Source organism: Mobula hypostoma, chromosome 10 (assembly GCF_963921235.1).
Source record: "Mobula hypostoma chromosome 10, sMobHyp1.1, whole genome shotgun sequence".
Lineage (NCBI taxonomy): Eukaryota > Metazoa > Chordata > Chondrichthyes > Myliobatiformes > Myliobatidae > Mobula > Mobula hypostoma.
Genome location: NC_086106.1, coordinates 80,942,515 through 81,014,603, shown reverse-complemented (window position 1 = coordinate 81,014,603; position 72,089 = coordinate 80,942,515). Strand labels below are relative to the sequence as shown.

The following is a 72,089-nucleotide window of genomic DNA, read 5'->3' as shown; positions in this document are numbered from 1 at the left end:
TCCTTGTATGCCCTCTCTTTTGCTTTAACTTTGGCTTTGACTTCTCTTGTCAACCACAGTTGCATCCTTTTTCCGTTCGAAAATTTCTTCATTTTTGGAATATACCTGTCTTGCACCTTCCTCACTTCTCGCATAAACTCCAGCCACTGCTGCTCTGCCGTCTTTCCCGCCAGTGTCCCTTTCCAGTCAACTTTGGCCAGTTCCTCTCTCATGCCACTGTAATTTCCTTTACTCCACTGAAATACCGACACATCAGATTTCGGCTTCTCTTTTTCAAATTTTACACTGAACTTAATCATGTTATGATCACTGCCTCCTAAGGGTTCCTTCACCTCAATCTCTCTAATCGCCTCCAGTTCATTACACAATACCCAATCCAGTACAGCCGATCCCGTAGTGGGCTCAACATGAAGCTGTTTTAAAAAGCCACCCCTTAGACATTCTACAAAATAGTGGAGGTCCATGAATCACCATGAGATACTGATGCCTTTCTTCAAAATGCTCAACTGGGTTATGATGGGTGGGCAAACTGGTCTTAAACGCTGAGCTGAATAGCATAGAATATTTAGTGAATTACAAATTATAGGTTCTTCAGCTCTTGAAAATTTGTGATAAAGGAAAGACAGGCCAATTGAAGTTTTTTTTTTGTCTAGAAGCTCAGGCACTGCAGACCTCTGTCATGTATGAGGTCTTCGTATGTTGTGCATAATAGAATGGACCCACAATTACCATGTTCAAAGGTTCTTTCTCCATCCTATCCACCATTCTGGAGACAGGAGAGGAAAATGGCCCCGTTGCAACTCCAGGTAGCAAGGGAGATGGGGAGAGAGGCCCTGTTGGAGTCCAGGTGGACAGTCAGTCAAGGAATGGTTGGCGGGAACTTGACGATTACATTGGGGCATAGGGGCATGGGAAAGTGTTGGGTTTGGCTGCTGCCAGGGGTCATGGATGGGGATAAGGCCAGAGGGGGTGCTAAAGTGAGAGGTAAAGTGGACCTAGCTGAAGCACATTCGTAGCTTTGGATTTCAATTAACTTACAATACAAAAGGCTTCACATGTCCCATGAATGCCTTCTTCTGTAGGAGTGATCCTTGATATCTGCAGATGACACACCCACCAATGTAAATCACAGTAGTGTCCAAATAGACGCCACCTTGCTTGCCCATTCATTACTGCATCAAACCAAAGGAAATTTGAGGTAAAAAAAAACTGCTGACTCTTTAACCTTTACCTGTGTTTGTGATCATGGTGGGTAATCCATTTTCCTGAGAGGTTCTATAATGTAATATACATAAATATCATGCTGACCGATAGGGCAGGTAGCAAATTTCATTCACCAAAACAAAAAGCCAGACATCTATAAGCTTTCCTGTGCTAACTTCAACTGTTTTTCCTTACTATGTACAAAGTTTGATGCAGTAATGTATTGACCCACTTTCCTTTGTACAATTCCATCCTTCCAAACCCCAGTGTGATGTTCTGTATAACGTCACTAAACATTAGAATCAAACGATCTGTTTCATCGCCTCAGGTCCTCAACAAGAAATCACACACACTCTCGTATTATGTACAAAAGTACTTTAATGCATGGCATTTTGTTACATCAAATATTTCAAAGTATTTGATCCAAATGTTACTTGCAGAATAATTACAGCTGAGCAGATAAGTTCTTGTTAAAAGGTGACAAAAACTCGGGCATAAATGCTCTATTAAGTTAAATTACAAAATTCTGCTGAATCATCAGATCAACGCTCAGAAAAACAAGTAGCTCATGGGAAAGTAATTTGCTTAATGCTGGAAAGGGGGTGGGGGGGGGGATGACAAAGATTATCATCTGCAGGCATCCAGGAAGGATTGGTTAGAGAAGATGAGATGCCGGTTGAGCATTGTGGAGTTTTGATTTATGGCTCTTGAGGATTGAAGAATGTGCAAAATTTTCATCTTGGAGATGAGACAGTCTAAGTAGCATCCATGATAGAGGGACTCAATGGCTTTTCACTTGGCCTTAGATCACCTGTATCAGGATGCTGTTCATTGACTATAGATCAGTGTTTAACATCATCATTCCTGTAGTCCAGATTGATAAGTTACAGAACCTGGGCCTCTGTCAATAACATCTGCAATTGGACCCTCGACTTCCTAACCAGAAGACCACAATCTGTGTGGATTGGTGATAATATCTCCTCCTCGCTGATGATCAACACTGGCGCACCTCAGGCGTGTGTGCTTCATCCTCTGCTCTACTCTATATGCCCATGACTGTATGGCTAGGCATAGCTCAAATGCTATCTATAAATTTGCTGATGATACCACCATTCTGGTAGAGTCTCAGATGGAGATGAGAGGGTGTACAGGAACAAGATACACCAACTAGTTGAGTGGTGTCACAGCAACAACCTTGCACTCAATGTCGGCAAAACCAAAGAGCTGATTGTGAACTTAGAAAGGGTAGGATAAGGGATCATGAACCAATCCTCATAAAAGGAACAGAAGTGGAGAGAGTGAGCAGGTTCAAGTTCCTGGGTGTCAAGATCTCTGAGGATCTAACCAGGTCCCAACATATCGATGCAGCTAAAAAGGGTCCATTATTAAGGACCTTCATCACCCAGTACATGGCCTCTTCTCATTGTCACCATCAGGAAAGAGGTACAGAAGCCTGAAGGCACACACTCAGTGATTCAGAACGTTTCTTCCCGTCTATCATCTGATTTCTAAACGTATATTGAACCCACGAACACTACCTCACTTCTTTTTTTTATTATTTCTGTTTTTGCACTATTTTTAATTTAACAATTTAATATACATATAAATACTTACTGTAATTGATTTACTTATTTATTTTTTTCTATTTTTATCATGTATTACATTGTACTGCCACCACTAAGTTAACAAATTTCACAGCATATGTCGGTGATATTACACCTGATTGTGATTCTGCTTTGTGCAGTGTGTAAATGGACAGGGCTGATAAGTCAAATGTCTATATTCTTTTCTGTTCATATTTGTGCCCTTCATTTAAATTTAGACATCATTTGTACAAGAAGGTCATTTGATACCTCTTCAAGCTCACAAATTTTAAGAGGAACTAATTTTTTTGGCACCTTTGCTATTAAATTTCACAGACGTTATTACTGTCATTATATTGTTAACTGACTTTCACTCACTCAGCATTACCAAAGACAAGCTTCTTAATCTCAGATTTTGCTGATTTATAGAGTGGAATGTATATTTTAGTATCCAATAATCAATAAGTCTGATGTGTACTTGTTTATTGCCTATAGCAGTCCAATGAACAATTCTAGGTGCTTTTTGACAAAGTAATTCTCATCAGGAAAGCACGGGTTATAAGAAGCAAAGTACTGGCAGACACAGGGGAGCTTTGCATTTTACGAGATTGATGGGAAAACCTCCCATCAGAAGCAACCTTTGCAGGAGGTAATCAGTAAGGTTTCAGAGAGGATCAGTGATGTATTCAGATCTGCAAAGAACAACGAAGGATTTCAGGAAATGAATTATCAGAGCTAAAATTATGTATGACGACCAGCAGGATCAATCAGGCAAGCAGACTGAATTTCATTCTGGGAGTTACTAAGCATAGGTCACTCTGTGCAACTTGGTTGCAATATGAACAATGGTTTTTCTTTTACATCAAAAATAAAATTAAAAACATTTACTTGCCATATCTGAGAAACATTTTGACCATACAATTATTCTGCAACAACTTGTTGTTTGTATCGCTTCAAAGTTTTCATTTGTTTTTATTTACTATTTCTGTGATATTCTTCTGCTGGTTAATATGCTAATTTGAAGAGCACTTCTATCTTATTGGCTTTGAGAACTTTAGGAATGTGAGAATGTTAGAACAATAGCATCACATAATGTTGTCCTATTAGGTGAGTATCTTACCAGTCACACACAGTTTCAATATCATGCAATGAGTGTGGGATAATCACAACTATCTGAAGTATTATTTCAACATTTTTCTTTGCGCAACCATTTTTACATGAATAGAGAATCACTAGTCATACAACTCACCAGACCATGCCACTGCTTTCCACACCTAAGTGTCATCATCACAACTTCTCAAGTACCACTGCAGCTACAAACCCCTTTGGAGCTCCTGGATATAAATGTTGGGGAGGAAAGCAAGTTGAATCACGGTGCACTGATTAGGAAGGAAAGCTCTTCAAAGCTTTGGCACTTAGTTGATAGTTCAAACCTGCTTCTGCCTGCTTGGTGTGTCTCAGGACTAGATGCAAATGGAAATTTCTGTTTGAATGGGGATATCTGCATTACTGACTACATAAAACCACATGAGTGTTACGTTGTTAAACTGTTGACTGTTAATAGAACATGCTATGTTTGGTTAGAGTAACCCACAAACAGAACAAACTATGGGCAGGTAAATGTGCATAATACTAATCTGGCAAACACTGCTTTGTATATGTGGACTCAATTTTTATAGGCGTAAAGCAACAATCATTTTGCCTTATTCCTTCAGTAAATATTGCCCTTTTTAAATTTTATCTCTGCCAAGCATTGTCATTCTGTTATTTAACCTCAATGCAAATCATAAAACAACTGATGACATGTTTGTAACGCCCAAAGGAGCAGCTGTTGAAGTTTCTATTATACTATATCAGATTCGTCAAGACATCTGAAGTGTTGCTTTAAGACCCCAGTAATATTGGCAGACTTTAAAGCTCCTCCTGAAGAAGATGACACAATTATGTCCCAACTATTTTGCAAGCCTTAAACTCCTTAAACAAATCTATCATTTTGAGATAGCTGCATCCTTGATATTGGATATTATGCATTATTTGCTCATAGAACAGCTCGTGATAAATCGATACACTTTCAAATCAAGTTAATTTAATCAAATTTTGTTTCTTCAAAGTTTGCTCTTTTTTATTCAGAGTAAAGAACCAGTGGGTGATATTCAAGATCCGGGAAATGTTCTAGACTGAGGCTCCTCAACATCTTGTCTACAGCCAAGCAGATGAATCACTCAGAAATTCTGACAGGTTGGCGAATGGTTATCATGATATGTCTCATCACAGTAGTAATCTTATACTGACTGTTAATCTTGTTAATCCCAGTATGCAAATTTAATGTGAAGATTCCTACTCTCTGTTCACTGCTACAAGCAACAGAAGAACTCTTTAGCCAGGTTATTGCTTATTTTCATTGCAAAACACCACCTGATAAATACACGACTGCCATTTTCATAAACTGCTAGATAACAGAGTACAGCTGGAATGAAACCAAATCGATCAGCAGACAACGCTGCACCTAGATGAGCTGAAACATCAGCAGCAACCCTTGACTCATAGCCATTGTGACTCCATATGGGGCTGGAAACTCATACGGTATTTCGAAATAGCCAAAGAACCCGTTCACACAGCCGCTCGACCAAGGTGCCCAGACTTCTGTTAAAAAAGTATAAAGAAGCAGGATCAGAATCAGCTTTAATACCACAGGCATTTGTTGTGTAGTTTGTTGTTTTGTAGCACTAGTACATTGCAATACATAATAATAAAAAAACTATCAACTGCAAAAAGAAATATATGTTAAATTAATTAAATCAGTAGAGCAGAAAGAGAGCAAAAGAAGAAAAAGTGGGTTTATTGTCCATTCAGAAATCTGATGGCAGAGGGGAAAATACTATTCCTACAATGTTGAGTGTGTGTCTTTATGTTCCTGTACCTCCTCCCTGATGGTAGCAGTGAGAAGAGGGTCTTAATGATGGATGCCACTTTTTGAGACATCTTCTTTTAAAAATGTCCTTGATGCGTGGGAAGCTAGTGCCCATGAGGGAGCTAGTTGAGATTGCAACTTTCTGCAGCTTTTTCTGATCCTGTGCAGTGGCCCCACCACACCTGATGGTGATGCAACCAGTTAGAATGCTCTTCACAGAACTTCTGTAGAAATTTGCAGGAGTCTTTGATGACATACCAAGTCTCCTCAAACACTTATTGAAGCACTGCTGCTGTCCTGCCTTCTTTGTGATTACATCAATATGTTGGGCCCAGGATAGACCTTCAGAGATGTTGACACCCAAAAACTTGAAACTGCTCTCCCTTTTCACTGCAGATTCCTCAATGATGACAAGTGTGTCTTTCCTAGATTTCCTCTTCTAGAAGTCCACAATCAATTCCTTGGTCTTACTGACAAAAATGAAAGGTTGTTGTTCTGACACCACTTGACCAGCTGATCTATCTCACACCTGTATGACTCCTCATCACCATTTGAAATTCTGCCAACAGTAGTTGTGTCATCAGCAAATTTATAGATGTCGATTGAGCTGTGCCTAGCCACATAGTCGAGGGTGTAGAGAGAGTAGAGCGCTGGGCTAAGCACACATCCTTGAGGTGCTCCAGCGTTGACTGTCAGCGAGGAGGAGATGTTATTTCTGATCCGCACAGACTGTGGTCTCCCAAAGAGGACGTCAAGGAACCAGTTGCAGGGGAAGGTACAGAGGCCAGGTTTTGGAGCGTGTTAATTAGAACTGAGGGCATGATGGTGTTGAACGCTGAGCTGTGTTCAAGAAACAGCAGCCTGATGTAGGTATTACAATTGTCCAGGTGATCCAATGCCGAGTGGAGAGCCAGTGAGATTGCATTTGCTGCAGACCTGTTGTGATGATTGGCAAATTGCACTGGGTCCAAATCCTTACTTAGGCACGAGTTGAGTCTGGGCAGGACCAACCTCTCAAAGCACTTCATCACAGTAGATGCGAATGTAACTGGGCAATAGTGTTGAGACAGCTCACCCTGCTCTTCTTGGGCACTGGTATAACTGACACCCTTTTGAAACAGGTGTGAACTCCGACTGCAGCAGTAAGAGATTAAAGATATCCTTGAATACTCCCACCAAATGGTTGGCACAGGTCTTCATTGTCCTAACAGGGCCTGGCACCATGCGAGGGTTCACCCTGTTGAAAGACGTTCTGACGTCAGCCTCCAAGACAGATCACAGGGTCACTAGGTGCTGCAGGGATTTGCACAGGTGTAGTTTTATTCTCCTTTTCAAAGCACACGTAAACGACATTGAACTCATCTGGGAATGAAGCACACAGCCATTCATGATGCTAGATTTTGCCTTGTAGGAAGTAATGGCCTGCAAACCCTGCCAGAGTTGGTGTGCATCTGATTCCATCTCTAACTTCAATTGGAATTGTTTATTGCTCTTAAAATAGACTTCCATGGGTCACACCCAGACTTCTTGTCTAGTTCTGGATCACCAGTTTTGAATGCCCTTTGCAGACTATGAATCTCTTGGTTCATCCACAGCTTTAAATTTGGGTATGCCATATGTTTGCTGGGCTTATAAACAGCTTTCAATACATCAAAAATGTATTGGTGTAATACAGTCAATCCACAAGGTAGTATACTGGGAGCCAGAATGCTTCTTTCTTAAATTATTATTTTATTTTAGCGATACAGTGCCCTTCAAGCTACACCATCCCAGCAACCCCACAGCCCTGATTAACCCTAACCCAGTCACGGAACAACTCACAATGACCAATTGACCATATCTGGTACGTCTTTGGACTGCGGAAGGAAAGCGGAGCACCCAGGGAAAACCCACACATTCCATGGGGACTCCATACAGGAGGGCACTGGAATTGAATTCCAAACTCTGGAACACTCCGGGCTGTAATAGCGTCACGCTAACCGTTACATTACCATGGGTGCTACCGTGGCGCTATCAGTGATAAAGAACAACTTATTTATATGTTCACATCAAATCCCATATGGCATTGTCATATAGATGACACCTTGATACAGCTAGGAAGAATTTCGATGAAATGAGCTCACCTACATTAATTGCAGTGATTGTTATCTTGTGGAATTCATGAATACCAAGCAAAAATGGAAAGTTCTAATGAAATTATACATTTTTTTAGTTCAGTGGAGAACATCTACTGACATTTAACTCTGACCTTTGAACTTCCACTAGGGTGTTCCAGTGAAAGAAGAGAGAACATCCAAAGAAACAATAGAAATAGTAAAGATCTGCACACCCATGAAATTTCTCCAAGGTTTCTAGCAGCCACCTACCTGATCAGTCTGCAAATCTACGATTCCACTGGAGACTGGAGGCCTGGGGGCGGCCTGTCCTGGGTTTAAGGACTGTCTGTGATTGTCAGTGGGTTTGCGAGGAAAGCATCTTGTTTTGTTGTTTGTTGCTGTCCTGTTGTTGTTGCCTCTGTTGCTCTGTTGAACATTGTGGGCATGCTATGTTGGTGCCAGAATGTGTGCAACATGTGCGGACTGCCTGCTTGTTTTAGTTGTTAACACAAGTACATTTCACTGTATATTTCAATGTATATGTTGTAAATAAATTAATCTGAATCTCAATTTCAATCTTGGAACATTGGCTGGCTTTACATCACGGCTAACCGTATTTACCATCTACTTTCATAGAAAAGGAAACTGGCATGGTCTTAATTATCTGTTATTCATTTCCACATTTGACCCCAATCTTGTTTGAGACAATGTTTCCAGTGAAAATCAACAAGCATGATTATGAAGAGAAAAGTTCCAGAATTTTGAGGAATTGGAAGCAGAGTAATGATGTTTCTCCAGGGTATGTGATCTTGGAATTTCGGACATGGTTTTAAAGCATGTATGCTTTGTGCTTTATCCACCAAAGACTTTACCAGAAGCAAAGTGAACTAGGGATGGTCCAAGGTACAAACTGGCAGCAAAAATTTGGTTGAATTCAACTGTCTAATGAATGGAAATCAGAGTACCAGACTGGAGAGCATTGGAACTTTTGAGTATGGACGCAAGAGATACATGGATATGGATTCCATAGCAAAGTTACCAAAAAAATGGGCCTGATTTAGCCATACTTCTGGAATATGGCTGGATATCTACCCTTGGATTTCCAGATACTGGCACACAGGGACCGAGAACGGGTCTGTCAGTCTGACAGATCAATAACGACACAAGACAAGTTATTTTTGCTAGGAAGCAACCATAATCAATCATTCATGTAACCTCTGAAAATCTTTAGTCAAAGTTAGTACAGAAGATTGAGAAAATTTATGAAAATTCTTCCCAATAATGGTAGATGTTCTACCATCTTTGGCTCTTGCGAACCAAAGCACCAAGTCTGCAGATTCTGACTCATTTGTTAACAGGCTCATGTATTTACAACCCCACCTCATAGTAAGCAGTTATCCACAACAATAATTGTAACGGGTAGCTGTCCAGAGCTTGCTACAGTTTTAATAAAACATCCTTGCAAGAAAAGGTGGCAGACATTGTGGTCATTATAGCTCAGAGTAATAGCCTGACTTGTATCAGAAAAAGCATGTACAGTAGAAAATTCTGCTGGAAGTGTGAAGCTATCATCAATGCCAATTATTTTGAATGTCTTTGTGACTTTTGATATACAACTCATACTTTTAAACTTCTTCCAAAGCATATCTGTTTCGGAAGTCCTCAGAGCCTCTGTTCAACCTCCGTTAAGTATTTTGAGCATGCTCCAGCTTGGGTTAGTTGTGAATGGAATTCCCTGCTGTCAAAAATTTACCCATTAAAATCACTGTTCCATCAAAGTAAAGTTAACAGTGCCTTGTCAATAGTTGCCCATAAAATTACTCCAGTTTACTCACCGAGCACCACCTCCCAGGCCACTGCCAGAACGGCTGGGAAAGAAACAAAGAAGAGAAGCAATGGAGTTGATGGCGCTGAGAAAAGCTGACAACAGCCGTTCCCTCAGGGGCATCCTTTCACGTAGCACTGCACAGCGGTACTGCCAAATCGTTAGCCTTCTTGTGGTTTACCCTTAACAAATGCTCCTCACAACAGTTCATAGAAGCAGCATCAGTAGGGATGTGTTCAAAGTACTCATGTTTAATTTCTGGCTCATACAGTTGCCAGAAAAGACGTTGAAAAGGTTATTCAGAACAATTTCAATGTAGTGGAAAACTCTAGAAGCTTAGTTTACAATTTTACACCATTGTGTGTGATGACACCAGCATCCATTCACCCTTTACAGTAGCCACATCTATTGAGATAGGTAGATTAGAAATCTCTGTGAAAAGCAGCCTATGACCATGATCCCAGCGTTACTAATTAGTATCCCGAGGGTGGGTGCCACTCAGATATGCTGGCTTTTTTCTAGTCCCTGTGGAAGAAAATGGTCTTCAGATCTATTCCTGCTCTCATTTCAAGCTGCACCCCTATAAAACTACTTATATATTTATTCAGGTTATCATGTTGAGGGAAAACTTGGAGGGGTTCCAGAAAGTTAGGTGCTGAAGAATGAAGAGTCAAACTGCCAATTGAAATTGCAGACCTATAATTTCCACAGTGCCAGAACACTGCGTGTTAGGTGCACATACTCAGCACAGTTTGACAGAACATGCACCTCGTGGCCAGTGCACAGGGACTAACAACCCTGCTACTGTTGTCCTGCTGTACTTTTCCAGTGTGTTAACCAATGTTCACAGAATAAGAGAAATTAGTTTGACTGGCACACAAGGCACACTCAGATGTAATTACAAATTGTGCAGAGATCAGAAGCCTTGATGCTGAAAACATTCATTATGTAAACAAATTTCCAGGCCACAGCCTATTTTCTCTCATTCAGTTGCACGTTACTTCATTAAACGTGTGTTGCTATGGTAACCTGCCGCCTCCAAAATGAGATTTGCATTGTAAGGATAACAATCCTAAACCTTTGCAGGCCCAGTAGTATAAACTAAGGCCTCTAACCATTACATGAATCTGGGCAGTTAATGTCACATAAATCCTGTGGGTGATTTCCATTTACAAACATTAGTGTCGGGAATGATTTATGTCAAAGATCAACTCAGTGAGAGTGGCAAGCTGTTTCTTGCCATGAAAATGAGAGATCCTGTATTTACTTACCCAGGAATTAAGGTCACTGTCCAGACGGGTCAGGTAAACAAAGTAGCTCACAATTACTTCCACACTGTCTATTCCTTTGTATATGGTATAAAGTATTGCTTAAATCCATTCTCTCAAAGTAGTGGGTATTAACACTCTTGACTTCACTGGTTGCATCCTTGCTTCAACAGTTTCCATTCCCCCTTTGTACATTGGTAATTAAAGCTTCCTCAGAACCACATCAACACTTTGTGAAAGAGGAGCTCCCCATTTTTGCATATCTGATGCCACCAGGGTAAATATTGCCAACTGCAGATCTTTCATCACTAGTGGTGACTTACGGTATGATCTGTCACTAGGATGGAGGATCTGCCTGCACAAAACTGATGATGCTTCCAGACTCCAAAAACTATTCCAAATGAATCACCGTCCATCTGTGCATATTTCCACTCATCCCTGAGAGAATACAACAACAAAGTGATTAGTTACTCGCGGCTATTGTGTGACATCATATTACCTACACTACAACATGACACATCACATGCTAATCTAAATTGAAAGTAGTGAATTAATGAACAGGGAGATCTTAACAGTAAGGTTTCCTGACATCATCCTAAGTACATTACCATTCTTTGACCTACATCCACTTCACATGCTTTCTCAACACACAGCACCTTCATAAGATCTGGACAGAACTGCAAGGAATACTTATACCATTTGCACCTTCCCTCAAAACAACTCTGTGGGTGTATATTTTCAAGTGATGAAGCATAGGTGATGAACGCTGCTTTTTCCCTCTTGGTTGATATCAACCTCCAGATCACACCATAATAATTTGTTGCATTACAAACACGCACATTTGCAAAGAGTCGGAGAAAACAAATGGAGCTATGATACAGATGTCAAATGGAAGCCAATCATGTGGAATATGAAGTGAGGAAGGAGCCATGAGGGAAGATCGTAATATTACAGAAGTAAGCAAGTGGCAACAGGAAACTTCCGGCCAGGCTTTGATGTGAGAAAAGCACCAAGAATGTGTGTGGACTGATGTGAATGGATGGGAGAAAGTGACTAAATATATGATACTTATCCTTCTACCCCATTAAAGCAACTGAAGAACAATAATGCATCAAAATCCTGTGCCCACTGTTTCTGGACATTTATATCTGTTATCTTACCATTCCAAATCCTTCTTTTCATCGTCCTCCACTACCTCTGATAAGATCTCCAGCCACAGAACCCAGTAAAAATTCTATGTCCACCCTCCTCCTTTCGCTCTAGTCAGAGGAGGTCATTCACCTTCCACCCCCCCCCCCCAGCTGTTCCTCATCACTTTTCCTGCATCAGTCTCATATCACTGTTGTTTCTTAATATCTAAACATCTATTGATCTCTTGAATATATTCTGTAACTGAGCTTCTATGGCAGCTTTGAATGGAGAATCACAAATATTTGTTACTGCTTGATTGAAGAAATTTCTCCTTTTCCCTAGCCTGAATGACAGATTCTTATTTTGTCAATGTTAATCCTGGTTCTAGACACTCTGGCAAGGGTAAACATCAGTTTCCAATGAGACCACCACTCATTCTTCAAACCTCGGTGGTATTGGTCCAAGCAACACACAAAACATGCTGGAGGGACTCAGCAGGCCAAGCAGCATCTAGGAAAAGAGTACAGTTAACGTTTCAGGCCGAAACTCTTCGGCAGGGCACTCAGAGTTCCAGCATCTGCAGATTTTCTCTTGTTTTTAGTTGAGTATTGGTCCAGTTTCAATCCTCACAGCACACCCTCCATCCTAAATATACCTTTCCATAGATAGGTGTCCAGGCTTGTATATAATACATACACAGCCTCACCTGGGCATTTTATAATCGGAACAAGCTGTCTCTCACACTCAAGTTCTCCTACAGTAAAGTCTAACATTATATTCATCTTTCTAATTTCATGCTGAACCTAAAAGTTAAAGTTTGACGATTTATGTAAGACCTCCCCAACCCCCGGGGCCTGCTGAATACATTCTTCTTTCTAACTAATGTAATTGTTAAATTTTCTCTGCCAAACTTAATGACATTCCACCTGCCACATTCTCTCCCATTGACAATGCACTTACATCCAACTGAAGTGTCTCAGCGACCTGCTGACATCACATCTTACTGCACTGCTTTGTACCTACAGCACTTTGTACATGAATTTGATTTAAACAAAATACTTTGTATAGATAAATATAAATATCAAATTTTGTATTTGCATTTCATTTCACTCTTTTGTAATTTCAGCCTATTTAAATAAACTATTGGTAACCACATAATATCTGGTTTGGTGTCTGTACTCAATGGAGTGACTTTCTATATCATTCTGCATTAATGATAGGGGCAAATTACTGCTGTTTGGGATCTAGGGTAGGTAAATTTCAACCGGTATTTTTGAAATGTAAATGTTGGGGATAGAGAGGGGAGCCAAGGGTCAGGTTAGAGTTTAGAGACAGTGATGTAGGTGACTTAGAGGTCAGGCCCCTGCTCTGCACTCCATGTTTAAAGTCCTGCCACGTAGACGGGTGAAGTCCAGTGACAAGGATGGGTGACAAGGGATATCCGGAGTCAGGCTTCCATTCCGCACTCGAAGGCCAGCAGTGTGGGCATCATCGCTCTGCTCCACTCTCCAATTTGTGCCTTGTAGTATATGGGACACGAGACCTCCAGAGTCCAGGTCGCTCTTCCGCGCTCAAAGGCCAGTGACGTGGACAGGTGACAGAGACATCCACGGATGCTAAGGCCGTATCAAGTCAGTGGGTCGTGGAATTGATGTCCACGTGAGCAGGTGGCACGAGGAGGTACAAAGGTCGGTCAGTCGGCACGCCCAGAGTACGTGCCTGGAGTTCGGAGTCCCGTTATTGGTTAGTCCAGGTGTGGTAAACCATATATATATGTTGTAACTGGGTTAACTGTCTGGACACGCCCCTCTGCTGACTGCCCCTGTGGCTTCTCCCACGGATCCCTGAATAAAGGCCATTTCGCCCTGCTCCTCCCCCTCAGACCAGGGGCAGACACTCAGCATGGAGGTCACCTTTTACTGCAAATAAAATTGAAGCACCTTCAATAATTCCAAAAGACTGAAGTAGGATAAATACTGAAAGGCTTTTGGAATTATTGAAGGTGCTTCACCAGGTATCGAAACTAAAGATCCAAGACCGAAGGTCAATTGGAGTCTGGAAGTTGAAGCCTAATAGTCAGAGTCTGGAGAAAAAAGTGCAATACAGACTTATATAATCACATTTTAATACATCCAAGCTATCAAGAAGTCAACATCTTTGTACATGTCAATTCCTTTGAACCTTCTGGTTATCTTTTGATGCTGTTTGGTTTGCGGGCGGGGGAGTGACTGGTTAGGTAGAGAGAATGTGATGAAAGCCGTAGCCGCTGAATAACTTTAGTGTGTTTTGTCACAGTCAGCGTTTCAAGGCCCACCAAAATGTCTTCTCTTCCACATGAGTTCCAAATATATCCAACATCCTCTCATAGTTCACCAAATCATAGATCTTCCAATCTTGCTTTCTTATAATATATTGCTTTTAAAATTCATCTCAGTATCATTTAAATATTACTCTTAGACTTATCTAATCTTCTACTACTTTCAACATTGAATCATCTACTCTGATCCTTGGCCTTTCACCCAGATTTCATAATACATAATTATAACACTTTACTTCTGTTACAAGTGATAATGTTTAACAATAAAAATAATTTTAAAGAGAGCGATGATTTACTGCAAGCTGAATCTCAGATGATTCTTACACATCTGGAAAGAGAGTTAAATGCATCTTATTGTGAAACTGTGCCCAGTGAGTTTATAGCAAGTACCATTTTGCCAGCAGCAGCTGGAAATGAATGAGTTAAAGCAGAAGTCCAATGTTCATAATCTGGAAAATCGGGCAATAAACTGCTAACGATAAGTAAAATCCCGATTGTTCTGCACAATCATATACCCTGTGCCATTATGAAACAGATCTTATCAGCAGGTCCTGTTCTGTTGATTAGCAACATGGGTGGGTGTTGGCTAAAGTGTTATTCTTCATGATGATAATGTTATTGCTGTTGGTCAATCAGGGAATGTGAGCTCACCAATAAATTTAAAAGTGACTTCATAATGCCCACTCTACTGATTGTCCTGCTATGCACGCATAGGCTCTCTCCAACTTCGATTCGTCGGTTACTTTTGCTGTTTTGTGGTTCTATCTGCTTCAGAAATTCAAGATGTGGTAGCAAGTAGTTCAATCTCTTCTGATTCTGTGTTCTGCTCCTATTTTGAACAATGGATATTAATCAGTTTGGCGGCATTGTGACGGTGCTATCACTGCTTATAATCACTTCCAATGGCCTGGTCATAGTGGTGCTGGCCCTGATGATTTCAAAGAACAGATCTGCCAGCTTGTACTTCATCCTGAACCTGGCAATTGCAGACATGCTTGTGGGATTCACCCTCTTCGGAACTGCAGCGATAGTGCTCAGCAGACAGAGCTTTGCTACCACCAGGACTTTGTGTATATTGCGGATTTCGCTTTTAATGTCACCATCTTCTGCCTCAATCCTAACAATGGTCTCTGTGGCTTTTGACCGTTTTCTAGCCATAAAAGTACCCTTACGGTACTGCCAACTGATGACGTACAAAATGGTGGCTGGGATCATTGGAGGACTCTGGAGCATAGCACTTTTAATTGGATTCCTCCCAGGAATCATTAAACAGCCAAAACTTAATCAATATAATAACAACTGCACCCTATTCTCTGTTGTCCATCCCAACTACATTATCGCTGTGTTTTGTGCTTGCTTTGTTCCTGCTTCATTAGCCTTCATCTACTTCTACAGTGTAATCCTCAAGATAGCATATTCTCACACACAGCAAATCCTAGAGAGTGAGCAAGTAGGCTCCGTCTCCAGCCTAGCTAATCCACCATGCTGCCACATCTGAGACGTCAAGCCAGTGAGGACCATTGGGATTCTTGTTGGATGCTTCATGGTTGCATGGGCTCCATTCTTCATTGCAAGTATCGTGCAAGCATGCTGCATCACCTGTGAATTGCATATTCTCATTGAAGACTACCTCTCTCTTCTTGCCCTTTCCAATTCCCTGATGAATCCACTGATTTATTCCTACTGGCAAAAGGATGTGAGAATGCAAGTTTGTCAGATGTGCTGCCGTGCCAAGTTCAGAGTCGCACAAGTTCTTAGCTTCTGTTGTCAGCGGAAAGCAGGCGACATGCAGAATCCTGGTACAGAGAGAGGGGGCGACGATCAAATACCTGGGCCCTGTACTGCAATCGGATTGGCTAGTTATTCAACAACAACAAGTACATCTAAAGGTATGTGAATGCACTCAAGTTGTAAGGGAGCAAATGATTTTTTTTTAAATTGGAAGCAGCCAAGTTGTTGTAGATTGCCTTTGAGAAGAAATGTAGATTTCAAGGTAGCAAGGAAAACAAGTAACCAATGCAATTATCGCTTCACACTATTGTAGAATAATAGAATTATATAACAATTATGTCTGACCTTGTTGGTGTCTTTAACTGACCTATCGCACCCATGTCGAGCTATCATACGGCTGCTGAAGTTCAGTATGAGCTTGGAGGGCAAACTCAAGCTGCTCTGGGACTGTACATTCCGGTCTTTAATAGAATTTCAACACAAACATACTCAGCATTCAGTATATCAAATTCTTGCCAGCTGAAAAAAGAGCCATAAAAGCACAAGGGAATTCGATTCTGAGCCAAATAAAGTGTGAGTAGAAGGGGGCTTGAGAGGGCTTTTAAGATAAAGGAGGAAGTTGGAAGTGGAAAAGTTTCAAGAAGCAATAAGCTCAGGTACCAAGAGTGGTGTAAAGGAATGGAGCTGAAGGCCAGAGACCAAGTGGAAGGTCTGTGGGGATGAAGCTGGAAGGGTTTTAATAGAAAGAGCAGGATGACAGGACGAGATCATGAGGAATATGGACACAAGGGTGATTATTTTGAGAGACATCCTTCACGGACCAAGATTCGGAGGTGGGCAAGTAGGACTGAACGTAGCACAAAACTACCTTTCTATTTAGTACAATAATATTTATGCCAAGCAGTTTTATATATGAACAGAATCACTCAATTTTATCTCAAATTTTAAACAAAAGAGAACTCCTTTAAACTAATACTTTCACTTTATTTTACCCCACTATTTTTTCCTCCTGCCTACCCCATGGATGTTGACTTTCAGTACGAGAACCTGGAGGATAAACTCAAGCAGCTCTGGAAGTTTTGGTCTTCTTCGGAATCATGTCAGCAAAATCAGCCTCACATCCAGAGCGACTGGTTGCAAGGCAACAGCAAAAGTGCAGGAAATATTGATGCCATGCGTGTACTCAGTTTGGGAGGGGAGATGTGGTGGGTGCTCGAGGGAACCACTGAAATCTAATTATTAGGGCAGTTAAAACCCTGCAGTGACTGATGGTAGATCACACCATTGTATCCAGGTGATGATGGAAGCAGTTTGAGCTAGAATTGCAGCACAATGTGTCTGAATGGAGTCACAGCAAGTCAAGTCAAGTTTATTGTCATTTAACTACTATATACATACACTGTCCTGACAAAGAGTTCCAGACCGAAACGTCGACCAATCTTTTCCACTGATGCTGCCCGACCTGCTGAGTTCCTCCAGCATGTTGTGAGTGTTGCTTTGACCTCAGCATCTGCAGATTATTTTGTGTTTACATATACTGTCAAATGAGACGTTTTTCCGGACCGGGGCATAAGGCACAGTAGTACACATAACATATGTATAACACACAATAATTCAGCAAAGTAAGAAGTAAATCTACAAATGAATTACACCTAGACAAACAAAGTAAAGTGCATAAATTAAATATTGTGTTCCATTGTTCACTTTATGCACTTTACTTTGAACGGAGCAGATTATCCGGTGACACTTCAAAAGCGATGCGGCAGGGAGTTCAGAAGCCTGATGGCCTGGGGCGGGGGGAGAAACTTCCTGTAGTGAGGTGACTAGAACTGAGCACAGTACTCCAAGTGGGGTCTGACCAAGGTCTTATATAGGATGCTGGAAGACAGGTGGGATCTTTGCGAATACTAAGGGCCCAGTGTACGCAGGTATGGTAGGGGACTCCTATGATCAGTCATTCTCACAGTCCTTTGTCGGGACTTCCTGTCCAATACATGGCTGCTCCCACACCAGATGGAGGTACAACTTGTCAGGATGCTCTCAATGGTGCTCATGTAAAATTCAGTTAAGATGTGGGGGTGGGGGGAAGGGTTGGAGCCTCACTTGCCTCAATATTCTCAGGAGACTGTTGTGCCTTCTTGTTCAGGGAGGTGAGGTTATCTGTGATGTGAACTCTCAGGAACTTGGTGCATTTAACTCGCTCTACAGAGGAGCCACGTATGCACAGAGGGAGATGGTTCATCTGCCCCTTCCTAAAGTCCACAATAATTTCCTTAGTCTTTTCCCCATTCAAACTTAGGCTGTTGTTCTCATACCAGTCCACCAGCCGCCCCACTTCCTCTCTGTACTCTGACTCATCATCTTTGTTGATGAGGCCAACCACTGTTGTGTCATCCACGAACTTGGTGACATGGTTTGAGCTGGATCCTGCGATAGAGTCAAGCGTCAGCAGAGTGAACAGCGCAGGCTGAGCACACAGCCCTGGGGAGTGTCAGTGCTCAGCGTCACGGGACTAGAGACATTGGCGCCCAGATGGACAGACTGTGTCCTTTCTGTAAAGAAGTCCAGGATCCAGTCGAGAAGGGAGGTGTTGAGAGCCAGCGAGGACAGTTTCCCTACCAGTTTCTGGGTGTATGACTGTGGTAAATGCCAAACTGAAGCCTATAACCAGCAGCTTGGCATATGAGACCCCATTTTCCAGAGGAACTTGATGTCTGAGCTTCCACTGCAGTACCCAGCTGTCCTTGGTTTCTCACACTACAATGGAAACAGAGTCATAAGCAACAGAGGCTTTCTATTAGATAGCTCACGATGTGTTAGTGGAGTTCCTCATGGCTTTCACTCCAGGAAGCATGATCTCCAAACTCTGCAGAGGGAACACCGAAAATTGGGAAGAAGGAGTGGGATATTTATGAGACGTGTGTCCCACCATTCAATGATAAAAGCAAAACACTATAAGTGCTTGAAATATTTAAAAGTCGGGCAGCATAAAAGCCATTTTGCACTCATTCCGCAGATTATTAGCTGACCAGTAACTATTGACAGATTGGTCCAGGTATTTCCGGACGTGGTTCACATTAGCACGTTTGAAGTCTCCCCAGCACCAGTTGCACAGAGCCTATTTCCCAGATTACGATCAGAAATTCAACAATAAAGGTGCCACCTGTGATCTGTAGTACTAGTCACAAAAAAACTATAGAGGATCAGCAAAGAGATGAGATTTATCGGGTTCCCACTGTGCCATCAAAGTACTGCTCTCTTCGTCACTCATCCCCAGATTGTATAGCTCAGCTTATTTCCTACATGATAGCGAGGTGTACCGTGGCCCATTGCAACTTTTTTACAGAACGCACAGGGGGTATTCATTCTGTCCCCTCTGTCAGAGTGATGTTCGCACGCTTCACAGCAGCATGGAGCCACTCACAACATGATGCCCTCACCCGCATCTCCTCCATTTCCCACACTTCGGCTCTCACTCCTTCCTCCCGCCACCACAACAGGGACAGAGTTCCCCTTGTCCTCACCTACCACCCCACCAGCCTCCGGATCCAGCACATTATCCTCCGCAACTTCTGCCACCTTCAACAGGACCCCACCACTAAGCACATCTTTCCCTCTCCACCCTTCTCTGCATTCCGCAGGGATCGGTCCCTCCGCGACTCCCTGGTCCACACGTCCCTCCCCACGGATCTCCCACCTGGCACTTATCCCTGTAAGCACAAGTGCTACACCTGTCCGTACACCTCCTCTCTTGCCACCATTCAGGGCCCCAAACAGTCCTTCCAAGTGAGGTAACACTTCACTTGTGAGTCTGTTGGGGTCATCTATTGCATCCGGTGCTCCCGGTGTGGCCTCCTCTACATCGGTGAAACCCGATACAGACTGGGGGACCGCTTCGTCGAGCACCTCCGCTCTGTCCACCACAACAGACAGGATCCCCCAGTAGCCACTCACTTCAACTCTGCTTCCCACTCCCATTCAGATATGTCCATACATGGCCTCCTCTACTGCCATGATGAGGCTAAACTCTGGTTGGAGCAGCAATACCTCATATACCGTCTAGGTAGTCTCCAGCCCCTTGATATGAACATAGAATTCTCCAACTTCTGGTAATTCCCTCCCCCTCCCTTCCCCTATCCCTATTTCACTCCGCCCCCTCCCCCAGCTGCCTACCACCTCCCTCTTGGTTCCGCCTCCTTCTACTACCCATTGTGTTTTCCCCTATTCCTTCTTCACCTTTCCCGTCTATCACCTCCCTGCTTCCCCTCCCCCACCCCTTTATCTTTCCCCTTACTGGTTTTTCACCCGGAACCTACCAGCCTTCTCCTCCCCCCACCTTCTTTATAGAGCCTCTGCCCCTTCCCTCTACAGTCCTGACAAAGGGTTCCGGCCCGAAACGTCGACTGATCTTTTCCACGGATGCTGCCCAACCCGCTGAGTTCCTCCAGCGTATTGTGAGTGTTGCTTTGACCCCAGCATCTGCAGAGTATTTTGTGTTTACAACTCACAACATGAGACTGAGATCTGTCCAGACATATGCAGTAGGTAGGCTGAGGTACATAGCTGACAATCAAACACTGAGGACACTTCTTCTCTCTCCTGCAATCCCCCGGTCCTTTCTGTAGCTACTTCTGAGTGAAGAAGCTCTCCCCCACAAGGTTTCCCTTAAATATTTCACCTTTCACCCTTAACCAATAACCTCCAGTTCTAATTTCATCCATCCTCAGTGGAAAAATCCTATGTGCATTTATCCTATCTATATCCCTCTCGCTCTATAAAATTTTCCCTCATTCTCATACGCTCCAGGAAATAAAATCCTAACCTATTCAACCGTTCCCTGTAACTTGGGTCCTCAAGTCCCAGCAACATCCTTGTAACTTTACTCTGTACACTTTCATTCTTACTGATACCTTTCTAGTAGGAAAGTAACCAGAACTGCACACAACACTCCAAATTTACCCCCATCAATGTCTCATACAACCACAACATAATATCCCAATTCCTGTATTCAATACTTTGATAAATGAAGGCCAAATTCTCCTTATGACCCTACCTAACTGTGACACCACTTTCAAGGAATTTTGGGTCTGTATTGCTAGATCCCTTTTTTCTACTGCACTCCTCAGTGCCCTACCTTTCAATGTGTTTGTCCTACCCTGGTACGTCCTGCCACAGTACAACACCTCATGCTTATCTGTACTAAAGTCCATCTGCCATCTGGTGTGAGTGTAGAACAAGTTGCCAGCCAAAGTGGTGGAAGCTGGTTCAGTTGTCACATTTAGGAGAAGTTTGGATAAGTGAAGAGCAAGAGGATGAGACGTGTGACAATAGGACCAATCAAGAATGAGAGTGGTAGAGGAGGTTCTTACTGAACACTTTGCTTCAGTATTCACCAGTGAGAAGAATCTTAGCAATTATGGGGATGACTTACAGCAGACTGAAATGCTTGGGTGTATAGGCATTAAGAAAGAGGATGTGCTGGAGCTTTTGAAAGCTATTAAGTTAGATAAGTCGCCGGGACCGGACGAGATATACCCCAGGCTACTGTGGGAAGCGAGGGAGGGGATTGCTGATCCTCTGGTGATGATCTTTCCATCATCAATAGGGATGGGAGAAGTACCAGAGGATTGGACGGTTGCAAATGTTGTTCCCTTGTTCAAGAAAGGGAGTAGCAATAACCCAGGAAATTATAGACCGGTGAGTCTTACTTCAGTGGTGGGCAAGTTGTTGGAGAAAATCCTGAGAGGCAGGATTTATGAGCATTTGTGAGACATAATCTGATTATGGATAGTCAGCATGGCTTTGTCAAGGGGAGGTTGTACCTTACGAACCTGATTGAATTATTTGAGGATGTAACAAAACATATTGATGAAGGTAGAGCAGTGGATGTCGTGTATATGGATTTCAGTAAGGTATTTAATAAGGTTCCCCATGTAAGGCTCATTTAGAAGGTACTGAGGCATGGGATCCGAGGAGACCTTGTTTTGTGGATCCACAATTGTCTTTGTCTTCAGAAGGCAAAGGGTGGTTATGGATGATTCATATTCCTCTTTGTGATTTTTATAAATGACCTGGATGAAGAAGTAGAAGGGTGGGTTAGTAAGTTTGCTGATGATACAATAGTTGGGGGTGTTGTGGATAGTCTGGAGAGTTGTCAGAGGTCACAGCAGGACATTGATAGGATGCAGAACTGGGTTGAGAAGTGGCCGATGGGGTTCAACCCAGATAAGTGTGAAGTGGTTCATTTTGGTAGGTCAAATTTGAATTCAGAATATAATATTAATGGTAAGACTCTTGGCAGTGTAGAGGATCAGCGAGATCTTGGGGTCGATGTCCATAGGACACTCAAAGCAGCTGCGCAGGTTGACAGTGTTGTTAAGAAGGCGAATGGTGTGTTGGCATTCATCAACTGTGGGATTGAGTTTAAGAACCATGAGGTAATGCTACAGCTATATAAGACCTTAGTTAGACCCCTCTTGGAGTACTATGTTCAGTTTTGGTCACCTCACTACAGGAAGGATGTGGATGCTATAGAGAGAGTGCAGAGGAGATTTACAAGGATGTTGCCTGGATTAGAGACCATGCCTTATTGGAAAAGGTTGAGTAAACTCGGCCTTTTCTCCTTGGAGGACGGAGGACGAGAGGTGACCTGATAGAGGTGTATAAGACAATGAGAGGCATCAATCATGTGGACAGCTAGAGGCTTTTTCCCAGGGCTGAAATAGCTAACACGAGGGGGCATAGTTTCAAGATGCTTGGAAATAGGTACAAGGGGAATTCCAGGGGTAAGTTTTCAAACAGAGTGGTGGGTGCACTGCCAGCAAAGGTGGTAGAGGGAGATACAATAGGGACTTTTAAGAGACGCTTAGATAGGTACATGGAGCTTATAAACATAGAGGGCTATGCAGTAGGGAAATTCTAAGCAGCTTCTACAGTAGGTTACATGGTAAGCATAACATTGTGGGTCAAAAGACCTGTGAAGTGCTGTAGATTTTCTATGTTTCTATGTAAGTACATGGATGAGAGGGATATGAAGGACCATGCCCCAAGTCTAAGTGTGGGTCAATGGGACTAGGCAGAATAACAGTACAGCATGGACTAGGTGAGCTCAACAGTCTTCGTGTTGCAGTGCTCTAAGACTCGATGTAGTTAGAATAAATCCTTGTGCCAAGTTGCAGCCACTGCTCCAAGAAATCTTTACATACTCAATGCAAAAGTCTGAAAACTTCACTCCCTCCAGTACAGAACCTCTTCAGCAACTGTAATGAACCCCCCTTTTAAGAGGATCAGGCTAGTTTTAAAATATATTGATTAATAAGTACCCGTTATTCATGAAATTTGCCTCCTCATGACGAGTTCAGCCACTGAATAGCATGAATGGTATTAGCTAAAAGCAGCAGTTCTTTAAGTTAGAAAGATGTCTGGAAGTACTAGGCACCAATTAATCTCACCTTCTAATTCCTGTTCCCATCATATGGAATCTATCCCCTTATATATTTCATAACATAGATGAGAGTAACGTTAAAATATATAGCAAAGCAGATTTTATGGAAACTGGTTTTGCCAATCTCAGGATAAGAGTAAAAGATATACTGGAACAAAGTACACCCTTAATAACTAACTGGAGAGATTCCAATATATTATACTATAAACTCTGCAAATCACATTTAAAAATTGCAGACAATATTATATCCAAAAGCACTTAACAAAATGAAAATTGATGCAGAAATGGAACCGTAATTAGAAACAGATAATGCTGAGAATATACAGCATGCAAGGCAACATCTGTAAAGGAAGTGCATTAATGTTTTATGTTGAAGAACCTTTCCAGAAATAAGAAAGAAAAATTACAAGTTGTAGAGAAGGTAGGGAAGGGATGGCTTGGACAAAGGGAAGTTTTTTTTGAAAAGGTGATACCATGTTGCCATGGTGATTTACTATTGATGGAGTCAATAAATTATGTAGGCAATTCAAAGCAATGCAAACAAACAAAATGATATATAAAAATTGTGATATGCATGTCAGAAGTGCAGGAAATGGTTCAGCCAGTGTTGACGGAGAGAGAAAAATTGATCAAATATTACAAATGGATAAACTACATAGAACTGGCCAGTTCAGATACAAACACAGAAAGGGAGCTACCTGAAATTGTTCTCTTCTCTCTGATACCATTGGGAAGGAGGCACTGGAGCTTTAGGTCCCACACCACTAAGTTCAGGAACAATTATTACTCTTCAACCAACAGGCTCCTGAGTCAGCATGGAAAACTTCATTCAAAGTTTAAAGTAAATTTATATCAAAGTACATATACCTCACCATATACAACCCCGAAATTTGTTTTCTTGCAGGCATACTCAGTAAGTCCAAAAACCGTAATAGTATCAATGAAAGACCACACCCAATGGGATGGACAAACAACCAATGTGCAAAAGACAACAAACTATGCAAATATAAAAGGAAAAAAGAAATAATAATAATAAATAAATATGCAGTAACTATCAAAAATGTGAGATGAAGAGTCTTTGAAAGTGAATCTATAGGTTATGGGAACAGTACAGTGATGGGTAACTGTTCTTGAACCTGGTGGTGTGCATCCTGAGGCTGCTATACCTTCTTCCTGATGGCAGCAGCTAGAAGAGAGCATGACCTGGGTGGTTGGGGTCCCTGATAATGGATGCTACTTTCCTGCGACAATGCTCCTTGAAAATGTGCTCAACGGTGGGGAGGTCTTTACTTGTGATGGACCAGGCCATATCCACTTCTTTTTGTAGGACTTTCCATTCAAGGGCATTGGTGTTTTCGTACCAGGCTGTGATGCAACCAGTCAATATACTCTCCACCACACACCCATAGAAGTTGGTTAAAGTTTTAGATGTCATGCCAAATCTTCAGAAACTTCCAAGGAAATAGAAGTGCTGCCGTGCTTTCTTTGTAGTTACTCTTATGTACTGGAACCGGGACAGGTCCTCCAAAATGATAACACCAAGGAATTTGAAGATGCTGATCCTCTCCTCTTCTATTCCTCTGAGGAGGACTGGCCCATGGACCTCTGGTTTCCTCCTCCTGATGTCAATAATCAGCTCCTTGGTCTTGCTGAAATTGAGTAAGATGGTTGTTGTGATACCCCTCAGCCAGATTTTCAATCTCCCTCCTATATGCTGATTCATCACCACCTATGATTTGGCGAATCTACAATTTCCTGCTTGAGGAATGGCCTATCTGCTTCTAACTGGGCATGTTGCAGACTTCAGATCTCAATACTGAATAATTACAGCAAGTTCACCTTTATCTCCTTTTACATCAGAATTGACTAGAGCTACTACAGCTAATTCATCTGTAATTTTTGCTAGTTTTTCTCTCTCCACTGATGCAGACTGACTAGATGTTCTGCAATTCACATATGCATTTGTTTTTCTCTCGCACTAAGTGTCCACATTAATATATCAACAAAATGTCTTCATCTGCATCTTATCACCATGGCAATGCTGGCACCATCCTAGCAGATGGTGCCAGCATTACTCCCTTTTCACCCTCCCTGCAACCTAAAACCATCTGCTTTTTTTTTACTTTTCCCAGTTCCAATGCAGTCTTCACCTGAGGCATTACCTCTGTTTCTCTTTCTATAGACGCTGCTTGACCTGATGAGTATTTTCAGTACATTCTGTCTTTAAATCCCCAAAGATTTTGTATTCGAAACGTATGGGTGGAGAGTGCTGCAAGCTGAGACATTTATAGTTTGACAGTTTGATACACACGGCAGAATGGAGAGAGTCAACTACAGAATTTAAGTCTCGAAGGCGCATGATGGTTGTGGCGTGATTTGTATGGGCCAAATCGAGGCAGCTGAGCCCAGGCCCAAAAGCAGAAAATGAGGCAACGTTTGGTCATCGCTAGGCCGGGCTTGGAGGTGATTTGAACTGGCAGAGCCGAGGAGGCGGGAACCAGGCCCGAGAGCGAAGAACAAGCCGATGTTTAACCAATTTATGTGCCATGCCAGATTGGAAGGGTACAGGATGAACTGAGGTGGCAGAGCCCCCCTCATTTATGATTATGATTATGATTATGAGGACACACGGTCCTCTTTTATTGTCATTGAGTAATGCATGCATTAAGAAATGATACAATGTTTTTCCAGAATGATATCATGGAAACACATGACAAACCGACTTAAAAACTAACAAAAACCACATAATTATAATATATAGTTACAACAGTGCAAAGCAATACCGTAATTTGATAAGAGCAGACCAAGCCCCTCAAAAGTCCCATCATCTCACGCAGACGGTAAACCTCCAGTGCCGCCAACTTGCCGATGCAGCATCCTGGAAGCATCTAATATCTCTACCGCAGTGTCTCCACCCCTCCTTTCATGCAAAGATCAGACTAATGACCCTCTCATTACCCCTATGACCCTCATGTGATTGCTATACCTTTAACAACTCACAGGGAAAGCTACCCTCCATGGATCAGAACTGAAGAAGCCTCTTGGATGAGTGGTGAAATGTTTTCTAGACAACACAGCAAGCCCAGTTGCCTTGATTTACAACTGCTTGATATTCAATGACCTGGATGATTGAGAACCTTCAAAGACATATTTCAGTTCTGAATGAACTTTAGAAGGTAGTGTACTGCAAAGCTTCAGATGTACTTTAACTGTTTCAGTCCTTTCTCCTACTCGTGATACTCCGGCACTCTACTCACTGAGTGAAGAAGTCAGAATGCAGTATATTTTGGTCGGGTTACTTAGTGTGGATTTACTCGTCACAGAATGCCATGAAAGGTTGTTATTACAGATCATTTCACAATAAAAAAGCTAACAGATGATGATATTTGCCTTACAGCTAGCAAAGGGAACTAACAATAATCTTAATCCATTTTAATGTGAAAATGAATGGGTTTGCCTTTTAAAAACATTAACAACCATTCCCACTTCCAGCAACCTTTATGTTTTTAAGCTTGACATTGCTAAGTTATTATTGTTTGTGTTTCCATTACGATGAACTTAGCCAGACCAGCTCCAAATGCCACACTGCTACATTCAGACCTGGTTTTTTTTCCAATTTACTTATAGCATGGGGAAATTAGTTTCATTTAATAGCATTTATTTTCCTTTAACCCTAGATACGTGAAAAGAGACTTCCTTTAGCAGCTTCAACACATCAGTGAAGGACTCAGCTGTATAAAGCAGAGAACTGGGACGTAAGGATGGTGAAGATCAGATGGATTCTAGCATTCTCTGCAGAATAAGACATGCAGTGCATCATGAGGATCAAACTGTAGCTCCAGGCCTCCAAAGCCAAGGGCGCTGTGATGACAGCGTATAACTATAATATTCCATCTGGAATTATTTATTCACTATGTCCTTAGCTGAATGCACCAAAACAAGTAAATGATATTGGATGTGGATTTTAAAACAATCACTGAGTTACTAAGACTGCATCTTACTCTTATAAGTATCTATATGTAAATATCTTTGAAAGGAAAAATATAATAAAAAGGCCAGCAAAGCCCATTGTTGTCTCATAGTTATGCATATGTCTCCATAAAAACATCCATGCACCCATTTCTCATGGGAAATTGGACTGGATGCCTTTGGTCACAATTCACCCTGATGCCAGTTACCTGTTGTGTTTCCTGCATATGATGACCACATCTACATATGGGACGTTCACTTCCGATGCACTAACAGAGATTGGAACTTTGCCACGTACGGTCCCAAGCCTGGCTGTGGAAGGAGGAGAGTTGGGGACGGTGCTAACAACTCCACCCCATAAAAACCCAGAGCTACAGAAACACCACACAGAAGTTCTAAAAACCTAATCGCTGGGAGGCAGGATCTTCGAAGATCGGCTACACCTGGGGACAATTTGAAAGGCTGGCCAAGGACAGAGGACTTTGGCAAGCTGCTGTCAGTGGCCTATGCCCCAGTAGGGGTGACAGGCTCATCAGAAAGCACCGGGTGCTCGGTAAGAGTTTGCAGGTGCTTTACATTGGAAATGGGGGAATACTGTAACAGAATTCTGTAAAGCAAATATGTCCTGTTTTGCAAATGACCCCAATCTGGCATTAGAGAAAACCAAGTACTCACTTAACACACAAAAACTGAGTGAGATCCAATATCTTGGCATAAATGCTTAATATCCTCATTATCATTTTAAATTATTACTCAGTTATTCTGCCAGCAACATTTTTACTTCAGTTTTGAAGATTGGTGCCATGAAGGATGTGTTTTTCTCTTTGAAACTGGTAAAAGATTTTTGACACAACTTACCTCTTCACAGTTGGATGACCCACACTATTTGTTTTTGATAGTGATATATCAAGAAAACTGTACGATTTATAGTCACTGGTGCGTCCATTCAAACATGAAGTATGTTTGCTGAAGTGCAGTTGACCACATGTATTGATAAGATTATCTTTTGCACCATGATTTGTGGCTTGAGGTATTTTGGATGATCATTTTCTGCTCCCATACCCAAAGTTCAGTTGTGTCCAACACCCTATTTAAACCTAATAACAAAGACTGATCAGAGCCAAATATAGATTATAAAAACAACCAGGCATTTGTAGCCTCCCATTCTCCCTGCTTAACCTAATTGCTTACTTCAGAGCTATTTTAGTGATATAATGGTGAGGTGCCATAAACAACAATGGCTCCAGTATCATTCCTTGTAGGCCATTCTTCCTTACTTTTGTCACTGTAACCTATGACCTTTATCAGCACAAAAACAGAGAATGCTGGAAATACTCAGCAGATCAGGCCATACTTGTAAGAAAAGAAATGGTCAATGTTCCTGCTCGAAGACCTTTCATCAGAAAGAAGAAGGAATGAAAAGCAGATTGTGTTATGACACATCACCAGCCGGAACAAGGAAGTTGCAAGAGGCAATGTCATTGACAGAATAAAATTGGGCTGTCCATTGGGAAAAATAAGGTTATTTGATCAATGAGTGAGTCAGAGTAGTCAAGCTTGCCCAGCTGAACACAGGAGAGGCGAAGAAGCACAGAGAAATTCATCGCCATGCCCTCACTGAATAATGTGTGGAATTAAGAGACAATGACTTCTGCTAGTACAGGTGAAAGCTGCTGTATAGGGCCAGACAGAACCAATATAAAGTCTCTCTACCTCCATGCAGTCTCACTCCGATCCCCTTGGAGATCTGCTCTCTGCCGCAGGGTTATAACTTGAGCATATTCACTCACATTGACATTCCACCAGGAGGAGGCTTGACTTTCCAGCTGAGCAGCAATAGGGTTTTCATGAAGAGATTACTGGTCTTAAAGGACACAGACCTGGGCACAACCCATGGTCAGCTCAGAGCTCTACAGGAACCAATGATCTCACTTTCAAGGACTCTTTATCGCATTATTTGATATTCTCATAATTTATTTCTACTTATTTGTATTTGCATTTGCACAGTCTGTTGTCTTCTACACTCTGGTTGATCTTTTATTGACCCTGTTACAACTATAGATTCTATAGTTTCTATATACAATTCTATAGATTTGCTGGGTATGGGAAAATGAATCTCAGGGTTGTAAATGGTAACATATATGTTCTTTGATAATAAATTTACTTTGAACTTTGAAATTGCACAATTGCTGTAATGCATGAGTGCATGTAGTGCGAGGTGTGAGCAGATCACTCAACCAACACATGGCACACAAGAACACGAACATGCTTGCTGCTCACATACTTCTCCATCACAAATAGAACCCTGCTAGGACTGCATAGAGAGCTAACACTGAGAGGAAGATTGAAGACAACAGGGACCAGATGCCCATGAATCCAGGTTGGTCAGCTACTCAAATGGGGGTCTAGAGGGTGAGGCGCTAGGAGTGAAATCTGAGTGCCAGAAGACCCTGGTCTTCCCAACACTGCAGTGATCTCACAGTATACACACTCAGGGTATTTCTGTCCCCACACCTACCCTACCTCATGAGGACACTAATTCGCCCTCCACCAGACCCTCTCAGACAGCCTCACAAACAGCAATCCCAGGCTGCATCTTCAATAAGCCTTGGACTGCAGTCTGAGGTTGGCCTGTCAAGCTTAGGGTAAATTTACATCATAAGAAAAAAGACATTCAACCCACCATGCCCATGTCTAGAGCACTTTAAATGTAATTTCATTACTCTTGTTCTATCCGATTTTGCCTTCATGATTTTAGTAAGGAATTTAAATTCATGTCAAGGTAAACTTTTCTATGTGCCTCTGCATAGTATGTCAACCATGGGTTGCTCAGGGACCTGCACTTTGAATCTAAAATTTGTGGGTTCAAGGCCTTTTCCAGAGAACTAAACAGAAAAAAATCTAAACTGGCAGATTAGATTAGATTAAATTAGATTATGAGGACATACAGTCCTCTTTTATTGTCATTTAGTAATGCACGCACTAAGAAATGATACAATGCTCCTCCAGTATGATATCACAGAAACACAAGACAAACCAGACTAAAAAAACTGACAAAAAACACATAATTATAACATATAGTTACAACAGTGCAAAGCAATACCGTAATTTGATAAGAGCAGACCATGGGCATGGTAAAAAAAAGTCTCAAAGTCGCTTGAAAGTCCCATCACCTCACGCAGACGGTAGAAGGAAGAAAAACTCTCCCTGCCATGAACCTCCAGCGCCGCAAACTTGTCGATGCAGCACCCTGGAAGCACCCGACCACAGCCGACCCTTGAGTTTGTCCGAAAACTTCGAGCCTCCGACCAGCCCTCCGACACCGAGCACCGAGCACCGAGCACCATCTCTGCCGAGCGCTTCGACCCCAGCCCTGGCAACAGGCAATAGGCAAAGCTGAGGATTTGGGGCCTTCCCCTCCGGAGATTCTCGATCGCACAGTAGCAGCAGCAGCGAAGCAGGCATTTCAGAAGTTTCTCCAGATGTTCCTCCGTGCTTCTCACGTCTGCCTCCATCAAATCAGGATTGTGCACGGTACCTACTTAACAAATACCAATATCATTCCGGAGCGGCTGCGCGCACTGCGTCCCGCCGCCATCTTCTCAAGCAACAGGCTGCAGTAGTGCTTTTGCAATAGAGCTATTAAACTGATGAAACATTTGAACTACCAAGTGAGGGTAAAAGATATCACATCACTATTTATAAGAACCCCTGTTGTTATGCAATATCTATCCCACCACAGTACTGTATCACAAAGGCAGTGTGGGCCAAATCATGCATATTGCGTCACACTTCAACATCCCACTCTACTTCTGAATATTTCCGAGTCATTTTAATACTAACTATCTTCACTAGACTGAAAAGAACGGGCATTCAGATATGAATGTAAATAAATGAAAATCACTTGCACTTCTTTCAAGTCAGTGTTCACAATCTGGTCTCCTCCACACTAGGAGAAACCAAACACAAGCTACGTAACCAATTTGCAGGGCAGCTCTGTTCAGTCCACAGGAGCAACTCTGAGCTTGCGGTCATCTCGCACTTTAATTCTCCGTCCCATCTCGCTGTGACCAAGCTTCTGATTCCTACACTACTCCAAAAATGACTAACATATGAGGAATATTAGTCCTCCCTGAGCACCAGGAATATTATCACCAATGCCCTTGAATGGAAAATCCTACAAAAGGTAGTGGATTCACGGGCAAAGCCCTCCCAACAGTTAAGCACATCTACATTAAACATTATTGTAGGAAAGCAGCATTCATCGTGAGAGATCGTCACCACTCAGGCCATGCTGTTTTCTTGTGCTGTCATCAGGCAGAAGGTACAAGAGTCTCAGGACTCGCACCACCAGTTACTATCCCACAACCATCAGGGTCTTGAGCAAAGGGCTACACTCACTTGCCCATCCATCGAGATGTTCCCACAACCAGTGATCTCATTTTAAGGATTCTTTATCTCATCATCTCATGCTCTCATTATTTATTGTGATTTATTAATATTTGCAAACAAGAGAAAATCTGCAGATGCTGGAAATCCGAGCAACACACACAAAATACTGGAGGAACTCAGCAGGACAGGCAGCATCCATAGAAAAAGTACAGTGGATGTTTCAGGCTGAAAGGCTCCAGCCAGACTGGAGTTAAAAAAGCTGAGGAGTAGATTTGAAAGGTGGGAGGAGGGGAGAGAGAAACACCTGCAGATAGGTGAAACTTGGAGAGGGAGGGATGAAGAACTGGGAAGTTGGTTGGTGAAAGAGACAGAGGCCAAGGAAGAAAGAAGAAGTGGGGGGGGAGGAGCATGAGAGGGAGGCGATCGGCAGGCAAGAAGATAACATGAGAGAGGGAGATAAGGGAATGGGAAATGGTAAGGAGGGGGGAGGCATTACTGGAAGTTTGAGAAATCGATGTTCGTGTTATCAGGTTGGAGGCTACCTAAATGGAATATAAGGTGTTGTTCCTCCAACCTTATCACACCAGTGGAGGAGGCCATGGATGTATGTACATTATCAGAATGGGAATGGGACGTGGAATTAAAATGGGTGGCCACTGGGAGATCCCGCATCTTCTGGCGGACGGAGTGTAGATGCATTTGCAGAGTTTGTTGCCTTCTGCACTCTAGTTGACCTTTCATTGATCCTGTTATAGGTACTATTCTATAGATTTGCTGAGAATGCCTCATGGTTGAAATGAACCTCGGGGCTGTATAGGGTGACATATCTGTTCTTTGATAATAAAATTTACTTTGAATTTTGAACTTTGATCTCATCTTTCATCTGGACATATATTAACTATCAGAACTTAGTATGGATTTTAATCATTTAAAGATAACCACTCTTTTCTCCTTTCCCTGCAGATTTGATTATCCCTTTCTGCTTCAGTGTTTTCATCGTTTTTTTTCTATCTTTAACTACCAATTCTTAATGTACGTATTACCTTGACAACATTGAGGTACGCCTTTCATGTAATTCCCTGCCGAGTTCTTTCAACTTTATCTTTCCTCTCTGCAACTTAAAAGTTCTTGTTTCTCACTTTTCCATTTCTGATGAAGGATAGCTGATCTCAAACATTAACCTTGTCTTTCTCCCCACCAATGCCGCCTCACCAGTTGAGTGTTTCCCTACATTTCCGGTTTTTGTTTCAGACGTCCAGATGCTGTAATTATCTTCTTCTTTTGACATTCATATCCATTTTTATCCCTGTGCTGCATTAATCTGCATTTATAGAAACTGCATTAATTCTGTGTCGAATTATTAATTTGTCCTAATTGCTCCAGATTCCAACATTTCCAGCGTCCTGTACCTGCATTAATTCAAATGCGCACAAATAGTCATAATGTGCAGTGTTTAAAACTTCCAAATTTAAAAGGTAAATGATAATCTATTGATATGGTGCCTGTCCCTGCCGCATTGCGCCAGTAGATGGCCGTGTCGGCGGAGCTGTAGGGGCTCCCGTCTCTTTGTTGTTTAGCCGGAAGTAGAACGCGGCCGTGACGACGGGAAGGGCGACAATATGAAGTGAGTAGGGACTCAAAGCTGCTGCGCTTGTTAGTTTCATAACTCGGGTCGCTAGAGCGAGTAAATATCCGTGCTCGAAATGGGTCGGTAGTCCGCTGTTGCTGTTTGTGTTGGCAAATGATCATTTTTATTCGGAAGGGGCAGCCAAGCCTCCTGTTCCGAGCACCGGCCCTCTCGATTCTCAGTTTACCGGTGTGTGGTCCTGGTGATCAGTCTCAGTGGCCAAAAGTTATCTGACCTGGATTGCTTTGTTTAACTGGAGTCTCCCCTCCAGTGTCTGTTGCAGCCTAGATGCCAGGATAAGATAGGTCAGCGAATAGACGCCAAGCAAGAGTATTTATGGCTCGGCCTGGTCTCCCTCGCGTGTGTGTGTGTTCACCTTCATGCAGTAGATCCAATAGGAGCTCCTTGCCGTTTAGTAAGAGCTTGTTCTGTCAGCCCATGTGGTAGCTGATCCCACACTGGGCAACTTCCAATCCTCAGTTTGAAACTAGAGCCCAGAATGTCAAGAACTTTTGGACAACTCCAGTAACAAGAGACCTGAAAGTCACTTCGCCATTAGAACCTGCAGACTCAGAAGCTCAGATAGTGATATTGCTTCTCACAGTTAGAACAGGTCTGAACTAGTTAGCTTGTAAAATAAGACTGTCAGTTGATCTTGTACTAGGGCAAACCAGAGAAGAAAGGGGCCTTCAAGGAGTGGGTTTGTACTATCAAGAATGAGCTAGCCAGGTGTATGTCAGTGACTTCCTCGTATGAAAGTTAATATGTCATGACTGAGTTTATTTTGATGTGGAATCCACACACCATTGTCATCATTGTTTACATTTTAATGCTGGAAACTGCAGATGAAACTAAGATTTCTGTTCTGACCTTGGGGAAAAAACTCTGACTTACGTCCCAGAGAAATGTGAAGTACTAGATAATTCAGTGGCTAATTAACTATGCACAGAGATTGAAAGCTCTGCCATGCCTTAAGAGAGAGAAAACTCCATTAACATAACAACAGGAAACTAGCGATAAGAGAAAAGATAGTTGGGGAAAAAGAGGGAGCTCAGCAATTACAAATTCTTCCATGTTCAAAATACATTTATTATCAAAGTATGTATAAATTTTACAACCTTGAGATTCATTTGCTTGCAGGCAGCCACAAAACAGGAAAGCCAAAAGAACACATTAAAACAAGACCAATGAGCTTAGAGAAAAAAAAACACAAATCGTACAAACAAAAGAAAGCAGCACCATTCAGAAAGTGAGTCCATAGACACAAAGGCCAGAGCAGTTCCCCAGCCACAGCTTCAGTTCATCACACAGTGGGACAAATCACCTCGGAGCAGTCTTACAGCCTCAGCACCATGCGGAGTGGAGGAGATAGATAGACATACTTTATTGATCCTGAGGGAAATTGGGTTTCGTTACAGTTGCACCAACCAAGAATAGAGTATAAGTATAGCAATATAAACCCTAAATAATTAAATAATAATATGTAAATTATGCCAGATGGAAATAAGTTCAGGACCAGCCTATTGGCTCAGAGTGTCTGACCCTCCAAGGGAGGAGTTGTAAAGTTTGATGGCCACAGGCAGGAATGACTTCCTATGACGCTCAGTGTTGCATCTCGGTAGAATGAGTCTCTGGCTGAATGTACTCCTGTGCCCAACCAGTACATTATGTAGTGGATGGGAGACATTGTCCAAGATGGCATGCAACTTAGACAGCATCCTCTTTACAGACACCACCGTCAGAGAGTCCAGTTCCATCCCCACAACATCACTGGCCTTACGAATGAGTTTGTTGATTCTGTTGGTGTCTGCTACCCTCAGCCTGCTGCCCCACCACACAACAGCAAACATGATAGCACTGGTCACCACAGACTCGTAGAACATCCTCAGCATCGTCCAACAGATGTTAAAGGACCTCAGTCTCCTCAGGAAATAGAGACGGTCTGACCCTTCTTGTAGACAGCCTATGGAGCATGGAGCTGTGAGCAAAACCGGCCCGACTCCTCGCCTCCGATCCCGACACCCAACGTTTTCAATCTATTCAGCCCGGTGCTTAAATCATCCAAACACCAGGTCATCCCTCACACTAGGACTTAGGCCCTGTCACGTTGATACACTCTAGTCCTGGACCCTGCTGCCAAATTCCGGCCCATACCCGACTTTTCCAAATCAGCCATGCGCTTAGATCAATCAGACCTCACTCAATCTAAGAAGAATGGTGTGGGCTGCCTTAATAACCATCGCCCGGTAGCACTCACATCTACAGTGATGAAATACTTTGAGAGGTTGGTCATGACTAGACTGAACTCCTTCCTCAGCAAGGACCTGGACACATTGCAATTTGCCTATCATCACAACAGATCAATGGCAGATGCAATCTCCATGGCTGTTTCCATGGCTCTTCACATGGCTTTAGACCACCTAGCCAACACAAAACACCTACATCAGGATGCTGTTCATCGACTATAGCTCAGCATTTAATACCATCATTCCCACAATCCTGATTGAGAAGTTGCAGAGCCTGGGCCTCTGTACCTCCCTCTCCAATTGGATCCTCGACTTCCTAACCGGAAGACTACACTCTGTGCGGAGTGGAGATAACATATCCTCTACGCTGACGATCAACACTGGTGCACCTCAGGGGTGTGTGCTTAGCCCACTGCTCTACTCTCTCTTTCCCCATGTTTGTGTGGCTAGGCATAGCTCAAATACCATCTATAAATTTGCTGACGATACAACCATTATCGGCAGAATCTCAGGTGGTGATGAGAGGGTGTACAGGAGTGAGATATGCCAACTAGTGGAATGGTGCCACAGTAACAACCTGGCACTCAATGTCAGTAAGACGAAAGAGCTGATTGTGGACTTCAGGAAGGGTAAGATGAAGGTACACATACCAATCCTCATAGATCAGAAGTAGAGAGACTGAGCAGTTTCAAGTTCTTGGGTGTCATGATCAGTGAGGATCTAACCTGGTCCCAGCACATTGAAGCAGTTACAAAGGAGGCAAGACGGTGACTATACTTCATTAGGATCTTGAAGAGAGTTGTTATGTCAACAAATACACTCAAAAACTTCTATAAATGTACCGTGGAGAGCATTCTGACAGGCTGCATCACTGTCTGGTGGGGGGGTGCGGGGCTACTGTACAGGACCGAAAGAAGCTGCAGAGGGTTGTAAATTTAGTCGGCTCCATCTTGGGTACTAGCCTACAAAGTACCCAGGACATCTTTAGGGAACGGTGTCTCAGAAAGGCAGTGTCCATTAATAAGGACCTCCAGCACCCAGGGCATGCCCTCTTCTCACTGTTACCATCAGGTAGGAGATACAGAAGCCTGAAGTCAAACACTCAGCGATTCAGGAACAACTTCTTCCCCTCTGCCATCTGATTCCTAAATAGACATTGAACCCTTTACACTACCTCACTTTTAATATAATTTGTGTTTTTTGCATGATTTTTAATCTATTCAATAAGTGTATACTGTAATTTATTTACTTATTTTTTCTTCTGTATTGTGTATTGCATTGAGCTGCTGCTGCTAAGTTAACAAATTTCACAACACATGCCGGTGATAATAAGCCTGATCTGATTCTGATTGTGACCTTGAACTGAGGCTGTGGGCCTGCTCCGGGCTCTGTGTCGATGGACTTTGTTAAAGGACAGTGAATGGGTTAGTGGAGGATAATGCTTTGTGTGGATTTCACCTGGTAAGGTGCTTTGTCTTACATGATTCAGGGAATGAGTCGGTGATGTCTTGGAGCTCAACCTCTGAGCTTGTGCTTACCAAACATTGCCTGCTTTCTGCACCTCAGTGACTGAAGTTGGAATGATCTTGGTTTCAGAGTGGAGGCATTGAAGATTAAATTGATTGCCATTTGTCCCTTAAATAACTCCACTCCAATAGGAGGTGTGTTCTGGATGTATAAAATTTGTGAACATTCTTGATGGACAGAGGAAAACGGATGCCATGACAGAGCACAAAGGCTATGACCTACCTGACACAGTGATCTTCTGACTCCTGTGTATACTTCTGGCATATGGACTACTTGCAGAAACCACGTCAGAACACCGGAGAGATACCACTAATGTTACCTTGCAAAATCTTTCATCTCACTAATGGGTTATTTCCTCTCCCAGGTCAACATCCCCAGAATTTAGACTCTCACTAAACTTGGTCAACACCAATGGGCAGTCGTACACCTGGTAATCAGAGTCCCAAAGTAAGTAGTGTAACCCCAGTCATGTTAAGTAAGTGATAACCAGCACACAGGAGCATTTTAATCTTGTTTCTTGAACCTCCTTAAGAGTGTAATAGCACCATTGTAAGTGGCCTACAACTGTCCAAGAACCTCTTGCCTATGTGCGGCATAGTGTGTGATCTTACTTTAGCCTCGTTACCTATCTCAGAACCTACAAGACTGGAGGAAGAAAGTCCTCCTTAACTGCATGGATCTGTGCAAGAAGATGAACTTCGGTAGTTGTTGGAGTGAAACTTGCATTAACAGTCAAATCTCCAAGAAATGGAATTTGAGTATAAATGTAACAGGGGCTACTGCTTAGACAGATGTTGTGAAATCTCTCCATCCAAAACATCCTAAATCCCTTCACTCTGACTTGCACATCTTCAGTAGGTTTCAATGGGTACATTTAATATCAGAAATGTATACAATATACATCCTGTTTTCTTTGCAAACATCCACGAAAACAGAGGAGCACCCCAAAGAATTGACAGTTAAATGCTAGACTCCCAACTCTCCCCCTCCCACGCACAAGCAGCAGCAAAGCAACGACCCCCACCCCTCCCCACCAGCAAAAAAGCATCGGCACCCCACACTGAGCACTCAAGCATGCTGCAAAGCATGAGTAAAGACACAGTCTTGCAGTGCCGCAAAGAGTACTCGTTCACCTGGTATTCGAAAAAGAATTGTCCATGTTTCACAGCGAGAGAGGAGACATAACAAAACAACTCGCTGATTTATGGCGTTAAGAGTCTGTTGCGTCTGGGCACACAGCTAACAGCCAGCCCACTGCTCCTGGTCTTCCTTGCTCTCCCGTGACGCATCAGTCGGTGGTGGCAGCACCAGCCTTGAATCAGCCCGCTTCGAGAGCCATGAGAAGCCGGCATGCTAGCTTCCCAGGCCGCATCCTTGGCATATTGAAAAGCGGCCGGTCGTGAGGCCCTGAGGGAGCGTCCCATCCCCGCAAAGAACCAAAGTCAGCTCGTAACTCCAGATCAGGGTCTTCAAAAGAACCTTTTAAGGGAAAAAAAAAGATATCGAAGATAGAAATAAAGCTGTTTCCGAAGATGCAAGCAAAAGAGTCGCTGTTTAGCGCCATCATCACTTGACTCCGCCTTTTCCTGCCATATCTCAGCCTCTCTTTTTCAGCGATTTTCCAACCAACATTTAGAGATTTTATACAGTGTGAAGAATAGAATACAAATCTAATGCTGAACCATAATCATTAGTCAGGACGATGAATTTTTGACAAAAGTTGCTCAGCACCTTGATGTAAAATGATATTGGAGGATATGGACTTGGGAAGCATTAATGCCACGAATAAACAACAAGTAATAAAATTGTTCATGCCTGAGGTTTGCTATCATGGAAATTCTGATTTTTTTGTCACTTAGATATGCAAATGTAATGTATTTTTGGAGGTTTATACTTTGAACTGTTTAAATATTGAGTGATTGATGGATGGCACTCAATATCAATCTTCCTCCTACAGCTGTCTCCAGTCAGCTGGACTAACTGTTGAACGTGGCTGCTCTGGGAATGTGAAGTTGAGAAGTGATAATAATGTTGTATAATTAGTAAGGATGAAGTTAAGTGGAGAAGATTGTTGTATTGAACTAGAAATACATGGTCTTAGTGACAGAGATTATTCTGAAATGCTTTGATTCAGTTGGCTGAGGAAGAAGTGTGTAAGTGTGTAAACTCAGCAGATTGCTGTTTAGTTGCAGAGGCACATTTGTGTTGGTGTTTAAGCAACTGCTCTTTTTTAAACCCACATAGTGCACTCACAAAAGTGAAGCTCATCAATGAGTTAAATGATAGAGAGGCACAGCTGGGCATTCAAGACAAAGTATCCTGGCACTCAGAGTACAAGGACAGTGCGTGGGTCTTCCTGGGTAAGTGAACCTTTTTGCAGCCTCCTGGCATTGGCTCGTTTACTATCTAAATAAAATTGAATTCATCTTTATTTAGATGATTAAGTCTCAATTGCATGAAATTTTTTTCCAAATTCCAGAATTAATTGAGAAGTGACTAACAACAGCCCCATGCCATCACCCTTGTTCATTTTAATCTATGAAAATCATAGATAAAAATGAACAAGGGTGATGGCATGGGGCTGTTGTTAGTCACTGTTATTACTGACGGACTATTATTCTGGAGGTTCAATCTCCGACATGCTAATTCATTGTCTTCTGAGAGGACGTCTGTTTGTGGCTGTAATTCACACACATCAACTTGGATTTCTAACTGCCATCCTGATAGTTGCTGAGTGAACTCTGGATACTTACCGTACATCAAGATGTAAGTGGGCTTCAAGACTGATCCTATTAAAACTATTTGTGTGAATAATTGATATCTGTCTTGGGTTAATGCATCGTATTTTATGTGGCTCACATTAGTTGTTCACTTTTAATCATCTCTCCACTTAAAAATGTCTGGCAACAGTCTGAGTGATTTGAAGTAGTGGTTGAAACTACGTAACTTATGCATAACTATAGTTCGGTGTTTTAAACTGGAATATTACTCTGTTTCCCTAACCTATTCATGTAATCGCACACTTTTCGAAGCACACTTTCTAAGACTGCAAAGACTTAGCTTTCTGAGTTTAGGTATAATTATTCATTAACCCCATCAGTCATATTTATTAAAGTCTTCGTGGCTTTGAAGGAATGATTTTACATTCTCTGTAAGAATAATTCTACATCCTCTGTTTAAATGTATTTCATAAATAAAATGGTTTAAGATGTTTTAGTTCAGAAATGGTTCTACCACTTCATTCACTTCTGGACAGCTGTCTCATTTCATAGTGAAAAGAAGCACTTTCTTCCATTTGGCTGTCTTTCATTTCTAGTTCATCAGACTTCCTCTCTAATTTATGTAGATCTAAGTTCAAAGTAGATTTATTATCAGAGTACATAAGTGTCACCACATACAACCCCCAAGATTATTTTTCCTGTGGGCATTCTCAGCAAATCTATAGAACAGTAACTAAACAGAATCAATGAAAAATCAAGAAGAGCATAGAAGGCTACAAACTGTACTAATGCAAATATAAACAGCAAGAGCATGAAATAACAAGATAATGAGTCCTTAAAGTAGGACCATCTCAACAGATGAATGTAGTTATCCTCTTGTTCAAGAGTCTGATGTTTGAGGGGTAGTAACTGTTCTTGAACCTGATGGTGTGAGTCTTGAGGCTCTTGTACCCTCTACTTGAGGCAGCAGCAAGAAAAGAGCTGTCCCGGATGGTGAGGACCTCTGATTATGGATGCTGCTTTTCTATGACAACTTTTCATGTAGATGCGCTCAATGTTTGGAAGGACTTTACCCGTGATGTACTGGGCCAAATCCACTACCTTTTGTAGGATTTCCCATTCAGAGCATTGGTGTTCCCATACCAGGCCATAATGTAGCCAGTCAATACATTTTCCACTGCACATCTGTAGAATTTTGTCAAGGTTTTTGATGTCATGCTAAACCTCCAAAGACTCCTGCAGAAGTAGAAGTGCTGTTGTGGTTTATTTGCAATTACGTTTATGCGACAAGTCCTCTGAGAGAGTGACACAGTGGAATTTAAAGTTACTGACCTTCCCCACCTTTCATCCTCCAATGATTACTGGCTCATTGACCTCTGGTTTCCCCCTCCTGAAGTCTACAATCATTTTCTTGGTCTTGCTCACGTTGAGTGAATGGTTGTTGTTACGACACCACTCAGCCAAGTTTACAATCTCCCACATGTATGCTAACGCATCACCACCTTTCATATGCCCCACAACGTCGGTGACATCCGCAAACTTGAATATGGTGTTGGAGCTGTAAGTAGCCACACGGTCATGGGTATAAAGCTATATAAGATCTGTGATCAAAGTTTTAATTTGATAACTCATTATACTGGATTATATCCTGTTGTAACAAGTGCTAAATGTCTCAGTGAACTGAGCTGCATTCTTTGCTTAAAGGAATTTGCTCCTCTAGCTCTGATTAATATCCTGCAATTCATAAAAAAGTTCTTCAGTGTAACTGTCAAATTTTACTTCTCAGCCAGAACCTTCACATTCTAATTCCTGGTATTGAAACTCTTCACCTCTCCTCTGTCTAACGGAATTGACAATTTTGAACTGATTGCAGAGGAATCTTTAAGATAACTTCACAGCTCATTGCAAAGTCTTATTTGCCATAATTAACAAAGTAATGGAATCCACCATAATCAATGTTTTCAGGAAGTTTTCTTAATTAATTTAGGTGGTTATCAATTAGTAAATGTTTTGGTTTTCGTGCAAAGAACCTCCTTTTTGTTATGCAAGTTTGCTCCCCCCTAACATTTTGTTATTGGTGTCAGATATTTAAGCATAGAACTAAAAAAAAGACAAATTAGAAATATTGGAAATATGGAGAGAAGCATAATTGGGGATCAGCCATAATTAGACATAAATGGCTTTTGAAATGCAGGAAAAGGGATGGAAGGATCAAAAGGTGAAAAGTCTGTAGAAGGTAGAAAGGAGAGGAGACTAAATCACACGAAGACATGATTGTGCAAAGTGAAAGGAGATGGTAGTAAAGCAAATAAACAAATACGTTGGTCTGAAGAAGGCTGAGTCTGAGGCCTCTGTCCGTCATTTGACCGTGGAGGTTGTATCCTAGTCATCTAGATACGCAAGCCTGGGCAGGACAATATAGAGAGCAAGGAACTGAAGAAGGTGTAAACAGTCTGTGCAATTAGCTGAAAATGTTGGAATTTACTAAAAACAGCAAAGGTGGAAATATTTGCTACTCTATTCAGTCTAGCACTAGCTATTGTGTCTTGTTGGATGATGTTCTTGAGCTTGCTCTAATGCTGTAGAAGGCGAAGGGCGGGGAAATCAAAGTAGACCTCAGGGTCACATTGTCAGAATGAACAGAAGTGTTTGGATAAAATTATAACGTATTCTGCACTTGGAAACGGTGATTCGATGTCGCCAATACTGATGAGCCCCTGAGGAGACCTACAGCTGATGCGACCTGCAGGTCTGTCATGTCTGAGGCCGAAGTACATGGGTATTTCCAGCGAGTGAACAGTCGCAAAGCTGCGGGACCGGATGTGCGCGGCACAACTTGCAGGTGTGTTTACAGACATTTTTAATCTCTCCCTCTCCCAGTATAGACTGCCCTCCTGCTTCAAAACATCCACCATTGTTCCAGTACCAAAAAAGACCAAGGTAATATGTCTGAACAACTGGCGTCCTGTCACCCTCACCTCAATAATAGAACATAGAACATAGTACAGCACAGTACAGGCCCTTCGGCCCACAATGTCGTGCTGACCCTCAAACCCTGCCTCCCATTTAACCCCCCACCTTAAATTCCTCCATATACCCGTCTAGTAGTCTCTTAAATTTCACTCGTGTATCTGCCTCCACCACTGACTCAGGCAGTGCATTCCACGCACCAACCACTCTCTGAGTAAAAAACCTTTCTCTAATATCACCCTTGAACTTCCCACCCCTTACCTTAAAGCCATGTCCTCTTGTATTGAGCAGTAGTGCCCTTGGGAAGAGGCGCTAGCTGTCCACTCTATTCCTCTTAATATCTTGTATACCTCTATCATGTCTCCTCTCATCCTCCCTTCTCTCCAAAGAGTAAAGCCCTGGCTCCCTTAATGTCTGATCATAATGCATACTCTCTAATCCAGGCAGCATCCTGATAAATCTCCTCTGTACCCTTTCCAGTGCTTCCACATCCTTCCTATAGTGAGACGACCAGAACTGGGCACAGTACTCCAAGTGTGGCCTAACCAGAGTTTTATAGAGCTGCATCATTACCTCGCAACTCTTAAACTCTATCCCTCAACTTATGAAAGCTAACACCCCGTAAGCTTTCTTAACTACCCTATCCACCTGTGAGGCAACTTTCAGGGATCTGTGGACACGTACCCCCAGATCCCTCTGCTCCTCTACGCTACCAATTATTATGCCATTTACTTTGTACTCTGCCTTAGAGTTTGTCCTTCCAAAGTGTACCACCTCACATTTCTCCGGGTTGAACTCCATCTGCCACTTCTCAGCCCACTTCTGCATCCTATCAATCTCTCTCTCCAATCTTCGACAATGCTCTACACTATCCACAACACCACCAACCTTTGTGTCGTCTGCAAACTTTCCAACCCACCCTTCTACCCCCACATCCAGGTCGTTAATAAAAATCTCAAAAAGTAGAGGTCCCAGAACCGATCCTTGTGGGATACCACTAGTCACAACCCTCGAATCCGAATGTACTCCCTCTGCTTTCTGCAGGCAAGCCATTTCTGAATCCACCTGGCCAAACTTCCCTGGATCCCATGCCTTCTAACTTTCTGAGTAAGCCTACCATGTGGAACCTTGTCAAATGCCTTACTAAAATCCATATAGATCACGTCCACTGCACTACGCTCATCTATAAGCAAATGTTTTGAGAGGCTGGTCAAGGACTACATCTGCAGCATGCTACCACCCACACTGGATCCCCTACAATTCACCTACCGACATAACCAATCGACAGATGATGCAATAGCCACAGCTCTACACACCGTCCTTACACATCTGGAGAAGAGGGATGCTTATATGAGAATGCTGTTCTTAGACTAAATTCAGCATTCAACACCATAATTCCCTCCAGGCTTGACAAGAAGCTCAGAAACATTGGCCTTCATCCTGCCTTGTGTAGCTGGATCCTGGACTTCCTGTCAGATTGCCAGCAGGTGCTAAGAGTGGGCTCCCTCACCTCTGCCTTCTGACCCTCAACAAAGGAATCCCTTAAGGCTGTGTACTAAGCCCCCTCCTTTACTCTCTGTATACCCATGACAGATCCAATCTGCTAATTAAATTTGCTGATGACACTCACTGAGTGGCCTAATCTCAAACAATAATGAGGAAGCCTACAGAGAAGAAGTCATCACCCTGACACAGTGGTGTCATTAAAACAACCTGTCCCTCAATGTCGCAAAAACAAAGGAACTGGTTGTGGATTACAGGAGGAATGGGGACAGGCTAACCTCTATTGACATTGACATCAATGGATCTGGGGTTGAGAGGGTGAACAGCTTTAAGTTCCTCGGCATAAACATCACTGAGGATCTCACATGGTATATACATACTGGCTGTGTAGTGAAAAAGGCGCAACAGCACTTCTTTCACATCAGATGGTGTGGGCCCTCAAATCCTAAGAACTTTCCATCGGGGCACAACTGAGAACATTTTGACTGGCTGCATCACTACCTGGTATGGGAACTGTACTTCCCTCAATCACAGGACTCTGCAGAGAGTGGTGCAGACAGCCCATCTCATCTGTAGATGTGAACTTCCCACTATTCAGGACATTTACAAAGACAGGTGTGTAAAAATGGACTGAAGGATCATTGGGGACCCGAATCACTCCAACCACAATATTCCAGCTGCTACCATCCGGGAAACAATACTACAGCATAAAAGCCAGGACCAACAGGCTCTGGGACAGCTTCTTCCACCAGGCCATCAGACTACTTAACTCATGCTGACGCAACAGTATTTCTATGTTATGTTGTCCATACTATTTATTATAAATTACTATTCATTGCACATCTAGACGGAGATGTGACGTAACAATTTTTACTCCTCATGTATATGAAGGTTGTAAGTAGTAAAGTCTATTCAATTGAGGCATAACTACAATGTGAGCAGCAAATACGTAAAGAATAACTAGTAAAGTTCTGCTGTACCTGGAAGAGGCGTGTGTGCCTTTGGACTGGGAGAGGCAAGAAGGAAGACAAAGCTCCTCTGGCTTCATGGGAAGGTGTTGTAGGATGGAGAGTGATCCACTAAAAGTGAAGGCTGCTGACTAGAGGTGAAGAACAAGGTCAGCTGTGGTCTGGTTCTGGGAGCGATGGAGGAAAGGCAGGAGAAGGGATGTGAGCATGAATGTGGAGAGTGGAAAGGTGACAGTCAAAGGTCCTGTCAAATATGGTAGAGAGGGAAACTCAGTTGAGAAAAGACTTCCTGCTGCTGTCTATAAGGAGTCTGTATGTTCTCCGGCAATAGGTTTCCTCACACATTCCAAAGGTGTACCGGTTAGTAGGTTAATTGGTCACAGGGGTGTAATTGGGCACCGTAGGCTCATTGGGCTGGAAGAGTCTGTTACTGTGCTGCATCTTGAATTTTTTTAAAAATCATAAACATTAGCATGAAAAGTGGCATCATCAGAACAGGTGCGAAGGAGACAGAGAAATGGAAAGAATGCAGTGGTGTACTTCCAGTCAGGTGAAAGGCAATTTAACCTATGTGTCTGTGAGAATCAGAGAGGCCTTTATCAAGGATAATCATTGCTGCTCTGTCACTCCAAATGCAGTGGTGCTCAATGGCTTCTTTCACAGCAACATTTGCAGTGTGACTTGGGGAACATACTCAAGGTGGGGGGAGAGAGCTGAGTGGAAAGTTCTTCAAGCTGCATACATTTAATGTCAGCTTGATTCCTGATTCTATACCATAACATTAAATATAAAGTTGCCCCTGAGCTCTTGTGTCACCTTTACCCTATTCCTCATCATTCAATAGCCACTGAACTTGGTGGATTCTGAGTAAAGTCCGTAGTCAAGCACCCTGTCAACTACAGTGAAGCTTCACCTCTACCAGGAGCTTTAGCCACTGTTGCAATCATCACTATCATATATTCAAATGGAAAAACTCCAAAACTGCTCCATAGGATATTAGGTTGTTCGTCCATCGTTGACGTCGATGAGGACCTCGACACCATTATGATGGTGTCGAGACTAGCACATGATTTGGATTTAAGTGAGGGAGAGTTGCGCAGCGTCAGCCTCACTCCCTCTTCCCAATTCCCATCTGGATCCAGTGACAAGACAGAGTCTAGACGGCTGGAGATGGGACTATGCGCAGTGGATGACCAGGACGTCTTCTGTGTCTTGTCCTGCTCTACATGTTCCACGACATTTGCAGAGACCGCCTTCTTGACCGTTGGACCTTCCATAGGTCTCGTCCGCTCAATCCACCAGAGTCTGTCTTCACATGCTGGGATAGACATCTCCCTATCTCACCGAGGGTTTGAGACCCGTCGGCTACCCTCACCTGGTTTAGCTGGCTTGTCGAAGCCGTTGCCCGGGGTGTGGCCGCTGTCGCATGCAAACAGCTACAGGGAGCCACAGGTGAGAGCTGAGTGCCAGGTGGGGACCAAAGGTGGACTAACCGCCCTGAAAAGGACGCGACATGTTCCCCCACCAGAGGTGCTACCCCTCCCTGACACCCCATACACCCCATACACCCCATATTAGCAACACACATCAAAGTTACTGGTGAACGCAGCAGGCCAGGCAGCATCTCTAGGAAGAGGTACAGTCGACGTTTCAGGCCGAGACCCTTCGTCAGGACACTCGGCCTGAAACGTCGACTGTACCTCTTCCTAGAGATGCTGCCTGGCCTGCTGCGTTCACCAGCAACTTTGATGTGTGTTGCTTGAATTTCCAGCATCTGCAGTATTCCTGTTGTTTCCATAGGATATTAAAAAGTGCACATAAGACAGTTGTAATTTGTTTACTGCTTGTGTTCAAAGATAGATGGAGAGATTTCTAAAAGAACATATTAATCCTTTCTCCGGAAATGTCTGCTGTGTAAGTACACTTGAGTATTGTACTCCGTTTTGGTTACCCTGATGTAGCTTACTAAACTGGAAAGTGTGCAGAAAAAGATTTACAAGATTCTGTTGGGTGTGCTAAAACATGTTATGCATAAGCAGAATTGACAGATTTTTATTCCCAGTGCTATCATTTCTGAGATGATTGGCAATAACTTGTCAGCTAATTATCTGGGAAGCTGGCAAGCTTCTTGTTACCACTTGTTTACCACTGCAAATCAAAACTATAGAATTAAGAAAACCTAACAGTAAAATTAAATTGATCAAATAAATATTTAAAACAGTATCAGCCTCTCATTTACCACAGCACTCTGTAGGTACTGTGGAAGAAAAATGCTGAATAGATATTTGTTATCAGGTCAGTTTCTCAAGAGAAATTGTTGCATTCTTTGCTGAAAATAATTATTTCACAATAGGTTGCTAATTGTTTCCATTCTCACATGTATTTCTATTATAAATTATGCAGACTGTCAACATCAGATTTTATAGCTACTGAAACTAGTGTAGTTCTAATTGTGCAAATTTATTGTTTTTGTAAAGTTTGACATCAGACATGTGAGATTGGTTTTATCTGTAAGTATTATCTTTCTCTCTTGTTCCTAGGTGGCTTGCCTTATGAATTAACAGAAGGGGATATTATCTGTGTGTTTTCACAGTGAGTAGTTTTCTTCATATTTTTCATTATTCCCCTGCTGAGGCCATTATCACACTGACATGACATTACACTGATGTGTCCTATTTGTGTACTTTAACTAAGTGGCTAGCAAACAAATCTAAGTCTTGATTATAATATCAGGATATTATAATCAAGTCATATCAGTCATAGTCATACTTTATTAATCCCAAACGAAAACCAATTTCCCCCGGGATTATAAAGTATGACTATGACTATTGACTATATTCAACCACAGAGGCAGCACATCTAAACTCATTTTGATCATCTCTTGAAGTTTATCCTTGAGCATTTAACAGCAGTTTCTCTCTCTCTCTGGCAATTGTAGCCTTAATTTAGATCACCTAAAGATTAAGCAAGGATCTTTGTTTATGTGGAGCAGCTGTTCAGTGGGAAAGCAGGATGTTGCTGTGCATAGTCAGCCTCACTTCCTATGTCACAACAGGTGTAGCACAACAAAGGAGGCTCTTGTACATAATCGACCTTCTGAAAAGTGCAGTACGGTTTTAAATCTATCTTGTCCCAACAATCAGCAGTGTAGTCCCTCGCAGCTGGACAAGGGCCTGCAAGCTCAATCATGAAATACATTCTAAAAAGAGACTGGTAAGTTTTTGGAAATTAGGGGAATCAGAAGGTGCAGGAAAATGGCACGGAAGCGAAAGTCAGAAATGGTCTTATTGAGTGGTAGAGCAGGCACAAAGAGCTTTTAATGGCTCACTCTTGATGCTATTTCTAAGGTTCTTACAAGCACCAATAATGTGTGTTTGATTAATCTTTTCAGTATTTGTGAAAACGATGTAGTTTACTCCCTGTAGGTGGCACAATTTCACACCAGCACCTTCTTGACAGTTTGATAGTAATGTTTCTCTGTTACTCTAGTACTGCCTAAATATCAGCTAATGTGATGTTGGGCTGGGAACTCTTTCAACTGTGCCCCACTGTTAGCCCAGCCATACCCCTTAAGTGCCAGTTTGGTGGTCTTAGATAATTGATCTTTCATTGTGTAATGAATGAAATGTGATGAAACATTTCAAATATCTCCTTGAAGAGAGCAACAATAAGTAACCACATAGTCTCAAAAAAGTTTAAAGGCAGAGGTAAAGGAGGAAGGCAGAGAGATGTAGGGAGGGTAATCACTTGAATTGACTGAACCTTCTGAAATGAAAAGAAAAGCAGCGAGGGGGCTATGTTGTGGAATGTCAGAGTGTGAAAAATAAATCTGGAAGAGGGGTTGATGTGAATAGCCAGACAAGGCTTAATTGTATTGAGGCTGTGGACTGGTGTTAAAAAAAAGGGAAGATGGAGGAATAGGATTTATCATAAACAGTACATATAATGGAGTTTGTGTATTATGAGGTAATAATGTACTGTGTTTCTGATGTCAATTCCAGTAAGAATGTGCAGAATTGGTGACAGGAATCAACAGCAATTTTCTTAATTTACCTTTCTGATTTTGCCTCCTCACCACCCCTACCCGGGATTGATGGGATACTGCAGAGTGGAGGTGGGTGAGGAAGAAATCAGAGGTTAACCCCTTCCAATCAAGCTGAGTGAAGGACTACTGAGTGCGATGCAACATGTACAGATGAGATTGCTGTGGAGGAGTTGGGGGCTGCACAATATCTGATGAAGCTGCAGTTGGAAGAGGGGATGATATCCAGTGAACCATTAATTTCCTTGTGACAGGTATGGGGAGGTTGTTAACATCAATCTTGTGCGAGACAAGAAGACCGGGAAATCAAAAGGCTTCTGCTTTCTCTGCTATGAAGATCAGAGGAGCACCATTTTAGCTGTGGACAACTTTAATGGAATCAAGGTGAGTGTAGAAGTCAGAATTGGATCACGTACTTCCTTGAATGTCACCTCGTATATCTCTGCCCCTTTCCGTAAAGGCAGGCTTGATCTGGGTCCAATGTGAAAAGCAACGAATCCATTTGAACTCTGCACCAATCTGCATTCATAATTACATTAGAAATAAGCTGCTATTTATTTTAAACTAACAACAGATTTATCTGTGAAACTTGTAAATGCTATTTTACCCTGCAAACAAAAGAAAATTAGAAAGCTATCTACTATTAACATGATCCATTTAAACCTTTTAGCTATTGTCCTTGAGGGATGTGCATTAACAACAGCCCAAGTGATAATGTACTTGCTTCCTTGGCCCTAGAGGACCAAGATGATAATGTTTTGGGAGTAGTTTTTATATTAGAAGGCTCTTGGTACATGGTACAAATTCAATAATTAAAGTTCCAGCTTATTCAAACTGTATCACTCAGTGGGTCAGCATTGTTCTGATTTACTCAATGTAAAACTTTTCAGGAAATTTACAGTATAGTGCACGGTGTATGGAAACACCATATTTGCTCATTCCTGCTCTTCTCCAAGTAACTTCTCAGGCTGACTTTATCTAGATTCATTTGTCCTAATACATTTACTCTTTAAAATTTTTTTTCCTGTAATCCTACAAGTATTTGTTGCTTTCTGGCTGAATTTTATTGTCAGAATTCCAGCCCTAGCCTAGATGACCATCGTATATGGTGCAAACTATGGCAGGTTGATCGTTTGGATAGTCAGAGGCTTTTTCCCAGGGCTGAAATGGCTAGCCCAAGAGGGCATAGATTTAAGGTGCTTGGAAGTAGGTGCAAAGGAGCTGTCAGGGGTAAGTTTTTCATGCAGAGAGTGGTGGTGAGTGCTTGGAATGGGCTGCCGGTGGCAGTGTTGGAGGTGGAAACAATAGGGTCTTTTAAGAGACTTCCTGAATAGGTACATGGAGCTTAGAAAAATATAGGGCTATGGGTAAGCCTAGTAATTCTTAGGTAAGGACATGTTCAGCACAGCTTTGTGGGCCAAAGGGCCTGTATTGTGCTGTAGGTTTTCTATAGTTCTATGGATATATGGGCAGGAAAGACTTGAAGCTAAAGCTGAACCGATATTTTTAGACATGCACTTCCTGTGGTGATTCTATTCATACAGGCTGGAGTTAATGACCAAGGCCTATTATAAGGGGCAAGGATAGGATAAATGCACGCAGTCTTTTTTTCCCAGGGAAATACAGGGTCTTGTAAAAGTATTCAGCCCCCAACCCTTTGTTCACATAAATGAGTATTACAGGCAGGGATATTGATCAATTTAACTGAGAATTATCTTTGAGATAATCTCGTACCCTTCCCCAGATTTGTGCTTCTCTATTATCATTTCCACACTTGTCCTGAATGCTCTTTTGTCTTCATTTTAGTTGGTTCTGTTGAAAATTTACCGTATTGTTGGACTTTACAGAGAGTATTTATTATGAATTCATTGAAAATAGATGATCCTCTAGTTTTCTACAGTATGCCCACAAATTGAGTGAGTTGGTCAGGTAATATACAGTATTGCACCTGAGGAAGGTTAGCATAGTAATTACAAAGGAGAGGAGTACTTTTGCAACCTCACAATTTTGGTTTTTAATTTTTAGTAAATTGGTAACAAGTATTAGATTTTTTCTTTTGATTTGACATGGTGCACAATATATTGTAGATTAGCTTAAAAATTCCTACTTCAATATATTTTAAATTCAGAAAATGAGGCAGTAAAAGGTGAAAATAGTTGTGGGGGCTGAATACTTTTTCAAGGCACTTTAGAACCAAAAACTAGAGGGTATAGGTTTAAGGTAAGAGGAGAAAGATTCAAAAGGAATTGGAAGGGAAACTTCTTCATGCAGACAGGGTGTTACAGAAATGGAACAAGCTTTCAGAGCAAGTGGTAGAGACAGGTGCAAATAATGCTTAAAAAACATTAGGATAAATACAAGGAAAGGAAAGGGGGAGCAGGATATGGGCCAGACATGGGCAAATGGGACTAGCTGAGATGAGCACCTTGATCAGCAAGGACAGGTTGGGCAGAAGGGCTTGCTTCCTTGCTGAATTACTCTGTGTCCCTTTGCTGCTACAGTCAGAGTCTCTTTGTTTTCCTACTGGAAAACACCATGACTGATTTGATTAAAATTCAAGGAGCCTCAGGAGTTAATAAATTTTTAATATTCTTGACTAGAAGCACAATCACAACTCAAGGAAAATAAGAATAATATAAACCTTTGAAGGCCAAGGTCCAACAAAGCCAGGTCCAAAGGGTTATGGAAAAGGCAGGGTAAACATGATTTGAACTATCAGCTGAATGTAGACTACTAGCTCACGTTCTTGTAACCTACACATATTCACCTTTTAGATTAAGGGAAGGACAATCCGTGTTGACCATGTAGCCAATTATCGCCCTCCAAAAGATGGAGATGATATCGATGATGTGACAAGAACACTGAGAGAGGAAGGCTGTGGACCAAAAGCACCTCCGCCAGCCTCAGTGTCCTCTGAGTCCTCTGACGAGATTGCTAGTGAGGTGCCAACTAAAAAACGGAAAAAAGGTATGAAAAGGGAATTAATGGGTGAACCTTTTCCAGGGATGTCGTTACAGGGAGGCCATTGACCATAACTTCCCGTTAATGTCAGAGAATGGAGGAATTAAGGAAATCATTATTGATACTAAAAGAAAAGTGCTGAAGAAATTAATGGGACTGAAAGCTGACGAATCCCTAGGGTTTGATCTGCATCCCAGAGTACCAGGAAGAATTAGCCTTGGAGGTATTGGAGATAGAAATTATGGAACTATTCTCAGAGATTCAAGGTGTTGTATAGCATGGGAGTTGGCCTGTCAGCCAACCTAGTATCTGCAAAATATTAAGCACCCATCCATACTCATTTAATGACAAAGTGAGGATAAAAATTCTCTCTCAACACTGACTGCATCAAGTTACACCAATAAATTTACAGATTTTGCCGCCGCACTGGTAATGGAATTATCAAACTGGTGATTTCCTCAAATTGGCATTAGATACAGTGCTTTACTTGGCTACATATCCCCATGAATAGTGGTTACTGATGGTTTCTAGAAATGTCCATATTTTGCAGCTACCATTGTCTCTGTCTTGAACACAGAATTACCTGAATATATTTGATTTCCAGAAAAGAAAAAGAAGAAGAAGAAAGAAAAAAAGGAGAAAAAACTGAAGTTGGAAAAGGAGGAACAAAGCTCCAAGCAATTCGCCAAGTCCTCTCTCCGAAGTCATTCGCCTACACCAGCAGTAAGAATTAAGAGAGAAAGGGAGGATGAGGGATATGAGAAGTATGCCAACACAAACCGAGACTGTCATGGAGACCGCAGTGTTGACCAAAGAGGAACAACAAATAAAAGAAAGCACTCAGATGGAGTAGATGAAATGAGAAATAGAGAGAAATGGGATGAGAGAAATCAGTCTAGGAACTTGGAGAGGGACGAGCGGCGAAGAAATGATCAAAATAGCCGAGGATCGTGCAGTGAAAAGTCAAGTAGAGACTCAAGATGCAACCACAGTGATGGGAGAGAGACAAGACATGAAGACGAAAGGCAGAGTTATCAACGAGAGAAAATGCCGAGAAAAGAGAGGTCTGAAAACAGGCATGATGATCGAGACAAGTACAGGAAGAATGATCACAACAGGAGAGAGGAGAGGGATTCCGATTGTGAGAGTGCCAAGAGTAAAGAGAGGAGAAGTAAGCACGCCAATGGCAGTCGTTATAAAGAAAAAGATGACCACAGGGACTGATCATAAAAGAAGCAAATGAGAAGCTTACTACGGGTAAACTAAATCTTATTTTACCATTTGAAGTCAAATCAAATGTTCAGAGTTTCATTTTAATCCAAGTTAAAGTAAGCAGAATTTTAAGAAGTTCTGGTATTATCTGCTTGTTCATACTCTGTATTTTTAGCAATCTCTCTATATATTTAAAGAATTTATGCAAGTATCAAGGAACATGAAAGATCTGTTAATATTGCAAGGCCTTTCCTGTAAATATGGTTTGAAGATATCTGTTTGATAACTTGTGTAAACATAGCATTTAAATGATTTTTCCTATTTCTATCCCTTAAAATCCTCCTGATTAGTGACCCTAAGAGACACTAAAGCAGGGCAATACCCAAATCTCATCCAGTTAAGACCAGTTAGCTCAACAAAGATTTAGAATTGGTGGTCGTCACTGCATTCCACCCAGGATGGGCATTTATCCACTAGATTCTGTAAATTTCTAATTACTAACATCTCTTATCTGATATTTATAGTACCAGGTTAAATAGAAAATAGTTCCATTATTAAATTTAATGTGAGAATGCTGCTGTTGTCTTCAAAGGGTTTTAGGTGTTTAACATACCTGTAAAATTACAATGACAAGAATGGATGAAGAATATTAGGACCATTTATAGAAAAAAATTCCATCTTTTTTGACTCCATTTTGTGTTGCTGCTGATATCGCACTCTACAATGGAAAATTTTTGGGATTTATAGATTTGGACCATCATAAACAATAAAATGTTTACTTCCTCTAAGTAGAGAATTATCAAATAAGAAAGACTTATGAACTCTGTGCTCTAGAATAAACACCAAAGACGTAGCTGTGCGTATAATTTATTGCACAGGAAACCAATGACATGACATTTCAAGATACAGTTTATTTCCTGATACTTCAGTGCTATTGTTTCTATGTTCCATTGTGATCATTTTCCTCAGTGAGTTACAACTGTGCATAAGAAATAGGAGCAGAATTATACCGTTCAGTCCATCCAATCTGTTCTGCCATTTTATCATGACTGATCCATTTTCCTTTGCAACCCCATGCTCTTACCTTCTCTCCATAACCTTTCACACTCTGACTAATCAAGAATCTATTAACCTGCCCCTTAAATACACCCAATAACCTCCCCTCCACAGCCACCTGTGGCAATGAATTCCATAGATTCACCACCGTTTGGCTAAAGAAATTCCTTCTCATCTTTGTTCTAAATGGATGTCCCTCTGCTCTGTAGCCGTGTCTTCTGGTCCTAGACCCCCCCCCCCCCACTATAGGAAACATCTCCTCCACAACCACCCTACCTAGGCATTCCTACATTTGATAGGTTTAAATGAGATTCCACCTGGCCCCCCCCATTTTCCTAAATTCCAGTGAGTAGAGACCCATAGCCATCAAATGCTCCTTATTCATTAACCCTTTCATTCCCAGAATCATTCTTCTGAACCTCTGCTGAACCCTCCCCAATGTCAACACATCCTTTCTTAGAAAAGGGGCCCAAAATACTCCAAGTGAAGCCTCCCCAATGCCTTATAAAGCCTCAGCATTACATCCTTGCTTTTATATTCTAGTGCCCTTGAAATGAATGCTAACATTACATTCACCTTCTTAACCTTCAGGGAATTGTGCATGAGGACACCCAAGTCCCTTTGTACCTCGGATCTTTGAATTTTCTGTCTGTTTAGAAAATAATCTTTGCTTTTGTTCCGTCTACCAAAGTGCATAACCATACACTTCCAGACACTGTATTCCATCTGCCACTTCCTTGCCCAATCTTCTAATTGGTCAGCCTATTTTATCGTGTACCTCCAAGTATATCTAATATCTCATCCTTAACAGCTGACTTAACATCCTCCCAACAACTGAGGTCAGGCTAAATGGGCAATAATATATTTTGCCTCTCTCCCTTCTTGAAGAGTGGAGTGGTATTTGCCAGTTGTCCAGAACCATGCCAGAATCTAGTGCTTCTTGAAAGGTCATTCCTAATGTTGCACAATCTCTTCAGATACCTCTTTCAGACCTCAATGGTGTAGTCCATCTGGTCCAGATAACTTCTCTACCTATAGAGCTTTCAGCTTCCCGAGCAACTTCTCTCTCGTTATAGCGATTGCGCTCGCTTCTGCCCCTGACACCCTTGAACCTCCAGAATACTGCTAGTGTTTTCCACAGTGAAGATGGATACAAGATACTTATTTAGTTCATCTGCCGCTTCCTTTTTCCCTATTACTACTTCTCCAGCATCATTCTCCAGCGGTCTGATTACTACTCTCACCCCTCTTTTACTCTTTATATATCTGGAAAAAATGTTGGTATCACTTTTGATATTGTTGGCTAGGTCACCTTCATATTTCATCTGTCTCTTCTTATGGTTTTTTTAGTTATCTTCTGTTGGTTTTTAAAGGCTTCCTAATCCTCTAACTTCCCACTAATTTTTGCTCTATTATATGCCCTCTCTTTCACTTTTACGTTATTTTTTACTTCCCTTGTCAGCCATAGTTGTGCCATCCTGCCTTTAGAATACTTCCTCTTTGGGACGTATACATCATGCGCCTTCCAAATTTCTCCCAGAAACTCCAGCCATTGCTGTTCTGTCATCATCCCTGCTAGTGTCCCATTGTAATGAACTTTGGCCAGCTCTTCTTCCATGCTTCTATAATTCCCTTTACTCCACTGTCCACTGTGATACTTTAGCTTCTCCCTCTCAAATTGCAGGCTGCAGGTTATCATATTATGATTACTGTCTCCTAAGGGTTGCTTTTCATTAAACTCCCTCATCAAATCCAGTTCTTTATAGAACACCCAATCCAGAATAGCCTTTCCCCTAGTGGGCTCAACCACTTGTTGCTCTGAAAAGCCACCTCAGGCATTCTACAAGTTCTGTCTCTTGGGATCCAGCACCAACCTGATTTTCCCAGTCAACCTCCCTAAATTCTCTCTTCAGGTCCTTTTCCTGTGTATGCCATTACTGCCAATATGTATCAAGACATTGTGGAATTCTCTGCCACAGGAAACAGTTGAGGACAGTTCATTGGCTATATTTAAGAGGGAGTTAGGTATGGCCTTTGTGGCTAAAGGGATCGGGGGTACGGAGAGAAGGCAGGTACAGGGTTCTGAGTTGGATGATCAGCCGTGATCATACTGAATGGCGGTGCGGGCTCAAGGGGCCGAATGGCCTACTCCTGCACCTATTTTCTATGTTTCTAAGACCTTTGGCTGCTCACCCTCCCCCTTTAAAATGCAGTGGCCCTGATCCAAGACGTCCTTGACCCTAGCTCTGTGTGACTGTCTCTTTCATGTCCACGGAATCTTGTGCCTGCTCCTCCTTCTGTGGAATCCCCTATCACTAGTCCTCTTCTCCCCTCCTCGTCCCGCCGTCACAACGTCAGACTCAGTGGCAGAGACCCAGTCGCTGAGGCTGACCCCAGAAACGTCATTCCCCATATCAATATCCAAAGCGGTATATTTATTTATTTATTGAGGGGAATGGCTACTGCGGTACTCTGCACTGTCTGCACATTTCCTTTCCCTCTCCTGACAGTCACCCAGTTATTTGCCGCCTGCAACCTAGGGATGACTACCTCCCTGTAGTTACTATCTATCAGCTTCTCAGTTTCCCTTATGAGCTGAAGGTTATTGAGCTGCAGCTCTAGTTCCTTGACATGTTCTCAAGGAGCTGCAACTCGGTGAACCTGGTGTAAATGTGGTTATCAGGAGGCTGAAGGTCACCCAGAAAGAATACATCTCGCAGATAGAACACAACACAGCCCCTGGAGCCATTCTCACCGCACTAACTGTGCACCAACAGGTGAAGAGTAAAGAAGAGCAACTTGCCAGAAGCTTATCTAACTGAAGCTTTTTGGCTGGCCACAATTGCAAAAAGCAAGTTGGCTTGATCAAAGAGTTGGGCACAAAGGTTGTGGGGTTTTATTTAACCGCTGTCCTCCTGGGACATTCAGTGTTTAATGAATATATTCTAAAGTGTATTTAAATAAATGGGTCTGTTGCCAGCTCAGAGATGCCATCATGTAGGCTGATAGGGCTCCATCATTGAATTAGTTGCCCAGTTACTCAGCTTTTTTTAATATTTTTAAAAGTCCCTAATTTTTTGCCATGAATTCCCATCCATTGGCTGTATAAGAATCTTCTGATGTATATTTTTCTCTTGTTTATTTGGACTATTATACTTCTCTTATAGAAAGTCTCCTCTTTCTGCACAAGGGTTACCTATAGTGACCTGGAAGGAATTAAAATTGACCACCCTCCCATTGTCACTTTGCATCTGAGATAGTAATTTTCTTTAATTGCTATAGCTGCTATTTATATGAGCATTTGTTCAGTGATCAACTTTCAGGCAATCAAAAACAGAATGTAATGTGATGCTCCATTTTTCTGCTATTTAATTACATTTTGGCACGACTTAGGAGTGGCTGCCCCTTACTGCTTTTCCATTCTACGTTAGGAGGGAGCCCCCTGATGCTGGGCTCAGCTGTACGTCATAGAAGCCAGGATAGAAACTGGCAGTATTGGTGGTAAGAATCATATTGACGAGTCAGTAATTCTGTCAGCTAGCCAAACGTTACTTCCTGGCCCTTTTGAACTCGGGTAATTAGCTGCATCAGACTAATAGTGTTTGTCCACAAAATTCTGATTAGATAAGAAATTAACTCATTTATTTATTGCATCTTTATGCAATTTGATGGTCATATTTAGCTTTAATTTGTACGTAAGGAGGGATCCCTCTTGACAGAAACAAAATATGCTGGAAATGCACAGTCAATCTCTATCTGAGAGAGAAAACTAAACAGCACGATGTTGCAGATGGCATATGAAAAGAAAATGTTATAAATAGTAAATCCAGCAGCTCTCTCTCTCTCTCGAGACAGTTAAAGTTTCAACCTGATCATTTCTTTTGATAGATGAGGTGTTCTTCTACACTGAAGAAAGGCCACACTCCGAACATTTTCTCATCTTTGGATCCAGATGCACTGACTTAACTAACCTGAGTCTTTCCAATGCTTTCTGCTTTTATTGTGGGTGTCCAGTATTTGCAGCTGTCTGCTTCCTGATTCATAAGTATGCATTTGACTTCGTTTTCAGACTTCTTTCAGGTGTGAAGTCTGATGTTGTCTAGGAACAATTTTGCAAAGCCCAGTTTTGCTTATGTTACAAAAAGTTAGACTGTTTCATTGCACATTTAAGAACAGTTTTAACTAATGTATGATGAACGTCATGTAACAGCAACAGTACAATTTTTGTGAATATTAATAAAAGTGGATTATGATAGTTATTATCTTTTAACAAAGATCCTTTGATATGTTTTCAATTACTGTGAATATTATTAAATTTGTATAGAAAATAAAATGATGTGTATATTTTTTTATCATAATTGCAGGTTGAATATGAAATAGTTGCTTTTCCACATGTATTGCTAATGATAAAGAGACTAAATTAGGCTGAAGAGTAATATAAATTGGAGCTTCTAATGAAAAGCCAAATTATTTGAATATATGTTAAGCAGTTTTTCTGTCAATATGTGCCCAATTACTCAGCTTTTGTCATATTTTTAAAAAGTCCCTTAATACTCAAATTGGAATGCTGTTCATGAATTCTGATCCATTGGTTGTAAAAGGATTCTCTGGTACAATTTTTCTTTCATTTATTTGGACCATTATATGCCATCTATAGAGCTGTTTCCCTTTCTTGCATAAGGGTTACCTTTTGTGACCTGGAAGGAATTAAAATTATCCACTGTACTATTGCCACTTTTCCACTGAGATGGCAGTTTTCTTAAATTGCTGTAGCTGATGTTTATATTTGCATTTAGTTAAGATTAACTATCAGGGATCAAGAACTGAATTGGTGTGGGGAGGGGGGCTTGAGGTAGTGCAAGCTGTTGTGGTGAGTGACTGTAAGATTTAAAGCGAGCAGGGCCAGTTGGGACATTTGGCAGCACTTGAGATTGTTGGGAAGTTGGGAACTTGGCAAGGGCCAATAAAAAGAAGTTAGGTGTAAGCAGAGTGGCCAGTTCAAGAGTGGCCATTATGAGGGTTTGACAGGGTTAGAGTGAGGGAGCTTGAAGCTTTGGCGAGGAGAGGCAGAGGCTGAGGTGTGTCTCTGGCAAGTCTCTTTTTTTCTTATTCCACAATTGGAGCAGTGAGAATATGAGGCAAGACAGTAGAATTCTCCTTTTGGAGGATGTGGGATGACGGGGAGACCTCCAGTATCCCTATCATGAGAACGTCTGCAGATGCTGGAAATCCGAAGCGACGCACACAAGATGCTTGAGGAACTCAGCAGGCCAGGCAGCACCTATGGAAAAGAGTAAACAGGCAATGTTTTGGGCTGAGACCCTTCTTTTTCCAGTATTCTAGTATTCTTGTTGACTACACCTATGAGAAGAGTATCCAGCTGCAGCTTCTCATAGACCGTGTTAGAGGTCTGGAGCTGGATGAGCTCCAGATCATTAGGGAGTGAGGGGTTGATTGACAAGATACAGGGAGGTAGTTATACTTAAGATGCAGGACACGGGTAACTGGGTGAGGAAAAGGGGATAAACAGGCAGTGGAGGGTACCACTGTGGGTGCCCCCCTCAATAACAAGTATTATTTGAATAGTGTTGTGATGGATGGGGGGGGGGGAGGGGAAGAAACAACCTGGCAGAAGAAAGCCATAGTAACCAGGTCTCTGGCACTGCGTCTGGTTCAGCGACGCAGAAGGGAAGGGGGAGAAGAGGAGAACAATCATGATAGGGGATTCGTTGGTTAGGGGAACAGACAGAAGATACTGTGGAGAAGAACCAGATTCCTGGATTGGACATTCCCTTCCAGTTGCCAGGTGCAGGGACATTTCTGATAGAGTCCATAGCATTCTTAAGTGGAGGGTGAGCCAACAGAGGTCGTTGTTCATGCTGGTACTAATGACAAGTAGAAAGGGTGACAAGGTCCCATAAAGAGAGTTCAGGAAGCTAGGTGCTAAGTTGAAGGACAGGACTTCCAGAGTCTGATCTCAGGATTGTAACCAGAGCCATGTGCTAGTGAGGCCAGAAATAGGAAGGTAATACAATTTAACACGCGGCTCAGGAGATGATACAGGAGGGAGGGCTTCAGATTTTTGAATTGTTGGGCTCTATTCTAGGGCAAGTGGGACCTGTACAGATGAGGTGGTTTGCACCTGAACTGGAGGGGGACTAATATCCATGCGGGATGGTTTGCTAGTGTTGTATGGGGTGGCAGGGGGTGATTAAACTAGAGTTGCAGAGTGCCAGGGTAGATAGAGGGCAAAATGTTGTTAAGCCTACATACAAGGACAGGAATTGAAAGGCTGAGCTGGTGGAAATAATGTTCCTAGTTGTGTCCATTTCAATTTCAGGTAGGGCAGATGAATCATAAAGCATGGGTCAGCCTGTGGAACTATGACAACATAGCCATTAATAAGACTTGGTTGCAGGAGGGGAAGGACTGGCCACTCAGTGTTCCAGGATTCAATTGTTTTAGACATGATATTAAGTGGAGGGATGGCATTATTAGTCAGGGAAAATTTCATGGCAGTGCTCAAAATGGACAGACTGGAGAGCTGATCTACCGAGGCTAAATGGTGAAACAGAGGAATAAGAAAGGGATGACGACGTTAATGGGATTATATTGTAGACCAGCCAGTAGTCAGTGGGATGTAAAGGAGCAGGTTTGTCAAGAGATAGCAAACAGTGACAAGAAAAATAATGTCATAGTAGGTGATTTCAGCTTTTCCACACATTGACTGAGACTCCCCTACTGTAAAAGGACTGGATAGGATAGAGTTTGTCAAATGTATTCAAGAAAGTTTCCTTAATCAATATACTCTCGGTTTCAACTTTATTAGTTTCATTTGCTCATTGAAGCAAATATCTAATCAGCCAGTCTTGTGGCAGCAACTCAGTGCATAAAAGCATGCACTGTCAAAGGTTCATTTGCTCCCCAAACATCAGAATGAGGAAAAATGTGATCTAAGTGACTTTGACCACAGAATCATTATTGGTGGGGTGGGGTGGAGTGGGGCAGTTTGAGTATCTCAGAAACTGCTGATCTCCTGGGATTTTCACACACAACAGTCTCTGGAGCTTACACAGAATGGTGCAAAAGAAAAACCAAAAACATCCAATGAATGGTGGCAATTCTGTGGGCAAAAACACATTGTTAATGATAGAAGTCAGAGGAAAATGACTAAGCTGACAGGAAGGGGAAGTAACTCAAATAACCACGTATTACAACAGTGGTGTGCAGAAGAGAACCTCTGAACATACAACACCAAACCTTGATGTGGGTGGGCTGCAGCAGCAGAAGACCACAAACATGCACTCAGTGGCTAATTTATTAGCTACAGGAGGTTCCTAAAAGGTGACCACTGAGTACAGGACTGGAATTTCCTATTAGGGTATAAGATGGGATAGGTGACAGAAGTGTGTGTGGGGGTACACTTTGTATCTAGTGATCATAATTCCATTAATTCAAGATAATTATGGAGAAGGATAGGAGTGGTTCTCAGGTTAGGATTCTGAATTGGAGAAAGGCCGGTTTTACTGGCATTAGAAAGGATCTGGCAGGTGTGGATTAGGTTGTTTACTGGCACAGTAAGCTTAGTAAGTGGGAGGCCTTCAAAAGTGAGATATTAAGAGGACAGAGTTTGTATGTGTTAGAATAAAAGGCAAGGCTAACAGGGTAAGGGAACCTTGGTCTTTGAGGGATATTGAAGCCATGGCTAAGGGGAAAGAGGTTCATAGCAGGTAAAGACACCAGGAGCAAATGAGATGCTTGAGTATAAGAAATACAGGAGAACATATAAGAGGGGAATCAGGAGGGCTAAAAGATAGGAGGTTGCTCTGTCAGATAAAGTAACAGAGAATTCCACAGGCTTCTACAGATATATTAAGAGCAAAAGGACAGCAAGGAATAAAATTGGTCCTCTTGCAGATCAGCATGGTCATCTACACATGGTATTAAAAGAGATGGGGGAGATCTTAAATTGACTTTTTGCATCTCAGTCAATAGAACTGAGGTAAAACAGCAGTGAGGTCATGGACCATATACGGTTTACAGAAGAGGATGTGCTATTTGAGGTAAATTAATGTTGATAAGTACCCCGGCTCTAACAAGGTGTCCTCAGTTCTTGTGGGAGGCTAGGGCAGAAATTGCAGGGATCCTGGCAGAGGCATTTAAAACATCCTTAACCACGGGTGCGGTAGTGAGGAATGTTGTTCAAGCTGGAAAGTGGCACATGGAATTAACGCAGCTAAGTTAGGTGTTGCACTTTTGGAGGACAATGAACGGTAGGGCACTGATGAATGTGGTAGAACAGAGGGTTCGGGGAGTACAGATGCACAATTGCTTCTATCCCAGATAGTGTTGCAAAGACAGCTTTTGGCACATGAGCCTTCATAAATCAAACCATTCAGTACATGGGTTGTGATGTTATGTTGAAGTTGAACATGACGACAAGGCCAAATTTGTAGTATTATATTCAGTTCTGTTCATAACTACAGAAAAACTTACAAGATTTAAAGAGTACAGAGAAAATTTACAAGGATATTGCTGGGACCTGAAGACCTAAGTTAAATGATTGAATAGTTAGGACTTTATTCCTGGAGCATAGGAGAATGAGTGGAGATTTGATAGAGGTTTACAAAATTATGAGAGGTACAGATAAAGGGTAATGTGAGCAGGCTTTTATCACTGAAGTTGAGTGAGGCTAAAACCAGAGGTCATAGGCTAAGAGCGAAAAATGAAATATCTGCAGGTAACCTGATGTGGAATTTCTTCACTTGGAGGGTGGTGAGAGTGTGGAATGAGCTGCTAGCAGAAATGGTAGATGTGGGTTTGGTTGCAATACTTAACAGAAGCATGGCTAAGTACATGTATGGGAAGGGTGTGGAGGTGTATGGTCCAGGTAAGGGTGGATGGGATGAGGTAGAATAACAGTTGGCATGGACTAGATGGGCCAAAGGGTCTGTTTCTGTGCTGTTGTGCTCTATGATTCTATGACTAAATCCATCCTGTACATTGTAATTTGACGCCACAAGAATTACATCCTGGCCCCTCTGTCTTCCCCTGCCTCAAAGTTTACCTGATATTCTGAGGATTTGATTAATGTTACTCGGTAAATAAATAGTCGGTGAGAGAGAGGACCTGAGACTAAAGATTAAATAAGTTTCTCAGTGTTTAGGCAGAAAAATGCAGCTCATTCTAAACTAGATACTAGATAAAAAAAAGTTACTCAGCGGGTTGAGCGGCATCTGTGTAAGGAAAGGAATTCAAAGTTTAAAGTACATTTATTATCAAAGTACATCTATGTCACCATACACAACACTGGGATTCATTTTCTTATGGGCAATCACAAAAATACGAAAAAAACAATAGAATCCATGAATGACCTCACCCATCATAACGGGCAAACTACCAGTGTGCAAAATACAACAAACTGCACAAATACGAAAGAGAAAAAAAAAGAAATAATAATAAAAAAAAATCAATAAATATCAAGAATCTGAGATGAAGGGTCCTTGAAAGTGAATCCATAGGTTGTGGAGCCAGTTCTGTACTGCAGTGAGTAAAGTTGAGTGAACTTATCCTCTCTGGTTCAAGACCCGAATGGTTAAGGGGGTAATAACTGTTCCTGAACCGGGTGGTGTGGGTCCTGAGGCTCTGTATCTTCTTCCTGATGGCAGCAGGGAGAAGAGAGCATGTGAATGTTTCAAGATTGCATCAGGATCCTAAAAGATGTGCATGCAATACCTTGACATCAAAATTATTACAGGCAAAAAGACAGAACAAACTGTGATGATGCAAAGTGATATTTAATACTGGTCCTGTTAACTTGTTATGGTAGTGACACTGCTTATCTCACACAGTTTGTTTCTGTGCTGCTGATATTTTGAAGAACAACAGAACAGGTGCACTGGAAGGATCATGAGAAAAGAAAGGCATAGATTTGAATAAAACTTGGGACATGCTTCAGAAAATGCCGACTATGTCTGTACAAGTATATGGAATGGTAAAGCATTTTGTACTACTTAAGTTAATTAAATCATTAATTCACATTAAAGTTAAAATGAATCGACTTTTGCTTGAACTGAAATTGTTGATATGATGGCTAAAAATCATTAATTAATCACCTTTAAATTCATGAGTGCTTTGGATTTGTGCACACTATACAGAGTTTTAAAAATATAGGACCTCATGCTAAAATGGGTCATCGCCAAAAATTTAGTCATCAAAAAAGCCAACTGGCCCCATTTCTGCATGATCTCATTTTTGGAATTAATTAGTTTTGGGTTACAGTGGTGGAGCTGCTGTCTTGTAGCTCCAGTGACACAGTTTCAGTCTTGATTCTTGGTGCTGTCTGAGTGGAGTGGCCTCCTGGGTTTCTGCCAGCTGCTCCTGTTTCCTCCCACAGCACAAAAGCGTGTGGTTGTATATTAGTTGAACGATGTAAACTGCAGACACAAAAGACTGCTGATACAAGGTCTCAACCCAAAGTGTTGACAGTTCCTTTCTTATTACATGTGCTGTTCCACCAGTTGATTTCCTCCAACAGTTTGCTATTTACCATAAATTTTAGCCTGTATGTAGATGAATGTATATTGTATTGTTCTGCTGAACATTGTGGGCATGATATGTTGGCACTAGAATGTGTGGTTACTCTTGCAGGCTGTCTCCAGCACACCCTTGGGTGTGTTGGTTGCTCACACAAATGACTCATCGAAGTATGTTTTGAGCTACAGAACCTAGGCTTCTGTACCTCCCTCTGCAACTTGATCCTCGACTTCCTCACCGGAAGACCACAATCTGTGCGGATTCGAAATAACAACTCCAGCTCACTGATGATTAACACTGGCGCTCCACAGGGGTGTGTGCTTAGCCCACTGCTCTACTCTGTCTACACCCATGACTGTGTGGCTAGGCATAGCTCAAACAGCATCCATAAATTTGCTGATGATACAATTATTGTGGCAGAATTTCACATGGTGACGAAAGGGCGTACAGGAGCGAGATATACCCGTTAGCTGAGTGGTTTTGCAGCAGCAACCTTGCACTCAATGTGAGGGAGACCAAAGAGCAGATTGTGGACTTCAGGAAGGGTAAGACGAAGGAACACAGAACAATCCTCACAGAGGGATCAGAAGTGGAGAGAGTGAGCAGTTTCAAGTTCCTGGGTACCAATATCACTGAGGACCTAACCCGAACACAACATATTGATGCAGCTATAAAAAAGGCAAGACAGCGGCTATATTCCACTCGGGGTTTCAGAAGATTTGGGTTGCCTACTAAAACTCAAAAACTTCTACAAATGTATCATAGACAGTATTCTGACTGGCTGCATCACCGTCTGGTACAAGATAGAAATAAGTTGCAGAAACTTGTGAAATTGGTCAGCTGCATCATGAGTACCAGCCTTCATAGCATCTGAAACACATTCAAGGAGCGGTGCCTCAGGAAGGCAGTGCCCATCATTAAGGATCCCCACCACCCAGTGCATGCCTTTTTCGCACTGTTACAGACGTGAATGAGATACAGAAGCCTGAAGGCACACAATCAGTGGTTCAGGAACAGCTTCTTCCCCTCTGTCATCTGATTTCTAAGTGGGCATTAAACTCATGAATGCTACCTCACTGCTTTTTTATTTCTGTTATTTTTCACTACTTAGTTTAACTTAGATATATATGCACTAAGATATATATATATATATATATATATATATATATATATTTAATATAGCTCAGTTTTTTCTTAATTTATCATCTATTTCATTGTACTGCTGTCATAAAGATAACAAATTTCACAACGTATGCCAATGATATCAAATCTGATTTTGATCTGCATGTGAACCATGAATCTGAGATCTGCACCTGAATGTGGAATAGGACAACAAAATGGGTCGTGGTAGATTGGTGTAAAAATAGGTACTTGATAGGTGGGCTGAAAGTTAAATCTCTCTAGGACCCTATAGCTTATTTGGAAATCCTCTGCCATGTTTCATTATCATGCCACTGACATTGAGGTGGATGCTTTTCTGCTGCAAACTATTAAAATTTGCCATCACAAAGTGATAATTAGCCAACAGTGGTTTTTAATTGTATTCCACAGGCCTGTTTGAAGATTTGAGTAAAGATAGTAAACATATTTTCTAAAAGAAAAGTGAATTGATTCAAAAGAAAATACTGGAAGGACTCAACAGATCATGTAGCATTTGTGGTGAGAGAAATGGTAGTTTTCAATTCACTAATGTTTAATTAGAACAATGTTAATAAAAGATCCTCAGTTTGAAAGGTTAACTGTTTTTTTCTCTCTCTGGCTCCACAGATGCTGCCTATGTATTTACAGGACTGCATTTTTTTTGTGATTTTCAGGATGCATGTTGTTTTGCTTTTGGATATTTTTTCATGCTGGATGAAATTATTTCCATGCTGTACTTCTCCATGAAAGATATGGAAATAAGCCCTTTGGCCCACAAAGTCCTCATTGACTATTGACCATCTATTTACATTAATTCCATTCTCCCCACTTTCCAGTAACTCTCCATATTCTACCAGTCAGCAACACACTAGAAACAATTTGCACTGGTTAATTAACCCACCAACCTGCACATCTTTGAATGTGGAAGGAAACCAAGCACCCTAGAAACCCCGTAAATTCACAGGAAGAACATACAAGGTCCAAACAGACAGCACCCAGGGTCAGGATTGAACCCGTGTCTCTGGTGCTGTGAGGCAGCAGCTCTGCTGTCCATGCCACAGTGCCATCTTTCTTCTTTAATCCACTGCTCTTATGGAATTGAATTAGCCTTAATGTGGAAAAGCCACTGCCAGATTGCCTACTCAAGAATTTCATTACATAATCTTCCCAGTCAAAAACAACCTTTTTTTTCCTGGCCACTCTTGTTCTCCTATACTGGGTCCATAAGACCATAAAATATAGGAGCAGAAATAGGCTATTTGGCCCATTGAGTCTGCTCCACCATTCAGTCATGGGCTGATCCAATCCTTCCAGTCATCCCCACTCCCCTGCCTTCACCCCATACCCTTTGATGCCCTGGCTAATCAAGAATCTATCTACCTACCCTTAAATATACCCAATGGCTTGGCCTCCACATCCACTCATGGCAACAAATTCCACAGACTTACCACCCTCTGAGTAAAGTAATTTCTCTGCATCTCAGTTTTAAATGGACTTCCTTCAATCCTGAAGTCGTGCCCTCTTGTCCTAGAATCCCCTACGATGGGAAATAACTTTGCCATCTTCAAAGATTCAAAAGATTCACAAAAACTTTATTGTCATTCTAACCGTACATCAGCTCTGCAGGGCAGAATGAGACAGCGTGTCTCAGGAGCAGTGCAATCATAACATAACAAACGTAACACTAAATAATAACCATAACAATAAATAGTAAAACACAACAGCCACATGTCTGTTAAAATCAAGTTATAAGTGTCCAGTGCAAGTTAAAAGTGTCCAAAGCAGAGTCAAGTAGAGCAGCTATTTAGCAGTCTGACTGCCTGTGGGAGGAAGCTGTTTAGTAGCCTTGTGATTTTAGTTTTGATGCTCCTGTAACATTTGCCGGATGGCAGAAGAACAAACAGTTCCTGGAGAGAGTGTGAGGGGTCTTTAATGATATCATTAGATAATGATATCTAATCTGTTCAGGCCTTTTAACATTCAGAATGTTTCTATGAGATCCCCCCTCATTCTCCCGAACTGGAGGGAGTATAGCCCAAGAGCTGCCAGATGTTCCTCATATGGTAACCCTTTCATTCCCGGATTCATTCTTGTGAATCTTCCCTGAACCCTCTCCAATGTCAGTATATCTTTTCTAAAATTAGGAGCCTAAAACTGTACACACTCCCAAGTGTGGTCTCACGAGTGCCTTATAGATCCTCAACATCACATCCCTGCTCTTATATTCTATACCTCTAGAAGTGAATGCCAACATTGCATTTGCCTTCACAAAACTCAACCTGGAGGTTAGGGTATCTTGCACAAGGACTCCCAAGTCCCTTTGCATCCCTGCATTTTGAATTATCTCCCCATCTAAATAATAGTCTGCCCGTTTGTTTATTTTACCAAAGTGCATGACCATACACTTTCCAACATAGTATTTCATTTGCCACTTCTTTGCCCATTCCCCTAAACTATCTAAAACTCTCTGCAGGCTCTCTGTTTTCTCAACACTACCCGCTCCTCCACTTATCTTCGTATCATCGACAAATTTAGCCACAAATCCATTAATACCATAATCCAAATCATTGACATACATCGTGAAAAGCAGCGGTCCCAACACCAACCCCTGTGGAACTCCACTGGTAGACAGAATAGGGTCCCTTTATTCCCACTCTCTGTTTTCTGCCAACCTGCCAATGCTCCACCCATGCTAGTAACTTCCCTGTAATTCCATGGAATCTTGTCTTGCTAAGCAGCCTCATGTGCAGCACCTTGTCAAAGGACTTCTGAAGATCCAAGTACACCATGTCTACTGCATCTCCTTTGTCTACCCTGCTTGTAATTTCCTCAAAGAATAGCAGTAGGTTTGCAAGGCAGGATTTTCCTTTCAGGTAACCATGCTGGCTTTGGCCTATCTTGTCATGTGCCTCCAGGTACTCCATAAAGTCATCCCTAACAATCGATTCTATCAACTTCCCAACCACTGATGTCAGGCTAACAGGTTTATAGTTTCCTTTATGCTGCCTCCCACCCTTCTTAAATAGCGGAGTAACATTTGCAATTTTCCAGTCTTCCGGTACAATACCAGAACCTATCGATTCTTGAAAGATTATTGTTAATGCCTCTGCAATCTCTCCAACTACTTCCTTCAGAACCCAAAAGTGTATTCCTTCAGGTCCAGGAAATTTATCCACCCTCAGACCATTAAGCTTCCTGAGCACCTTCTCAGTTGTAATTTCAACTGCACAAACTTCACTTCCCTGACACTCTTGAATGTTCGGTGCACTGCAGACGTCTTCCACTGTAAAGACTGATGCAAAATATGCATTCAGTTTCTCTTCCATCTCTGCATCTCTCATTACAATATCTCCAGCGTCACTTTGTATTGGTCCTATATCTACCCTCCACTCTCTTTTATTTAACCTTTATATACTTAAAATAGCTTTTAGTATCTTCTTTGATATTAGTCACCAGCTCCCTTTCATAATTCATCTTTTCCTTCCTAATGACCTTCTTAGTTTCCTTCTGCAAGTTTTTAAAAGCTTCTCAATCCTCTATCTTCCCACTAGCTCTTGCTTCCTTGTATGCCCTCTTTTTTGCTTTTATTTTGGCTCTGACTTCACTTGTCAGCCACGGTAGTGTCCTTCTTCCCTTTGAAAATTTCATCTTATCTGGAATATATCTGTCTTGCACTTCCCTCATTTTTCACAGAAACACCAGCCATTGCTGCTCTGCTGTCTTTCCTGCAAATGTCCCTTTCCAGTCAACTTCGGTCAGTTCCTCTCTCATGCCATTGTAATTTCCTTTACCCCACTGAAATATCGACACATTGGATTTTATTTTTTCCCTTTCAAATTTCAATGTGAACTCGATCATATTGTGATAACTGTTCCCTAAGGGTTCTTTAACCTTAAGCTCTCTTATCACCTCCGGATCATTGCACGACACCCAGTCCAGCACAGCCGATCCCATAGTGGGCTCAACAACAAGCTGTTCTAGCCATCCTTTAGACATTCTATAAATCCTCTCTCTTGAGGTTCAGTACTGTGCCAATTGTTTAGATGTGACTTCTTATTTTTATACTGTAGACACTTCATATCATTTTCCAAATTGTATAGCAAATCCAACCCTTTCTGGTTTATCAATATTTTAAGTAATGTCTTTCCTTATTAATCAATGTCATGCTCTCAATATAGTAATTGTTCTCAATCATTAATTTGATCAGTATATCATCAGTGTATAATCTGATTTAAGAATACAGTTCGATATTTGTTTGCAGTATAAAATGAAAGAATTTTTCAAAGCAATGAATTTGTATACTTGTAATGCCTTTTAAATTTTGTAGCCAGTAAGGATCAAAAGACCTCTAAAGGACATTTTTGCACATTTTACAGAAGATTTATAAGTCAGCAGGAGAAAGCTCAGGGATCATATGACACTGAAATGCCAAAATCTGCATTTTTTTCAATCACATCCTACACTAAGTGTAAATTATAAAACAGTGGGAAAGGATCTAGTGCTTTCCTGGCATATATGACGAATAAACTCCTGTCAGGCTTCCAGCCGGGTACAGCTATCAATTATAACTGCCATCTTCATCGGGGAAGATGCCTGGGCATGCCTACTCCAGTGGTATTTATACCCCAGTAGCCCGTCCCTCCTGATTGGTTTGTTATCCTCCAATCAGATTTCTGCTCTCCCACCTTGTTTGCAATCTAATTGCAGTTCTTACTTAGAGCGAGATCTTCGTCTTTGTTAACATTATTTTCCTCTAGTTTTATTTCAATGGCTTCCTTTACCAGTCAGTCCCAGGCTGATGCCATGTCTGATGCTACCGTCTGGTTTCCATCATATTAGAATGTCCAGGAACTGGAGGCAACTATTCTCCTCCTCCATCGTAAATTGAATGGGTGTGTACTGTTCAGATAGTCATGGACGTGTTGGAGCACCTGGAGTCTATGAGGCCACACTATGAAGGTGTCATTGACATAACTAAAGAAGCATTTGGGGCGTAAGTGTGATGAACTCTTTGAGTCCTCTCCTCAAAGTTACCCATGTAGAAAACAGCAATAGCTGGCAACAAGGGCAATCAAATGGTCACTGCGTCCGGATGTTCATAGTAGATCCCCTTATAGACTAAGTATGTTGATGTAAGGCTGTGTTCAACAAGGTTAATGCTACCCTTATCAAACCTTGACCATAGGAACCAGGCTATCCTTAATGGGAACTCTCGTGAACAAGAACCCAACGTCGGAACTGAAGTCAGTCGAATTTGCGATGTGATGCTCACAGCTCCCAGCAAAGGGAGACAACATGGTCATTAAATGCTTAGTGAGGTAGTAAGTTGGAGAATCTATCCCGCTGACGACAGGCCTGGGGGGGGAGGGGTGAGGGAGGAGCCCCTCTTGTGTATCTTAAGGAGCCTGTAAAGTCTTGGTTGTACCGGTGCTTGAGCCAGAAATGTCTATATATGTCTGCCGGCAGTCCGGATTTCTTCGGTAAAGTGGAGGTCATCCTGACAATCAAATCCATGGGATCGCGCTGTAGAACCCTATAGGCAGGATTGTACAGAATCTGTTGGACTTTCCTGTGGTATTCCTCAGAGGACATCAGGACCATTGCATTTCCTTTGTCCACTGGTAAAATCATGATGGCTGGGTTTCACCGTAGTGCCCGGAGGACCAGTCGCTCTTCTCTTGTAATGGTCAGTTTTGGCCAACCGGATCTTT

The 72,089-nt window shown here is 42.0% G+C and overlaps 2 protein-coding genes across 2 annotated transcripts; both read left to right on the top strand.

Moving 5' to 3' along the window:
* Positions 1 to 15,175: 15,175 nt before the first annotated feature.
* Positions 15,176 to 16,231, top strand: LOC134353348 (glucose-dependent insulinotropic receptor). The gene is given in 1 exon segment (XM_063061382.1): positions 15,176 to 16,231. A coding segment is annotated over 1 exon segment (1,056 nt).
* Positions 16,232 to 33,452: 17,221 nt separating this feature from the next.
* rbmx2 (RNA binding motif protein X-linked 2) lies at positions 33,453 to 60,294 on the top strand. Its single transcript, XM_063060719.1, has 7 exons — positions 33,453 to 33,494; positions 39,515 to 39,630; positions 47,972 to 48,023; positions 49,728 to 49,857; positions 52,248 to 52,440; positions 53,039 to 53,691; positions 58,591 to 60,294. Exons 1-6 carry the CDS (start codon positions 33,490 to 33,492, stop codon positions 53,656 to 53,658), a joined length of 1,116 nt encoding a protein of 371 aa, XP_062916789.1. The 5' UTR covers positions 33,453 to 33,489; the 3' UTR covers positions 53,659 to 53,691; positions 58,591 to 60,294.
* The last annotated feature ends 11,795 nt before the right edge of the window (positions 60,295 to 72,089 follow it).

Bases quoted from the DNA above. Each gene is read 5' to 3' on its own strand.
- rbmx2 (XM_063060719.1), top strand. The intron at 48,024-49,727 runs GTGAGTAGTTTT...TCCTTGTGACAG, and splicing joins ATTATCTGTGTGTTTTCACA to GTATGGGGAGGTTGTTAACA. The intron at 49,858-52,247 runs GTGAGTGTAGAA...TTCACCTTTTAG, and splicing joins ACAACTTTAATGGAATCAAG to ATTAAGGGAAGGACAATCCG.